The sequence below is a fragment of the Orcinus orca genome, chromosome 13 (genome assembly GCF_937001465.1).
Source record: "Orcinus orca chromosome 13, mOrcOrc1.1, whole genome shotgun sequence".
NCBI classification, from domain to species: domain Eukaryota; kingdom Metazoa; phylum Chordata; class Mammalia; order Artiodactyla; family Delphinidae; genus Orcinus; species Orcinus orca.
The window spans coordinates 1,320,052-1,392,140 of NC_064571.1; the positions used below are offsets into that span (position 1 = coordinate 1,320,052).

At 42.0% G+C, this 72,089-nt stretch overlaps 1 long non-coding RNA gene across 1 annotated transcript; it reads left to right on the forward strand.

Annotated features, from left to right (window-relative positions):
- The first annotated feature begins 2,492 nt into the window (after nt 1–2,492).
- Nucleotides 2,493–51,824, forward strand: LOC125960861 (uncharacterized). The gene is made up of 3 exons (XR_007470958.1): nt 2,493–2,633; nt 3,559–3,723; nt 51,213–51,824. It is a non-coding gene; the product is annotated as an uncharacterized LOC125960861 (long non-coding RNA).
- The last annotated feature ends 20,265 nt before the right edge of the window (nt 51,825–72,089 follow it).

Genomic DNA, 72,089 nt, shown 5'->3' on the forward strand with positions numbered 1-72,089 from the left:
AAGGAAATTGATTACATTAGCAGTAGGTTACGGTATAAGGACAAGCTACATATATATACACGCGTACATCGTCAATTTGGGAGCACTTACACTGCCACGTATGTCACGAGTTTGAGAGAAAATTCGTCACCAGATTGAGAGAAAAAGCAACATCACCAACCTGGGAGAATTTGCATCACCAGGTTGGGAAAACAAGGAACATATAAAGAGATAGCGCATACATCACCAACTTAAGAGAACTTCATCCGGATGCAAGCGATGCTGAGAAGTCCCTGGAACAGCAATCTGGAATCCCAACTGGGAAGGTCCCGGGCGGTGCGTCCACTCCACGGGTAAGACTTCAGAGTGTCGCCCCAAGGAATCCTGCTTTTTTGCCAAGCCGCAAGCTGGTAATCACCGGCTTACGTGCGAACGTGCAGCTCTGGCTATTAAGTTCAATGCTTGTATTTCTAATCATAAGTCTCAGAACGTTCGCGGATCCCTGGGAACTGGCCAGATTCCCAGGGCCCAGGAAGCTTCGCGACTAACTCCCCTTGCTGGTTCTCAAGACCTGCTGGCCTTACTCCCTTCTTTGTGAGTTGAGAAGAGCGGTCGTTTTGCAAAGGCTCTGGAGCAAGTGTTTCTCGACAGAGGCCGTAGGGTTCGGGCTGAGGAGGTTGGTTTCGCGTAGCTATTGTACTCTCCTCTCTGGCCTGTTACCTGTTCGTTCTAGCTGATGGGGAAGCATGAGGCTGCAAACTGAGAACGACTGTCAGCTTCAGTGATTTCAGAAAAGACTTCCTTCTTACTAACCAATCTGTGTTTTTAATAATAACACAAGTACATTTTATATGTGTGAGTGGCACAAAGTCTGCGGTTACTAAAAGGTGGTTTTAGCTGTACCCTATAACCACATTTGGAAAGAGGACAAAAAGCCATAATGATATCACAGCTGGGAAGCTTTCACCTTCTTATTTGAGACCTCAGTAGCAAAGCGGAGCTCGGAGAATTTATGTATGTTTCCAGGAAGAATGAAATGATGTTTAGCCTCGAAAAAATGTATCTTAGAACACCTTGAGAATTCAAGGACCCAAATAGATACTCACTAGCAGAAAGAATCTTGAGAAGCAGTTATGCTGCTTAAAAAGTAGAAAACCCTGGATTATAGTATGCAATAAGTTGGAGAGTAAGTTTAAAATTTTTAGGCTAATAAAAAGCCGATGTAGTTGCCGTTTGCACATGTCCAGGCTTTGTTTTCTGGATAGTGAGGTAATATCATCGTACCACAAAGCACAGGAAAGACCACAACAAAACTTCTGCATCAGGGGACACAAGAGATCTGGGGACCCATAACCAAAAAAGAGGGATGATTTGCAACATGAATATAAAATTTTAAAGCCCCAAACTGTGTATTGGGCAGTTAACTAAATACCCAAGGCATATATGATTATTTCTGTCAGTGTTTAATGCCAGGAAAATATTCACAGAGGTCAACAGAGAATTTTAACCATGAAAAATTAATGATACATATTTTTACATGACATAGCCTCTGAGGCTTTCGTAATATTGAGGAATTAGTAATCTGGGTAAGCAATGATATATTTCTAACCACCCTTTTTTGTTGTTGTTGTTGCGGTACGCGGGCCTCTCACTGCTGTGGCCTCTCCTGTTGCGGAGCACAGGCTCCGGACGCGCAGGCTCAGCGGCCATGGCTCACGGGCCCAGCCGCTCCGCGGCATGTGGGATCTTCCCGGACCGGGGCACGAACCCGCGTCCCCTGCATCGGCAGGCGGACTCTCAACCACTGCGCCACCAGAGAAGCTCTAAGCTGCGGTGTTTGATAGGTCAGGTGTATTAAATGCATTTCGCCTTAGGATATTTTCAACGTACAATGCGCTCATTGTGACATAAGCCTATCGGTCAAGAGAGATCCGTATTGTGGGGGTGACCTGAATGCCTGGAAGAGAAGCAGCTGCCCACCAGGGTCAGCAGCCTATGGGGGTTAGATGAGGGGAAAGTAAAATTCTATTGTATTTGAGCCATTTGCATTTTGAGTCTGTTTATTAGAACTGTCTAGCCACCATTAACTAATACAAGTGACCTGGGGACATCCAGTTTGCATCGCTGGAGGAAGGGAGAGTGCGTCATGGGGAAGAGTGATGAACATTTTAAACCCATTGAGTTGGGAACCAATTTTAAACACTGGATTTCCAGGACTTCTGATCCTGTCACACTTGAAAAAGTTTCTCTCTAGCAAAAGCTTGTGTCTGGACTTTAAAATTAAAAAAAAAAAAAGAAAAGTTGCTAACCAGTCTACTGCTCTGAGACGTAACTGTTCCCAAACTCAGGTTCAGCCTTCAATTATCCCTTCCACACAGAAGCTTCCCTTCTCTGCCTTTGCCCAAACTTGCTATCAAAGAACCCTTGCCTTACTTCAATATTTCTAATTAATCTTATCTCAGCGTTTCCCTGGGTGGTTTAATCTGTTGCTCAAATATTCTTCTTACAGAAATACAGTTAACCTGTGGCCACTCAGCAGTGTGACTGAGCAACTGTTGCCTGGCCTGACAACCTGAGGCGAGACTTGTCTGGAACGGAACTCAGACGGAAGACCGCTTGTCTGGATGGTTTGCGTAAACGCTTTGCTCCCAGAGGTGCGTGGACTGAGATTTTTCTTATACTCTTCCCTCTGCTCGTAATACAGGAATTTAATGCCTGTCCTGATGCAGGTCTGTTTACCATCTCTCATAGGTTTAGACATTTAGATCAACAAGAAAAAATGGTACAAATAGCTTACTGCTCTTTTCAAAATCGAATAAACTGAATAATATTTTTATTCAAATAGTTTAAATGTTCTAGTGCATACACAGCAGAAAATGTGGTGCTTTAACTTTTGATGGAAATGAATTCATGCCGCGCTATTAAGATGTGTTTCCAAAATAACCAATGTGCCACAGTAACTTCACGAACACACAGCTTCTAATGATCGCCTGTAGAATAAGACTATGTATTCTTTTACTACTGTGAGTTTTATTTAGGTGATGAGAGTAATTATTCTGGCTATCGTTAGATATGATCGTCCCATTTATTCTGGTATTCTTTGTTACTTTATTGAAATATCAAAAAAATTCTCCAGAAATGATCCAGAGAAGAGTAATAACATCTTTGATGTATGTCTACCCATCAGTCAACAGCTATGTACTGAGAGCTTTTTATGAGATGAACAGGAGGAGGATGTTTGAAGACCTCTGGGATGGATAATATATACCACTTAGAGGTTCAGGCAGAAGCAGATTTAATACATAAATTAGATGCTTGTAAGAGAGTTGAGATGATGAAATGATGAACGCTCCAGACTGAGCCTCCAGAATTTTACTACTAGAAAAATTCCCCAGACTGCCTTGCCAGTGGAGCCTCTGCCTCTGCCACAAGCAGGGGTCGGGGGGGCGTGGAACTGCTCCGGCAGCCTCCAGGATGATACAGCCTTACCTGAGTCCCAGGTGTGGCTCCAGGGCCAGTTGTGCACCTCATGTCCCAGCACTCACCTTCCCACTGTTCTGAATTGTGGTCCCTATGCAGGTACATCTAACTGGGGAACCTAAACGTATCCAAAACACCTGGCCACAAGGAAGTATGAGAAGTGTAGATTTTAGCTTTCAAGCCTTTGCATAACAGGAAGGCACGCTGACAAAAGCTGAAACGCGCGTGACCAGCCAAGTTACAAAGCTATTGTACGGAATAAAGGTAAGTTAACTGTCAATTGAAATAGAACATAATATAGGAAATACAGATGCTGTGAAAACACCTAAGGGCAGCATCAAAACCAGACTTGGAAGGATGGCTGGTGAAGAGTTCCTCTTAGAAGTGGTAGCTGAGCTAAGCCCTGACAAAAGAGAAAACTGAGTGTGCCCGGTGAATGGACCTTTAGCTGGTCCCATCCACTCGCCGGTTAAGGGGCTCAGGCAGGAACCTTGAAAAGAGCTCGTTGAGCAGAAGCCAGATTGCATGGGTCTTTGTAAGCCATGTTAAGGAGTTTGCTCTTTTTGCTAATAAAATGAAGCATTCAAGAATTTAAGAAAGGGAATGACATATGCAGATTTCCGTTTTAAAAAGTCCACGTTGACAGTGAAATTTTCCAAACGGATTGGAGAGAGGCAACCCCGGAGTTAGGAATACAGGTTGGTTGCAGAGGCTGGAAGTAGGTTCACAGAATTGATGATGGAAAGAGTGGACAGGTTTGAGAGCTGTTAATAACCAATGTTTGGTATTTGGTTTTAGGTTAGTTGAGAGAATAAGAGAGAGCATTTCTATCTATTTATCTATATAAAATATGTTATACTATAACTATAAAATTGTAGCACATTACACTATCATAAAATTGTGTACTGTATTATACATAAATAATACTGTAATATATAGTAACGTATATTATAATAAGTCATGCTACAGTATACTTTTTTGGCAAGACAGTGCATGCCAGTGCCATTTACTGAAAAAGGCAGCACCAGACATGACGTTTACGTGGGTACAATGACTTTATAAGGCTTATGGGGCACCCAAGCAGATATCCAAGGAGAAGTGGAATGGAAGCTCAGGAGAACGTTCTCGAGTGGCCGCAGAGATTCAGGAATTACCGTCGTATCAACGGCAGTTGTAGCAATAGGAGTGAATGGGTTGTGTAGGAAAGGCGGCAGAATAGGAAGAGAAGAGAGACTAGGATAGAACCCAGAAGAACAGAGATGGTGAAAGGACTGGAAAAAAGTAGAAATTCCTTTAACAAATGAGATGCAGGTAACCGAAAAAGGAAGAGGAAAAGGTGCAATTGTGGTAATGGACATTATGGGAAGAAAACGTTTTAATGAGAGAGAAATAATGATTCAAATCTCCCGAGAGATTAAAAAACATGGTCCTTTGAGTTATCAACAAGGCAGCTCTTGGCAAGTTTGACGGGATAATGAGAGCAGAAATGGGTGTTCAGAGGGCTGAGGTGTGAGTGAAAAGAGGTGGCAACAGGACTTTTTGCCAATTATTTCGAGAGATTTGATAGAAAAGGGGAGAAAAGAATGAAGTAATTGGGGAGGTTAGGAGATGAAGGGGTTGTGTGTCATTTTATTTTAAGTTGAAAGAGACTTGAGAACATTTAAGTTTTATTGCAAAGTCGCCAATTGAGAACAATATATTGAAATTAAAAAAAGATTTCCTGCTGCAGTTCTGACATATCGAGAGCTTAGAAGTTGTCACTCCTACCCTTACAATAAGAAAAAATGAAACGAATTAGAAAGCAACGACTTTCTTGGATCCAACAAGAATTGAGATCTCAGGGCAGTCAACCTCCGCCCCCCCGCCCGCCGCCCCAAGTCTGGAGAGATAGTTGGATCCAGAGTCCCAGTCAAGGTCTACTTACCTGGAACAGAAGCTGTTGGACCATAAACTGGCGGGAATACTTCCACGGCTGTTCTGCTGAATTGCCGGGCCTGTGTGTGGACTCGGGAAGTGAGAAGCTCACAGACCTCCATCTTGGGGGTCTCCCACACTTCTGTGGATTCTACCTCCAGGAACTTATCAGATTTTCATGGTGAAGGGCTGAGTAAGATCCCCTCCAGGCTTTGGCAGGAGGAGGAAGAGTTCTCCACAACAAGGACCTACTTTTGGGAAAAGACCTCACTGGAGCCTCACCTGCCCAGGGGATGGCATTTCTGACTCCAGACCTCTCTTCCTTCCCTTTCTCATCTCGGGTGGAGGGTGAGAGACACTTGTGAAGCCCACGGGACCAATTAAAATCTGAGATTCATTCGTAATGGAACAATTCCCCTCCCCACCCATTATCACCCCATCCACCATTCTCCAATATAAGAGTGGATTACAGCTGAAAAAGCTTCAAGATGCAGACTCAGCTAAGGAGGCCTTCTTACAGAAGCCCCCAAACGACACAGGAGATGAAAACAAGATGCTTAAGGAATTGGAAGACTCTGGCACCTACAACTAAAAATACATTAAGTACAGCCCAACTCTTATCCAGATTAACATAAAACCTCATAACAGAGGACTGTTCATCTCAGTTTCTAGCTGGCTTTTCACAACAACAGCAACAAAAGCAGAAGGCATGATAAAATGCAAGTAAAAGCAGAGACTAAAGAGACAAAACAAGCATCAGAACCGAACTCAGACATGAAACAAATTATCATGCAGGGAATTTTAGAATAACTATGATGAATATATTAAGGACTCTAATGGAAAAATTAGACAACATGTAAGACCAGATGGATAGCACTAAGCAGAGAGATAGAAGTCCTAAGACAGAATCAAAAGGAAATGCTAGAAATTAATGAGAGAAAAAAAGCTTGAAGATAGGTCAATAAGAATGTCCCCAAATGAGATGGAAAGGGGAAAAAGAATGAATAAAAATGGAACAAAGCACTCAAGAACTGTGGAGTACTTTCAAAAGGTATAACAAATATATAATTGTAATACCAGAAAGAGATGAAAGAAAGTGTGGAAGAAAAGAGACATTTGCAGTGATAATGGCCAAGAATTTTCCAAAATCAATGACAGACACCAAACCAGAGATCCAGGAATCATGAATAACACCAAGCAGGATAAATACCAAGAAGAAGGGACGGGGAGTAGATAGAATGATTTCTGGACATGGTGGTGGGTGTGAACCAGATTACAGGGGAGGTCCTAGACATGAGCGTAAGTGTCAGTTCCCATTGTATTGGGGTTGGAGGACAAGACCCACGTGGATCCAGGAGTCGTGCTTAGTGTTGAAAAGTCCAGGTGATATCAGCCTGAGGCTGGTTTCCCCCCCGCTGCTCCCCTTCCTCCTCTTCCTCCTTCTGTGGTAGCAGAAATAATTCTGACTGTGTGGTCAGGCTTAGGAGAGAGAGAGGGAGTTTTCTGGTTCAAGAATTATGGTGAAGTTTTATTGAGTATTGAGGGTCCCTTTGAAGGAGAAAACTTTATAGCCTTCATTCTGTGATCGCTATTGCTGGCTGTCCGAGGTCTGTCTACAGTTGGATGGAGACACAGGACTGCAGGATTCATCAAGGGAGTTCTCGTCGGTCAAACAGCCCAGGTAGTGGCAGAAATTCTGTGTGAAACTGTCTCTTCACTTGCCACCCCCGTCTGCCCTGACCCCAGCCTTGTCCTCCTGGGCCTTTAGCATGTGTGCTCCCTCCTTTCATCCCTCGTAGTATTTATTCATTCTTCTCACGCAACACAGTTTACAGGATCCAGTTCCTTCTCATATCCTTTATGAGAACAAAATATGGTGTAAAAATAAATGCACAAATAAATCAATAATATGCATTATTTACAATAACACTTGCCCGACTTACGTGCCTTCCCTCTCCTTCTGTACTGTACCTGTGGTGGTGCGTATAAAGTAACCGCCTGGGGACGGATGTGGAAATGTTATTTTATCTTCTGTTGTTGCCCCTCATCGTGAAGCCAGTCTTCTCACGTTTGGCAGCCAGCTGAAAAGGGACCAATGTAATAAAGATCTAAGAAAGAAGACTTGCTTTGATACTTAGCGTCTAAGTTCAAAATAGGACTTACAGTGGGTGAGAATAGACTGGAAACGCAATGCAAATGTGTAGGACAGACACCCCACAGGTCTCACACACACACACACACACAGACACACACACAGAAAAAACCAAGTCCACCACTGAATAATCCATCCAGGGGTGCAGGAGGGCATTTTGGGGGAGAAGAATGCAGTTGGAAGCAGTAGGGGTAGGTACCCTCTCCTATGCTCATATCTTGACATGAGAGAGCTGAACAGCAAAATAGAACGCTGCTCAGTGCTTCGGAGAACCTAGGAGGGCAGGGGACTTGCCATCCACTCTGCAGACCGCAGGCTCACAAATGTGACAGTCTAGCCACCAAGGCACAGAGTAGCCGTCAAAGCCCCAGAGCTTCCCTGGCTTCTTGGGAAGCCAGGGATGGAAGACAATCTGTAAACTTCCCTGGGGCCTCAGCAGAGCCCTGAGCCAACTGAGAGACAGAAATGTCTTACCAGGAGCTAAGACAAGGTCACCAGGTAGGAACATGAGAAAATGCATCCAAAAATGGGGCGCGAATGGCCTGTCAGGGACACAGGGGAAAAACTCATTGCAACTTGAAGTAAAGGCAATGCTGCCTGCCAGGGAAACAAGGCAGGGGTGGTGGGGGTCAGACAGGCTGCAGAGCCACCTGGAAGGAGCCCGCCTGCCCCTGAGCGTAGAGTTCAGACTGGCGGAGGGAGCCCCTCAGGGCACCAGGGAGGGAAGTCAGGCTCTGGTGATCTAATCATGGAAGGAATATCCCCTAAACACCGAAATGGTATATGAGTGAGAAGTCAGGCACTCAGAGGAGGGGGTTACATGGGGAAGGGCCTGCAGCAGGAGGGTTCATTGGTTCCGTCTTAGGAGCTGCAGGCCACATCCTTTCATTCTGTACTTCAGCTGGATCTAACGTGAGTTTGTAAATCACTGCATCATAAAAGAAAAGCTGATGATCTAATTAATTGTTTTTATACACTGGCGATAGCATAGCCATATGCTGTAGAAAGGCTTTCTTTTATGTAGAGACAGGTAACTGTCATCCTCGGGAATTACCAATACTGAGTGCCTTTCTTCTATCTTCCCTGCTGGCTTAGCACAGTCCTTGGAGCCGATCACGCTTCTGTCAGGATGCTTCAAGAAACAGCTAAACATGGATGGACCTAGAGATTGTCATACTGAGCGACGTAAGTCAGACAGAGCTAGACAAATACCATACGATATCACTTGTATGTGGAATCTAAAAAAGGGTACAAATGAACTTATCTATAAAACAGGAAGAGAGTCACAGATGTAGAAAACAAACTTATGGTGACCAGGGTTTAACCGGAGGGGGGGGATAAATTGGGAGATGGGCACTGACATATACACACTGCCATATAGAAAAAGATAACTAATAAGGACCTACTGTACAGTACACGGAACTCTACTCAATACTCTGTAGTGACCTGTATGGGAAAAGAATCTAGAAGAGAGTGGATATATGTATATGCATAACTGATTCACTTTGCTGTACCCCTGAAACTAACACAACATTGTAAATCAACTGTATTCCAGGAAAAATTTAAAAACCAGCGAAACGACACAGCAAAAACTTTGCTTTCCTTTTCTTTAATAGGCAGCTCCTTCTCAGGACAGCATGTCAGAATTTCATGGCTCTTAAGTTTTCCTCAGTCTTCCTTTACCTGAGCTGATTCTTCACTTCTGCCTTTATGCGGTCAGGTTCAAATCTGCCCACAGTGTGATGATTAATGGCTACATAAAAGCGCAACCCGAGTGGGAATTTGCCTGAAAGTATTGTTCTGAAGTGGTTGCGAAACAAATCAGAATTGCCTCCAGGACTCTTAGAGGGAGGATGGATCAGGCCTGAGCAATGTTACCCTCACCTACCAGGCAAAAACCCCTTTATTTCAGGAAACCTGACTCTCATGAATTCTTAATTCTCTCCTCTCTCCCTTTCTTCCATTCACTCTTGCAGCTTTCGCTCTATTGGAAACATGCTTGTCTTCATTTGCTTATATCTTCCGGTCCCAGGAGCATAGTAGGTACGTGCGTATTTGCTGTATGAATAAATGATGAATCTACCCACCCTTGATGACAGAGTCTTCTAATAATTTGTCACATCTACAAAGAAATTTGCAGCTTAGTCCAAAGGCAAACATGGCTAGTTAATAAAGATAATATCTGGCAGCACAGAAATATTATTAAATTAAAAATAAGCTTAGAATGATTTTTGTGATGAGTTACATTCTCGAAATTAGGATACGTTTTGTAACTTCTCCTTTTCAACTACGTGAGCACTTTGGCTGAGTACCTCTAGTTCTGTTGAGTTTCGTTGCTACACGTTGTTCTTTAGAGAGTTTTTAATTAGTTTTAATTTGGAAAAAGAACATTTTTGTGTTCTGTGATGAAAACTGTCAAAATAATATGAATAAAGAATATACTTCATTTGTACTCACATGGAAATTCATGATTACACTCATCTAATCTGTAAATAATTTTTCCCCTATGTCACCTTCTAATTATTTTGCACAAAGTTTTACTCATATTGGTAATGATTATGACACGTCACTTGCAAGTTTATTTGGCATCTTTACTGCATGTTTTGCAGTGGACTTTCCTTCCCATCATATTAATTTATTTGGCGTAACAAAAGCAAGTGGACGATTCCACCATCTTGTAACTTTGTGCTAGCTGGGAGATTATTATGTAATGTATATTATGAAAAATAATAACCTAATAATGTCTTAGGAGTTACTGCTGAAGGTCAGGGCACGCTTTTGACAAAAGGGAACTTGGGAGAGGAGGTGGAGCTTCTTTTCTCTTCCTGCTCTACTGACTTGCCTGCAATGCTGAAATTCATAAGGTGTCTTACAAGACTGTCCCACAAGATTAGCAATCAGTTATTCTTGGTGTCAAGCAACGATCAGCCGGTAGCGTTGCCTTATATTTGCTCTCCCTCCTTCTCTGTCTCAGTCATCTTTGCTGTCCTTCTGCTTCCCCATAATTTCATTTCACAATATATGAGTAGCATATAAGCTTTTGTGCTTATATATATATACAGAATTTTAAGAATAAATTTTCTAAATTGGTTCTGGGGTTTCTGGAATCTGATTAGATTTAAAGACACTAATGACTCTATTTCCAGTAGTAATGAGAGCACCGATAGCTCATGGCATGGTCCGGCAACAGAGATACAAAGTATCACTGTTGGAGACTCTTAGACAGCCACAGGAAATAAGAATGTCATTGAACATGTGTATGACACTTTTGAACATTTTTACCAAATTAACAAGTATAATGAGGTTGGCTAGTTACTCCTAAGGTCACTGGACAAAGTGGGGAAAGAAAGCGGTGGGGTGAGGTATTTGAATACCCAGCTCAAGTACCACAAAAATGACCTGAAAGCGTCTGTGACTACCCTGAAAGAGACCTTCATCTCCTGTAGCTGCTGGGCTGGGATTATTGAAAATCAAACTCAGAATCTCATCCTGCAAAAGGCTGAATTACAATGCTAGTTGAGAAGCCCCTGCATTCTCTCTGTAGCCTCCAGGGCAGGCACAGAATTCAGCAAACATCCCTTGAACAAAATGAAATACGTGTTCGAGGCTATTCAAGTTTCCCTGTTTTTTCCTCCAGTCCCATTTGGCTGCTTCAAGGTTTGTTTGTTTCCTTTCCCCCGACCTGGGGCTTTTCGGGACCTGCCTGATTCATACAGCTCCGGTCTACCACTGGCAAATGGCCCCGGATGGCAGGAGAGCTAGCAGCATCTCACTCACAGCTCCGCTGGGAAGGCTTCTCCTCTCTGGGATTGTATTTCATCTAGTCTTCTTCAATCCCGTCACTATCCCGAGCCTTTAAAATTAGACAATTTCTGTAAATTATCTGTTTTTTCCCTAAAGTTTGCAGAGGTGACCTTGCCTTGTGCAACCCACTCTAGGCTACCTAGAAGTGGAATCCTTCACTAATGCTTTTTTCTTAAGCTTTAACTAGATCAGGTCTCTGAATGCTGACTAGGAAAATAACTTTGGGATACTATTAGCCTAGTTCTGAAAGTTTTCCTCTAAATATAACTTTCTTTTAAGTATTAAGGGCATCTATTAATAATCTATCTCTTCATTACCAAAATTATTAATTAGTTTTAGCCTCACAGATCCTTCTTTTTTTCTTTCTTTCCTGCTTTCTGCTGCTTCCATGCCAGTTTGGGCCTTTTATCATGGAAAACATACATGAAATAACTTCCTAACAACGCTTCTAGCCGTTAACTTACATCCCTTGTCGCCATGCGTTTTCAAACCCAGCTTTATATTTAGTTCAGCTGAAGACAGAAAGATTCATTAGGACACATTGGAGAAGAGAAAGATTTTTAGCCAAAAGAAAAGATGTTTCAATGTCGTATATTTTCCAACATTTCAAGACATGTTCTTGGAAGCTGTCGTACTGCTGAGTGCAAAATTTGGGGACCAATTGAAGGTAATCATGAGAAATAAAATTTCTGGTAATAATAATAATAATAGAGCTCTTAGGAGAAAGGAAACCTCCCGAAGAAGACTTCACAAGATGCTGATTCTGCCACGAAATGAAGCTTTGCACTCCTTGTTACCAGAATTGTTCCCTGAAGGTTAAACTGTCCATGTCACGTATGTGGCTTTGACTAGAGAGTTACACCAGTTAATCCCTAGGAATTTTTCCCATCTAATATTTTATGACTTAATTCGACACAGGGTAGTGCTAAAGAAAGACAAGGGATTGGACCAGTTGGTGGTGGGAAGGAAGGGAGCAGGGAGAAACAGAAGCCTCTTCAAAAACGCAGAGGTTTGTTGAACATATAATACTTACATTTGTAAATATATATTTCATGTTTATTTAATATATACAAATATGTGTGAATGCAGGTGTAGGTATGTGTGCGTATATATGAGCATGTACATAAACACACACATATATAACTGTACATATATACATACCTTACATTTTATTTTTATATGGAAAAGAGCTCGGGGTTTATACATTATTATGTAACCTGCTTTTCCCACTCAATACATAGTGTCTCCACGTCATTACATATTTTTCCATAACCTGATTTTAGTGGCCATGAAATACTTTATTGTATTGAATTTGCCATAACTTATTAGACAAGCCTCCCTTAGTTGGACATTTGGTTTATGTCTAATTTTTACTTTTTAAGGAAAGGTAAAAATTGATGGACTTTATAGAGATCTTTATCCATCCAGAGAGTTTGCTATTATAGTACAGGGTGTCATGTGCAAACGGCATTGCCCAAGTGGATAACAATAGAGTGTTTTTCACACCTCACTAGTAATTTTTTAAACAGATTATTTGAAAAAGGAATACTTCTTTTGAATAACACGTAACTGGCAGGCGCTGTGAGATCTGGTTCCCTCGAGACACACCAGATCGTGCACACGGTTGAGTGATTAAAGCATGCCACGCGATGACGTGATAGCCTATGTGTTCCCTTCGGGAGGAAATGATACTCAGGGATGAAAAGTTTATGCTATTCTTCTACTCACTTAGCATTTACAAAAGCACTTGCTCTACGAAAAGATTTCTAAATGTAAATTATCTTACCTCATTCTCATGAAACTATATTATAACCAATGAAAACAGAGTTTCCTACAAACTTATTCCCCTGGCTTAACATGGCATGGAAGTGCTGATGAGTGAAAAGCTAAAACTGTTCCTTTTTTGAGTTGGTGCTTCCCTAGTACCTGCCTGATCTTCAGCAGTTTTGTTACTCTACAGATTCGATCACATAACCCTCCCTAAGGCTGATTAGCAGAGCTAAGATCATTCTAAAGAAATTAAGAATTGAAACATAACTACGGTGCAGAAACCCATTGTCTTACTTCCCATTTCTTACAAACAGAATCCGAGGCAGGAATTCTTGAGTAAGCAATTTTGGACAGGGGGAGTGAGAGAAGCAAGAGAGGAAGAATAAATGTTAGGAGAATATGCTGTTAGCTGGAGACAAGCCTCCCACTTAGCCTCCGAAAGGCTGTGCAGAATTGGTCCAACCTTGAGTCAAGGTCAAGCACTGGCAAGTGGCTTCTTTAGGGATGAGGGAGGGGATGGAAACGTCACCAGTGAGGTGGCTCCTAGTCAGCAGAAGAGGGCTTCCCAGAGCTATTAGCAGAAGCCAGCCCCCCAAGCTTACCTGGATGGGGTACTAAGAGCGCCTACTAAGGTCCAAAACTTGCATCACTTTGATCCACTTCCATCTGACATTGAGTTTATGTCATCCAGATCCTGCCTCTTTAGGACTCTGGTTTGTCATAACTTTTGGAAAACTTAAACGAAGAGGATTGCTGGGACAATTACTGCACTCCTGAGGCCGTAATGCATATTCTTTATCAAATTCCTCTGCCACCTGTTCTGGGTTCCCTTCTCTGGCTAGTTGATCAGCGTGTCCCGCCTTGTGGACCCAAGCTTTCACTCCTGAGACGTCTGAGTCTGGATATACTTGCCCTCAGCAGTCCTTGTTCTTGTATTTGTCCGTTTACAGTTATAACAGGATACAGAAGTAACCACGTGAGCGATTCTATCATCTCCATGTTACCAGGGAGCCCAGCTCTGTCACAGCTTCTCCTCTCATCACCGCGTCCTACGGGGAGAACTACCCTTGAGCTCACAGTGGACGGTGTGGGTGACTCACTCACCTGCACATGTCTTGTTGCTTCTGGGAACTATTTAGGAAGAAAGTCACCTGGTAGGTGTTCTGAACTTACACCATAGATCCGTTACAGCGTGCCTACTTTTTGGAGCATTTTGACTCCTTCTTCCACAGTTTTCCATGGTCTCTACGGAATATGGGCTATTGCTTCTTCCCCTACTGAGCCACCCAGGAGTGTATGAGACCCTTTTCCTGGGGAACTTGCCAGGTGTTAAGCCCTATGCCACAGTTCAGGTCTCCACAGCGACACTCTTGTCCTTACCTAGATGGGCCTCTGGAACAGCCCCTCAGATCCACACCCAGGCCTTCTCCCCTGCTTCCTTCTGGAACGTGTTTTCCAGGGATCGCAGTGCTTTTGGTGCACGATTGCTCTCCCCGTCAGCAAACAGGACAAACATTTTAAAAGATTAGTTTTACTGAGGTATAATTGACGTAAAATCGCATATTTTTAAAGAGGACAGTTGAATAAGTTTTTTAAGGTAAGAAGCAGATTTAATAATATCACCTGTAAAGAGGTTGCAGGAAAATGGGTTGCGCGAGGATGGTCACATCCCAGGTCTCGGCGATTCCCAGGTTGGGCTGCCGAGGGAGGGTCCTTGGCTGCGTGCAGGAAAGAATGAAGCCACAGTAAAATGAAAGCAGAGAAGCACATTCCATGGGCAGAATGTGGTCCATCTCAGAAGGGGAGAGCCCAGTTTAATAGGTTTTGACACATAGATAAACCTGAGAAACTATCAGCACAGTTAAGATAGTGAACATATCAACCACACTCAGAGGTATCCTCTCTCCTGACTGTGACCCCTGCCCCACATACTCCTGGGCTCCCAGGTCACCACTGTCTGCTTTCTCTGACTGTAGTTTGTATGTTCTACAGTTTTACATAAACAGAACCATGTAACCTGTACTTCTTTTTGTCCGGCTTCTCTCACTCAGCGTAATTAGTTTAAGAATCATCTGTGTTGCCACGTTTATCAGAAGTTCATGCTTTTTTATTGTTGACTATTTAAGTTTTCTATTCAATGTGTAACCGCTGTTTACACACACGGAGTTGGTTCTATTTGTCCCCAAACTACCTTGTGCCTGTAATACAGTTACCATTTGCATGTATCAATAATCTCATTAGATATTACACAAACAGATGAAATTTAACAAACAGAAGAATTTTTTTCTCTGAAAACAAATTATAACACCTTGGAAAGAATAGATGAAAGAAAGTTGCCTTAAAATATTGCTTCTAAATTAGGAACGGGCAGAGGAACATAGCACGCAGGGAACAAAGTGTAGGTTTTAGGGTCTCCTCTGCACAGTCTCCTGTCAAGTCCAGGGGAGGCCCAACCAATGTGTTTTTGTAAAATTTGTGAAAGTAAAATATTTCAATTTCAATTGATGAAGGCCTGTGTGTTCCTCTCCACTTCACCTTCAGTGATGCCTCACCTGTAACTGCGGGGTGTTGGGATGGGCAGATACCAAGTTGCAGCTAAGGGGTTGTTGAGTGAGTTGGGGGTGCATTCACTTGGGTTTCACGGAGTATATTTGTGTGGCTTGAAGTCAGATTTCTTTTGTTATTGCGAAGTATCCTGCTGTAAGAGTGGCTTCCCAGAAGAGCAATACAGTCGTTGTATGGACTCACCAGCCAGGAGCTGGTCTGTAGAAAGTCTTCCAAATCCTTGGACCTGACAAAACCCCACAATAACAAGAGCATACCAAAAACCTGGTTAATGTGTGCTGTCAATTCAGAGAATCTTAAGATGAATCACTATTCCAGAAAACTCAAACGATCCGTCTGAATTTGATAGCAAACCTAAAATGTTTATGTCATTACCAGTAATGAACTGTAAAGCTAAAAGCTCAATAATAAAAACAAAGTTTCCATCAGTAATTCTAGAGGAAAGATAAAGTGATCTTTCTGTTCTCTTTGTAATCAGTGACATTACAATAGTTTTGTCATAAAGAAAAGCAATCAAAATTAGGCAGCCTAAAAGGGAACCAAGAATAGAATTATGTCAAACAGTTGATTATTAAAAAATTATATTTGGACAATTTTGTGATTTTGCGGTAGTTATTAGTTCTTTGAAAAATTTCATTTTGTTGTGATTACTTTTCTCCTTCTAAATAAATATTCACTTTCTTACCTAACTTTTTTTTCACAAATTTGTATTATTTTTCATAAATAGATCACACAATTATATCATTTTCAGAACCCCCAAACTTACATTCACTCTGTGAACATGACAGCAGTAAATGTTTGGAGAGAAAAATTATAACATTTTGAAGCCACCTTTATTTAGTGAACAGGTCTTTAAAATTCTCATTCCACTTTAGGTTTATACCATTTTGATCAGCAGTGACACAAAGAATAAGTCTTGACACCACAACATAAGATTGGAAATGAAGGTAAAGTAGTATCTTGTCATAAAACAAAATGTCTGAAGTTGTGAGTGTATCATATTTAAAGATTCCCTGCTTTAACTAACATTAATTTATTGCTTCAACTGACGATCAATATCATCTTAGATAAGAGCACATCTACCACAATACAATCGTGGAGTATTTACCATGTGATCCTTCCCGGCCATTTGACATTCCCCTCTCCCCCAATCTCCATCCATCTCAACAAACTCCTAAATAATCTAGGTAACTGTAATCTAAACACACACACACACAGACACACACAGACACAGAGTTCACATCAAGTGTGGAGCTTCTGCTATATAGAAATTTGGAAACCTCCATGGATTTCATTCCATTCCATTTTTATACAACTTACCCAAACTCAGGGTAGGTGGAAGACAGATGAGCTGGAATTCAATTCCAGGGCTGTCTGACCCAAACCCCATTCTACTCCTGCAGGTCTCCAGCCTTCTCCGAGTAACGTCCATCAGTCACTCACCTTTCAGCATCCTTCTAACCTGTTCACCATGACTAGGTTTCATTCTTAAACATGCGATGAGTTTGGTGGTTCTAGATAAGCTGTGTCTTAGTCAGCTGGGGCTCCCATAACAAAGCACCATAGACTCAGTGGCTTGCCAACAACAGACATTCATTTCTCACAGTTCTGGAGGCTGGAAGTCTGACGTCAGCGTACCAGCATGGTTGGGCTCGGATGGGGACCCTTTTCTGGGTTTACACTGCTGACGTCTTGTACCCTCACAGGCAGAGAGCAGAGAGAGGGGTCCCAAGTCTCCTTTTTTTATAAAGGTACTAATCCCATTCATAAGGGCTCCATCCTCATGACCTAATTACCTCCCAAAGACCTCACCTCCAAATATCACAATGAGGATTAGGCTCCAAAATACTAATTTTTAGGGACAAAAATTTCCGTCCATATCAAGCCTTAACACCAAAATCGATAATGTAGTTGATAGCCTACCGATGACCACCCTCTGCTATAGGTAAATGAGCTGCTGAGTTTTAGGGACGAACTTGTGTTTCAATGGAAAACTATGCAGGTTATCTTGATTCTAGCCTTTTATTGCCTTTGAACTATTTTACAACTCTGTAAGTTGTAGGTGACTGATAGCAATGCAACCTCTTGTCCATAAACATACAGATTCATTCTTCTTCCTTCCCCATCATGAAAAGGCCCCTTTTGTATCTACCAAGTTTATTGCAACATCCCTTTACTCCATTTTCTCTTATTCTTTATGATCCTTTGAACTGGATGCAACATTTTATCAATCCCTTCATTATTGAATTAAATAAAACATGTGATATGGGTTCATTTTATATGAATCATGACTTCGCTTCTTTTTGAAAATCATCCTTTAACAAAATATAATCTAACCTGTGTGTTTTAAAAAGAAATTTTATAAAACCTTCTTTCTGGCCTCTGAGTTCTCTCACACCCTTCCACCAGTCTGTATAATTTCTGTGCCTAAATGCAGGCCTTATTTTGCTCCCAGTTCTAACTCTTGGCTTGCACTGTCTCTCCTTTTTGTCAAAGTCCATGACTTTGTGACGGTTCTCTTTCTTGTTTGGAGAGGAGAACTTTTCAAATTTACTTTGCGGTAAACAGCTGGACTGTGTTATGCGCTATTTAGTTGTATGTAAATATATTTGATTACTCACATCTTGCATATTTTAAATTTCGTATTGTTCTTTGACATAAGAGCCACATAGAATATTTAAAAACCTTGGGGAATTCTGTTAGATCCAGGAATATGCTGTGGGGTGTGAGTGACATCTTGCTGCCTAACAATGGGAACAGTAAGATAGGTGTCAGACAGGAAGCAGTGAGAACAGTGGCAAAATTTAAGTTTGATTTAAGGAAATATAATGTGTCTTTGTTAACAGACTGGTAGTTATTTAAACCGATTTCCTTCAAAGGCTGACTAACCAACTGAAACAGAGAATGAAAACTGCACAAAGTGTCCTTTCTATAGAAGGGCTAAAGGTAGCTGAGAATGAAAGGAATTCCAGTTCCCCCATATACACACTTATTTTTGTTAATTGCCAGGGAAGAGCCTCTAAATGTATTATATTAGCAAGAACGACAGGGTTTTTTTCCCCTGGCCAATTCCTGCTGCTTTTAAGGGGGTGTCAGTGTTCCCCCTTTTGCTCCTTCTCTGTTGTGCAGGCTGTCCCCACCTTGTCCACACCCTATCACTACTTCAACGAAAAAGGTTACCCAGCGTTTTTTTAAAAAATGATGTTGTAGAAAAGTTTCTTAATGAAGTAACTTTCTAACAGAAATAGACTTTAATACCTTGAGGCTTCGAGCCAAGAAGAAATGGTGAGATGTGTTTTCACGGCTGGTTGGTTTCTTTTTCTTCTTTTTTTTAGTCAGATGTGCCAGTAGGAAATTTAAAGTGTTCCTCTTGATGTAAAAGCCTATAGCATAAGAAGCTATCTTACCTTGTGTGCAAGCCATTTCTTTTTCTGAGAAGTCCATAAAATCAGGCTGATAGCTCACTAAGTGCTCTGTTTAAACTGGAGTCTTCTGCTTTAAAGAACATCTTGTCCCAGAGACTAGTCTTACATTCTTTGAGTTCAGTGACAACCCCTCTTTTATCTCTGGTGTTTGTTAACTAACAAAAATTCAACCGAGTAAATTTTTAAGATCTAATTGGCTTTTGGGAACAATTCACGACTCGGGCATCATCCCATGTAGCAAGTAGAGAGGAGCTCACAGAGCTGTAGCTTGTGTAGGCAGGAGGGGAGGGAAAAAGAGCGAGGGTTTACCTCCATGGCTCTGGGGGAAGGGAGGGGCCACATGGCCTATCACCTCACTGGTGCTGACCAGAAACTTCCAGACTGATGGTTAAGACTGCATTCCTGGGGGAGGTTTAAACTGCAATTAGCTTAGGTATTGAGTTTCAGTTGTGATGTGGGCTTAGCACAAGTGACTCCATTTTGGACCCATTGTCTCTTTTTTAACCTGTATTTGTAAAGAACTCTGAGGTTGGTGTCCAAAATGTCCAACCAGATATCTGAGAATTTGACTTTTCCCCTATGGAGGTGAGAAATGGCTCATTGATTGGGTGCAGGTGAGAAAATAGCTGTTGAAAGAGAAGAAGGGAAGCTGCAGGTGGAGGGAGAGATGGGTCTGGTTCCGTGAGAGGAAGGATGCTCAAAGGAAACAGGCACACCTGTACGTTACATCACCAGTGTAAACAGTCAGGAATCAACCTCCGTTTTCCCTTACCGAAAGCACTGAAAGGTGACTTTTCTCCATTTCTGTGTCATCAAAAGCATCAAGACATTTTATTTTTCAAAGGAAGCTAAAACAAGACGCTAAAGTCTATGACCATATTTCATACGTATAATTTGATTTGTTCTATTTTTAAAATAACTTGTAATACACAAACCAGTTTTTGAAAAATGAAAAAAAACTCAACTCTTTGTTGTGAACAGGCTGTTTAACAGGGTAAATCCATTAAGATACCTCACTATAGACCACTGTTCCCCTGGAAAAGTTAAGTGATACCAATACGAAGAAGTTCTCCATTAGAAAATGACATGTTACATAGATATGGATAAAATTATGGATAAAAAAAATTCTGGAGAAAATTCCAGAAGCAAAGGACAATATAGCAATTTAGGAAAGGTTGCTTATAACGCCCTGCAGGAAATGTTAACTGCCTCAGTATTGGACTTTAGTCTTAGCTTATCAGATTCACTCTTCCTGGACTTCCCTGGTGGCGCAGTGGTTGAGATTCCGCTTGCCCATGCAGGGGACATGGGTTCAAGCCCTGGTCCAGAAAGATCCCACATGCTGTGGAACAACTAAGCCCGTGAGCCACAACTATTGAGCCTGTGCTCTAGAGCCCGTGAGCCACAACTACTGAAGCCCGCGCACCTAGAGCCCGTGCTTTGCAACAAGAGAAGCCACCACAATGAGAAGCCCACGCACCGCAACGAAGAGTGGCCCCCGCTCGCCGCAGCTAGGGAAAGCCTGCGCGCAGCAACGAAGACCCAATGCAGCCAAAAGAAAAAACAGATTTACTCTTCGTTGCTTTTTCATTTTGCATCTGAACAGAACTTCAAGGGAAGTTAAAAAGCAGACACTTCCCACTGCATGTGGTTTGCTGTCCTCTGTATACAACAGTAGAGCTAAGACCTTTGCCTCCATTTTTTTCCCAAAGAAGTGAGTATTTTTTGCTTTATCACTGGAGCTCGTGAACTGAGTCAGCCATCTGCTTTAGAGAGTGGGAAATAAGACAGTGTTACAGTTGAGCATCTTCTCCTATTTTCTGCTCAGCCACGTGGCGTTAGCTGGGAAATAGGGCTGCACCCAGAGGGGCCTCTGAGACCGTCTCCTAAACGTAATTGCTTGTGGATGTTGACTGTGTGCGTCACTAACCAACCCTGTGTTTAGAAACTGGAGTCTGCACCTTGAAATTGGCCGCGGTGAAAGTATTTATGCCATAGACATTGACAAATGCTGCAAGTCAGAGATTACCCTCCCTGCAGTGGTTTCCCAACATACTACAGGCAGCAATCAGCTCTCTCTTTTAACTCAAGACGTATCTCAGGTGGAAATAGTCTATTCTATGCAAATAGGTTTCTATAAATCATAATAATTCTTTTTATAAAATTCTCTCTTCCCCTTTATTCAGAGGCATTACTTCTCGATTTCTTTTTGGCCCTTCCCACTTTTAGTCAGTTGGCCGTCTTTTCTTTTTGTTTACTTTAATCTCCAATAATCTTGCCTATTCAGACTTTAGCCATGTGTTCCCATTTCAAAGGAAGTTAAAAACAAGGGTTCACACAAGTGGGAAACCGAGCTGTCCTTCTCAGAAGCTGGGAATTTTTTTCTTTGGCATATGAAAATTGATCACTGTCATGCTTTCAACATCAAAAGCTTATGACATTGGTCTTTCCTCTTGCCTTTGGATAAGGCCAAAAGAGAGACACTGGCTACTTTGACAGCCTTAAAGCAGACGCCAGGAATGTCACCAACAGCATGGCCTCTGTGACCAAATCCAACAACAAGACTGGAACAATTTGAAACAATGCTCTATCGTTCTTAGTTACTTCTGCCCCAGTTGTGCAGAGAGAGAGAGACGTTAAGAACCGAGTTATGCAATTGTGAGGGCTAACAAATACAAAATCTAAAAAAGACCTTCCCAGGAACTTCTAGACTGGTATTTGACAACATATCTGGGTGCCGTGGCCAAGCTGACACTCGTAATTAACCATCACAGTAGCTACTGTTAGACTTTAAAGAAATACGTGTTGTATTTTAAATTTTCATTCCTCTCTCAGATACATGGACGACAGTCTTACTGCTGTGGGAAAGGAATGGTAAGCTGTTTGTCCTCTATAGAAGGTGCTCTGGGACCCAGAGCCGTCCAGTTCAGGGCTTTCCTGACTTATGTGGACTTTGCAGGGGTCACTTAACTTTCCTGTGCCCGAGCTTGCTGGCCACCCAAGTGGACCTCGCTGAATGTGGTCTGGGGAAAAGAGAAAAACTGCTACTCGGGGGTTAACGGAGTCCATGATGTCTCTTCACACTCCTTTGAAGAAAGGGGCTATGAGAACACAAATGTGATTATTATGAGAGACTTAAGACTTCCATTTAGATAGAAACAGATATTTATGAATTTCTTCTGAGGGCATTCAAATTAAAAGCATCTCTGAGCTACTTGAAGTGCTGTGTTGGGAATAATTACTGAAGTTTTTCTTTAGCCAGCCACTTATACACTCTCATAATTACTATCACTTTTCTGGCAAAAATTCACAATCCGATACTGAAAAAAAATACAGGACAAGATTTTTGATTAAGAAATAATAAGCTTGACAAATGTTACAACTAAATGTCTCCTTTCGTTTCTGATCCAATTTTTTTTTTAATGTGCTTTTTTTTTCAGACATGGAAGAATGATTAGGGGAAAAACGTTGAATCTTAAAATTTTATATGTTTGTGTCACTGACCATAGAAAATATAGTATTTAAGGCTTATTGTCATGGTTAACCTATCTAGTGACATTATTCATTTTATTATATACAGAATCCTATGTTGCTTTGTACCAGGAAAAGTGGCTAAAATAATTGTCTGAATAATTCTATAAAAACAGATACCTATATTTTTTTCAAATTTCCCCAAGTATCTAGGGAGGTGGGGGAACTTGAGTTTAGAACCCACATTTTCAATGTGATTAATTATTCATGTAGACATAACTTAGTTTCTTCTTATGGCTAACAAATGTAGATATAGGCTTTTATTTCCCTGTGGTGAGAGATTTTAAATCTCATTCTTAAACAAGCTCTCATAAGAGCTTGTATTTATCTGACAGCCACTTCTGTTTCGTTTTATGGAGGAGACCGTGGAAAGTTAATTTCTCACTGCCATTAAGTACCAACATTAATCTGGTCTTAATTATACCTAATTTTGTATAGACGTTGAGAGATTTGATCATCAGTTTATACAATGAGCCTTCTTATATTTGATGCGTCCCTGAGATTTAGAAAAATGTCCTTCCATTCTTACAAATACAAAGAAATGTGTAAAGTCTCCTCACTAATAAAAGTCGAAGCACCTTTGATGGTTTTGTTTACTCCACGCTCACGTAAATGCTGACAAGATGATTGCTTTCAGTCTTGTCAAACGAATTCTCCTTACGGACTGTGAAGTATATTCCAGACTGTGAGCCAGTACATCTTGCTCCGCGGGGCTTCTTACCGCTTCTCCTCCTACACTTATTCTCGTCATTTCCTAACTTCTCATGCTAACATCCTGTGTTACTCCACTCTACCGATTCTCACAACGGCTGACCTAAGACCTTTAACGTTCTTTTTCAGGATTTAGAAATAATTTTTAATGGAAATAAAAATTACCATAAAATCCACTCAGAATATGGAAATTAAAGCTATGGAAAGAATGTTATAGATATTTAACTCCATTATTTTAGAGTTAAAGGAACTGAGATCAGGAAATTTGTTAAAGATTTCTCCAAGGACAGATATTTAATGTCTCATTTATTTGGCCATGTTCCAGTGCACCTGCTGCTATCCCACCAGGACGATAAGTAGATAGCTATTTATCAGTTACGAATCAATAATAGCTTACCACATTATAATCTATTCTGTTCAACAATTTATTCTTAAATTCAGTTGGAAAGTGAGTGTTTAAGGGAAAATGTTAGGGAGTGTTTTGGGGGAAAATATTAGAAGAATGAGACATTTAGTGTAGAAATTTGATTCTTGTGATTGAATAAATATATTTTATAAATAAATCAGACCAGGGATCAGATTCCAGCCTGACAGTGTGATGTGCTTTGCTGACTAACTCTCCAGTAAAACTGGTGAAAATTAGTTATTAGAAAGTCAGACTCTGGGACTGGTTCTAAATGCAAACAGAAAGCGAAGCAAAATTTATTCAAATATATCTATGAAAATTTGTTAAGAAAGGCAAGAGTCTGCGGTGTCTGACCCGAGATCGCTCCCTCCCTGTCGTCTCTCCTCACCTCCGTGAAACAGAGACTCCATTCCAGACTGCTGTAGTCAGGAACCCAGGCTTCTCTCTCCTCCCAGATCCAGCTTGGAGGGCTTTCTTCCCAGAAGGAGTAGAACTTTAACTCTTCTCATCCTGTCCCCAGCCACCTGTTGCCGAATCTCAGTGCAGGGAAAGTGCAGTTGAGGGATAAGGGCATCCTTCCTCTGCCCTGCCCCACTCATTGGACAGAGGCTCTACCTTGAGTGCATCTGGGATCCTGGGGCCAAGCTGCACTTCCCCTGGCTTATGTGGTGGTGTTCCAGGAGACAAGATGAGAGGATCTCCAGCCGTTGCTCGCTCGCACTCTCGGCCACTGAACCACAGCTCCTACCACAGGGGCGTCACTCAGAGAGAAGTCTGCCATTGTCCTCGCACCAGCTCCAGACTCTTGGTTCAGACTTTGCCTTAAGGGCACCAGGGAGAATCAGCCCAGAAAACAAATAGAATCTTTTCCCATCAGAACTGATCTCATTTACAACAGAGTGTGGAGAAGTTAGAACCTAAAGCACTGTCAAGAACGCTGGAGGCTGTGGTGAAAGACACATGAGGGGTTGTTGGTAGACTGAAGACGGTACAACCTAGACTGTGCACTGGCTACTTCTGAGGATAGAACTAGGGAATGAAGAGCCCTCCTAGAGTCAGAACAAATATAGAAAATGGACCTGAGACGTTAATCCCTTAAAGGTGCTGCAATCTGACTAGATTAGCTGGTAGAGCAGTTTAGGTCTCAGAGAATTTCTGGAAACACTAAAACAATCAGCAACAACTAGTGGAGTTCAGAAGACCTCATGCTATACTTAGAACTTCCACCTTGTCCTGGTCTGTTGGGTGACCACTAATTGAAAAACAAAACTGATCTTAATCAGCCTTCCCTCCCTCTACATGACTCTCTCCAGAGGGCTTCCAGCACTGATACCAGTAGACCCCAGTGATGAAAACACAGAGGCGCTTCAGGGGAGTAAGAGAGCTCTCACAGTCACTTTTTACAGATGAAGGGTCAAGGGCTTCCTGTAAGTCACTCTGTTCTGACAATAAGTGGAGTACCCTGTGTCATGAATGAATTTTTGAGATAAAAGTAATGGGTCACTGCTTTATAAATGAAAACCAAAAATGTATTTCCAATGTCAGCTATCTTCTCCTTAGCAGGGCATTTTTTTCCTTCAAAAAAATTTCAGTTTTACTTGAGTATTTAGGGCAACTGCAGGTGGGTCTTTTGCTAGTGTTGTTTATTGGTGAACATCGGTGAAAAGGAGCATAAAATAACAGAACACTGAAATGCAGCAACATGAGTGGCAGGCGCTGAGCAATCCTTGTGCAACATAGGAATAGTTTTTGCTGCTGATTTTATTTTATTTTTTTAATTTTTCTTTTTTTAACATCTTTATTGGAGTATAATTGCTTTACAGTGGTGTGTTAGTTTCTGCTGTATAACAAAGTGAATCAGCTATACATATACATATATCCCCATATCCCCTCCCTCTTGCATCTCCCTCCCACCCTCCCTATCCCACTGCTCTAGGTGGTCACAAAGCACCGAGCTGATCTCCCTGTGCTATGCGGCTGCTTCCCACTAGCTATCTATTTTACATTTGGTAGTGTATATATGTCCATGCCACTCTCTCATTTTGTCCCAGCTTACCCTTCCCCCTCCCCATGTCCTCAAGTCCATTCTCTACATCTGCATCTTTATTCCTGTCCTGCCCCTAGGTTCTTCAGAACCTTTTTTTTTTTTTTTAAGATTCCATATATATGTGTTAGCATACAGTATTTGTTTTTCTCTTTCTGACTTACTTCACTCTGTATGACAGACTCTAGGTCTATCCTTCTCACTGCAAATAACTCAATTTCATTTCTTTTTATGGCTGAGTAATATTCCATTGTATGTATGTGCCACATCTTCTCTATCCATTCATCCGATGATGGACACTTAGGTTGTTTCCATCTCCGGGCTATCGTAAATAGAGCTGCAATGAACATTTTGGTACATGATTCTTTTTGATTTATGGTTTCCTCAGGGTATATTCTCAGTAGTGGGATTGCTGGGTCATATGGTAGTTCTACTTTTAGTTTTTTAAGGAACCTCCATACTGTTCTGCACAGTGGCTGTATCAATTTACATTCCCACCAACAGTGCGAGAGGGTTCCCTTTGCCCCACACGCGCTCCAGCATTTATTGTTTGTAGATTTTTTGATGATGGCCATTCTGACTGGTGTGAGGTGATATCACATTTTTTTTTTTGCGGTACGCGGGCGTCTCACTGTTGTGGCCTCTCCCGTTGTGGAGCACAGGCTCCGGACGCACAGGCTCAGTGGCCATGGCTCACGGGCCCAGCCGCTCCGCAGCATGTGGGATCTTCCCGGACCAGGGCACGAACCTGCGTCTCCTGCATCGGCAGGTGGACTCTCAACCACTGCGCCACCAGGGAAGCCCCTCATTGTAGTTCTGATTTGCATTTCTCTAATGATTAATGATGTTGAGCATTCTTTCATGTGTTTGTTGGCAATCTGTATATCTTCTTTGGAGAAATGTCTATTTAGGTCTTCTGCCCATTTTTGGATTGGGTTGTTTGTTTTTCTATTATTGAGCTGCATGAGCTGCTTGTATATTTTGGAGATTAATCCTTTGTCAGTTGCTTTGTTTGCAAATACTTTCTCCCATTCTGAGGGCTGTCTTTCATCTTGTTTATGGTTTCCTTTGCTGTGAAAAATCTTTTAGGTTTCATTAGGTCCCATTTGTTTATTGTTGTCTTTATTTCCATTTCTCTAGGAGGTGGGTCAAAATGGACCTTGCTGTGATTTATGTCATAGAGTGTTCTGCCTATGTTTTCCTCTAAGAGTTTTATAGTGTCTGGCCTTACATTTAGGTCTTTAATCCATTTGGAGTTTATTTTTGTGTATGGTGTTAGGGAGTGTTCTAATTTCATTCTTTTACATGTAGCTGTCCAGTTTTCCCAGCACCACTTATTGAAGAGGCTGTCTTTTCTCCATTGTATATTCTTGCCTCCTTTATCAAAGATAAGGTGACCATATGTGCGTGGGTTTATCTCTGGGCTTTCTATCCTGTTCCATTGATCTGTATCTCTGTTTTTGTGCCAGTACCATACTGTCTTGATTACTGTTTTGCTGCTGATTTTAAAAACAAAACTTTCCTCCGGGTAAAATGAAGGGCATTCTCCCAAGTTGCTGCAAACACTTCGGAAAAGAACCGAAGGAAAGGAAGCAAATGCGATGACTTTGCTTTAAACCCAGTGGCCTGAACGTCTCAGCCACGCGTCGTCCCCGCAACATGGGTGTTTTCATATTCAGAGACGCAGGCTCAGTGCCAGATCACAAGTAAAGAGCCCGAGTCTCTTTGGCGCCCACTGTGTGCCAGGCGGGGTCCTAGGTGCCTGGTGTGCCCACCTGGACCCTCCATCACGGCAGGTGCACAAAGGTGCCCCCTCTTCAGGTGAAGGGAGGAGCTTGAGGGTGGGTACCCGATGTTCTCAAGCGCACACAGCCAGGGAGCGTCGTGTTACTTCGTTTGAATCCCAGTGAAAGCACTTCATGTAGTTGTTTCCGTGTCATTTTATAGCTGAGGAGTCGTGTCAGGGAATTCAAGTGGCTCATCCACGGACAGGTTTCCAGCAAGCGAACTGCTGCGCAGCGTCTGCGCGGTGACAGGTGCTCCGTGATGCTCTGCTCCTCAAGGGGTGTCCAGATGGGCAGCGAGGTCGCACCTGGGAGCATGTTAGGAATACAGAGTCCTGGGCCCTCCCCAGACCTGCTGCGTCCGGTCCTCATTTTAACAGCGCCCTCTCCACCCACCCCCGACCCCCAGGGATTCTGCAGCACATGAACTTTTGAGAAGCAGCCCCCTCACCCTCTGCTCCCCTCAGATACACAGCCTGGAAGCACGTCGACTATTTCAGGGTTTCACCTGCTCTTTCCAGAAGCCCCCTGAGATTGATAGACACTCCTTCCCTGTCCCCAGCCACAGCCCTGCCGGCCCCGCCCCCAGCCCCCACCCAGACAGCACCCCCCCACTTCCCGTGTATAGAATCCCCGGCTCCAGGGAGAGATGAATTAAGTTGAAAGTTCTCTTTTCAACTTAACCGCGAGAAGCAGCATCGCCTGGTAAAAGCTACCGCTGGTTCCGCTGTGAGAGGCGATCACCCACTTCCTCCCGGAGATGCCCCCAAAGAGCTCTTCAGTTCCAGACGGCGTCGGCAGGGTGTATGTCTGGCCTGTTCCATTGATCTATATTTCTGCTTTTGAGCGTGTAGTCTGGTCCTCTGCGCTGTGCGCCGGGAGGTTTGCTGGACAGAGTTTTTAGTGGAGGTCGCCCTTCTCTCAACCTCATTGTCTCGAAATGTGCTTGTTCTCATCTGGATGAGAACTGATTGCAAGGCTGCCTTCCGTTTCCTGTCGTTTTCTGTAATGTATATGATATACGTGTGAATATGATTGGGCGTGCCCTATCCCCCCGCCCCATGTCTGATCAAACTGTGGAGAAACACGCGTGCTGCTGATGGGACGCGGGAAGCGCATCTCACAGGGGGCCCTGCGATGGCAGGGAGCACGTACACAGTGCAGTACACAGGTTATAACACTTTAAGGCCCCGCAGGATTTTTTTTTTTAGATATAAAGTAGTAAATTCTCCTTTAGCCCTTTGTACGGTGCAAAGAACTTTCTCATCGTCAGTTACAGCGTTCTTGCGATCTGTCTATCTTCATTATTCTAGGGGCAGCAAATGTCAAGCTGCCCTAAATACTCAGAGGTGAGCAACAGGAACTGGCTGTAGGTAGCGTGTGTTTGAAGCCATCTGTGTGTATGGAATAAAAGATAACTCTTGAGGTGTCACTTTCATCACTGTTGACGGGCAGGGTAGAATTTGTTCTTCCCGGGCATCTCCTCGCCTTGCATTTTCCATCAGTTCCCCCCATTCAGAGGATGATCCAATTCACGTCAGGGGTGGAGGGTTTGACAGCTTGCCGACACAGGTGTGCTGCAACCACTCTTCTTTCCTTTTTATTTTTCCTTCTATCTAAGGAAAGAGGAAGAGTGCATTTTCAATCATAGAGAAAAGAATCTGCCAGAATATTCTGATGTCTCTTTGGAAAAATAAAGCTTGGGGACACATAATTTTTAGCAGTACTTTAATTTTTAAGGCAAGTATTTATTTACAGATTCATTATCATTTCTACAATTATCATTATTGGCTAATCGGTTGAATGATACACGTGTCCTAGATACACATTATTTTTCTGCAAATATATGTTGTACCAAGGATCAAAGATGAGTAAGACCTGTCTTTGACACCAAAGAGCTCACTGACCAGTGATGAAGACAGAACTCCATAAACAGCACATAACAAACATGTTTGGAAACGTAACAAACATCATAACATACGTACTATAGAAAACTGTGTAGGATGTGCTAAGGAGGTAAGATGGGAGAAGCCGTGTGCTCTATCAAGGGTGCAGAAGAGGTGGTGCTTGGTGGAGATGCCATTTAGCTTGGCTGTGGTGCAGGTTCAGGTAGAGGAGGCTGGCACTGAAGATATTAAAAAACAGCTTGGGCAACACTGAGAGACATAGAAGGGCGTAACAGACTTAGGGCAGAGATTACTTTATTGAATCTAGGGCTGGGAAGGGGTGAGAGGTAGGACTGCGGAGTAGCATGAGCTGGTGGAGACAATTCTGTAACACGCTAAGCAATTCACATTTTCTATTGAAGGTAATGGAGAACCACCCAAGGTTTCTGAAATGCTATCTGAAAAGTTCTAGTTTAATAGAAAAGTGAATGCAAGTCAAGTGAGTTGTGGTAGTAGAGATTTGGGAACTTGGAGCTGGATAATGAGATACATCAATAAGAGGACCATAGGTTTACTCTACAAAATACTTATTGAGCACCTCCTATGTGACAAATGCTGGGGATGACAAATGAATTTAACAAGGTTACCTCCCTTGAGGAAATCACAGCCCAGTGGAGAAGCTAGACTTTTAAATATGAATATAACAATACAACTTGGCAATTCCTTGTTGGGTTTTTTTTAAAATGCCGAATAGAGAGCCACTGATCGCTATGAAGTGTCTGGGAAATGTAGCACAGGGGATAATATTTAAATGCTGCAGGTCAAATAGAAGTTTCCAAGTGTAAAAGCCCTGGGGTGGGGGAAGTAGAGTGGGAGGTTGCAGTTCAGCCAGAGTGGACAACATGACAAATAAAACCAGAGATTCTGCCTTGAGAAATATGGCAGTAAATTTATGCTAGTTAAAAAGAATAAGAAAATGATAAGACTTAACCGCAGCAGGAAATATTAGTGTTATATATGTAAGAAAGAGCTTCCTGGGAGTAAAAAGATATCCCACAAAGCTTACAAAATAGATAGTAGTAAATGGGAACTGAGTTGTAGCAAAAGGGCAAATGGACCACGATTTTTACCTGTGCCCTTGAAGAGTTAACTGAATCACAAAGACAGAAAGAGAAGGAAGAGGTTGAGAAAGAAGAATGACTCACTGAAGAGGAATCCTTGGGTTCTGATCGTCTTTTCTGGGTCTTGATATAAACTTTGACGATATAGATTTGTAATTCCTTCAATACGCAAAAGTTGTCAGTACGCCTCATAATACATCCTTTGCATCACCTACTGAGATGCCACTGTACTAAAAGATTGTGATTGTTTATATGCCAGTCTCCCGGCTAGACTGTAAATTCTTGAAGACAAGAAACACCTTCCTCACTCACATCTGCCATTGTAAATAGCTGCTCAAAATAAGCTATCGGTAAATATTTGTTGGATGCAGGGAGGTGTTAATGAGTTAACTAATTAATTAAGCACTAAAACTATTATTCAGCTGGGTGATTTTGTGCGTACTCTCCACGATGTGTGTGTAAATGCACAGTGTGAATTCAGGATTTCAATAAATGTAAGTTTTATCAGGTGATGATTCATTAGAAGTCTTTTCCACTGTCATCCATCTCAGGGAGTAAAAAACCAAAGTCCTTTTGTTGTTCTCAAGAGTAGTTTTGGGAGGGGAGCTGTTCAAGGTCTCACTGTGCAAGAAAACAAAGTTATTAATTTTCTCCACATACCCCTGCAATGATGTCGTTACTAAGGCTACGAAAAAAAAGTAATCACCCACCAGACATATCTTGCACTTGTCTCCTTTGATTCTTTCCTGCCAAGTGTTTGATGTGAGAGTTCCATTTTGCCAATAAATGGTACCTATTACCCTGAGACGGAGTTAATGATATACTAGCCAGTTTAAAGCAAACTTCTCAGAGAAGGATGGAAATTGTATTGGAAGAATCTGTACCTAGAAAATTGAAAACTGAGAAACACATTGTCAGATTGAAGTTGGAACTTGCCTATGGTAATTCCTGTTGGGGGAGGGTCGATAAGGCTGCTCTGCGTGTACAAAGTCACAGTGAAAAAACAGCCACAGAAAATCACTTCAAAATTCCCATAATATCCCTCCTTAATGACTGGATTCTGCCATTAACGGTTCTCAGCACATGGAGAAGTAAACACAGTAACTGCATCTCACATGAATAGCCAACCAGCATCGGAACGGGAGAGTCATTATCTAAATGTATTTTGCATCGGCTGGCAGAAGACCCTCAGTGACTCCAAGGGTCATGAATTCTAACTTGGTTAAAATCCAAGGCAACAGAGGCTCTGAAGGTGGTCCTCAAAGACTCCTGTAGGGTGTAATCATGTCTTGAGAAGCAGAATTAGAGATTTTTGAGGTATAGATGAAGAAGAAACCCCGAAGTGAAGGTATTAAAATCCTTGCACCTTGGTGAAATCTTAGTTTCAATCCAGTAGTGTTCTCACGGTTTGGTAGTTGTTAGATCGGAGAAAATTGAATAAAATTCTTTTGCCTTCAGCATTACTGAATATATACTGTTAGTCTCTCCAGGATGAGAGACATTTCCTGCATGAAAAAACGTATTCATTTTCAAAATGAACTGGTCATGTGGAGGACACTGAAAACTGTGCTCTTCCCCCCAAAACTGTCAGTATGGTGACATGCTTCCTGGTGTTGATGTCATTTAGTTCAGACAAGTTTCTTGTTATAATTAGTAACACCGTACGTTTTCTGAAGAATTCACCTTACAAAACATTATCCCATGCATTGTTATGCTGAAACATAACCACAGTCCCAGCTGTTTTATACTCCATTTAGCACGTGAGGAGGAAAGGGGTTAAGACTGACCTACACCGTGTAGGATAGGAGAACTCTAAGTGTGAGATCAGAGCCTCATCAGAAACATGCAGGGGCCCCCAGAGTCTATAGGACTTTTTCCTTCCTTGGTGTAATTTACCTGTTATATGTGTGTGGCTTGAAGGCCAAGCAGAACAGGGAGAGGCTGGGCTTGCCTTTCAAACCTTCCTCCTGGTCCCTCTGTTACTGAAAGTGGGGTCCGGCCGCTCGCCGCTCAAAAGCCAATACTCAAGAGGCAAGGTTGGTGGAAAGGAGAATTTGCTTTATTTGCAAGGCCAGCAACCTGGGGAGAAGGCAGACTCATGTCCAAAGGCCGACTCCCCCCTTGACAATCAGTGGGTAAGGGCTTTTAAAGAGGAGTTTCAGGGGTGTATAGACAGAGGGAGGGGGCTCCATGCAGAAACAGCACAGGCGGCTCTGACAGGCATCCTGAACTTGGTCCTCGGTGGTCTGACCTGCATCCTCTTGATCGTTTCAGGTTCCGTTCGTCTTCAGTTGTGGGGTCGGTTTGTTCCCATTTCTTTGGGGCCAGTTTTCAGAATTGTGGCAGCTTATGTCACGGCTACAGTCTGGTCATCATGTAGTTCACTTCTTCCACCGGGTGGAGGTTTCAGTATCTACAAGACAGCTGACAGGACATGGCTCAGAATATTATCTAGAGCCCTGGATTTTGCTTAATGACTACACTGTTATTGTTTTGTCCTGTTTGACGGTTTCCTTTTGCTTCTGCGTTTTCTCACTTCTCTGATTAAACTTACTCTTTGGCTAAAGTTTCTCTACAGCAAAAGACAGGCAGAGGACATGGGGTGGGGGAAGGACCATAGCGTGCTGCTCCATTTCACCTCTGCTTTGACAGGCCATGAATTCATCCACAACATGGGTGTTGAGAGCCCACCGGTGCACCCGACCCTGAGTTAGACCACCTGCCCTTCTCTCCTGGACCATTCTCACCAACAGCTCCCAACAGCAGCAGCCAGGATGATCAAACCCCAGACGCCCCTTGGTCAGCCGCGTGCTGGACCACATGCCTGAGGAGGGTACAGAGAGCTACCAGAACAGACCCTGATCACCTCTTGTACTGGTCGCTTGTTAGCTCTGTGGTCAAGGGCACTTACTTCACACCTCTGAGCTGTGGATTCCTGATTTGCAAAACAGAGATTAAAATGCTATGATGCAAGGTTTTTGTGTAGGTAAGAGAATAATAAAGCAAATCACCTGTGAGGTAGAAGACACGTATTGGTCTCTGCCCCCGTTCCTGGCACGGGAGCTCCTGAGCCCTCATAATTGCCTAAGCGATAAAATCACTGCGAGCATCTTTTGTTTTACTATTTGGTCTTTGACCCCAGTTCCTGCCACAGGGCGCCTGAAACCCTTGGAATTTCCTGGGAGATAGAGTGTCTTTTGTCCTAATGAGGAGACTCTGGGTGGGCTTCTGGGGGGCTGATCACTGGAAAGACCAAGACATAATTAGAAGCTTGCAATTTTCAGCCCCACCCATTCTCTTGAGCAGAGAGAAAGGCTGAAAGTGGAGCAGTGACTGACCATGCCTACGTGATAAAGCCTTCTTAAAACTCCCAGAAGTATGCGGTTCAGGTTGGCAAACACTCCCATGTACTAGGAGGGCGATGCAGCCCAGCCTCACGGGGACAGAAGCTCCAGGGCCCGGGACCCTCCCAAACCTCACCCTACGTATCTCTTCATCTGGCTGTTTATCTGTGTCCTTTCTCATATCCTTTAATAAACTGGTAAACCTAAGTGTTTCCCTGAGTTCTGTGAGCCACGGCTTGCGAACTAATCAAACCCCAAGTGGGGGTCATGGGAGCCTCTGATTTGTAGCCCATTGTCAGACTCTCAGATGGTAACCCAGACTCGCAGTTGACATCTGAAGTGGGTGCGAGCGGTTTTGAGGGACTGAGCCTTAACCTGTGGGTGTGACGCTGTCTCCAGGTAGTGTCTGAATTGAATTAAATTGAGTTAAACTGTAGGACCTCCAGCTTATGTCACAGAATTGGTTGGTGTGGGAAAAATCTCACACGTTTGGTGACCAGGGTGTCAGAAGTGAAGTGTTTTGTGTGAAAGTAGAGGACACACAGGAGGAAGATTGCCTGGTTTTTCAACACATTGCCAAACCACCGCCCTTGCTCTGCCATCGTGAGATGCAGGCCGATTAATCTCTAACTAAAGACGCATAGCTGATAAGGATCAAAAGGACGGCCTTCCTTCACTTGAGAAAGGACTCTTGAAGTCTTCAAAGAAATTTCAGGATAATTTCACTCTCCGTGGTAGGACTGGGCACTCTGATTACGACTTCATTCCCCTTAAAAAAAACATTGGGCACCTACCGCCTGTGAGGTTTTGGGCTAAAGAATAAGATATGGAGGCTGATTTTGAAGAGTTCATTGCAGCAATTTTTCACCCATCGGCCGAGGAGCGTGGAGAGCAGCTGTCCTCCAGCCTCAGCACCTGGTCCCTCCTCCTAGAACTCCGCCTCCTGCATTCTCATATGAGAGAGGTCGTCCTTTAAAGATCACCTGAGAACTCACCCTCTCCAAAAATATTCCATAACAGAAGCTTATGGGACGTAACCCCATCCCTACACCTCCTGCCCCAGAGCACACTGTGATTTAATTATACGCACTCACGTTACCTTTGTGCATCTGCTTACGCGTTTGTGCCAGCCCTACTATGAGCTCACTGCTTCCTCACGTCACCCGGCATCGTGCTGTGCCCTCCCCGGTAGGAAGCACGCAATTTTCGTATTGAATTAAATTGAATTGGGCTACATGAAGATGTGCGATATTTAACTAAGGTTTGAGACATTTCTAGTAGGAAAAACTGTTGAGACTGACATTCAAATCAGGTCACATAATCTGGTCCCCTTGAGAAGAATCCACCTTGAGATGCTTTAGGCATGAAATGACACAGTGACATGGGATAAAGGTAGACAAGCTCGTGGTACACTTTTTATCTGTCCACCAGCCCCTGTTTGTTATTGCCTTAACAGCAGGAAAACAACTACAGATTTTGTCAGAGGCTGGAATCCTCAGACCTTAGTAATAGAGTCGGGTTTTTAAAGTATAGTTTTTGAAGTAGAGTTCATTTACAATGTTGTGTTAGTTTCAGGTATACAACGAAGTGATTCCGTTATATATATACGTACACTTTCCAGATTCTTTTCCCACATAGGTTATTACAAGATATTGAGTAGAGTTCCTTGTGCTCTCCAGCAGGACCCTGCTGTCTGCCTATTTTACATGTAGTAGCATATATATGTTAATCCCAAACTCCTAATTTATCTTCCCTTCCCCCACTATCCCATTTGGTAACCATAAGTTTGTTTTCTACCTGTGTGAGTCTATTTCTGTTTTGTAAATGAGTTTATCATTTTTTTAGATTCCATGTGTAAGTGATATCATATGATATTTGTCTTTCTCTGACTTACTTTATTTAGTATGATAATCTCTAGGTCCATCCATGCTGCAAATGGCATTATTTCATTCTTTTTATGCTGAGTAATATTCCATTCTATCTATCTATCTATCTCACATCTTCTTTATCCATCCATTTTTTAAAGAAAAATTTTCCACTAAGTTATGAATATATTAGATAAAGCTACTGTTTTAGTAATATACTCAATAAGATAATTGCTTATCTGTGACTGTGAAAGGAGCAATTTTTCTAGCAACTTCTTCCTGACTCACCCTTCAAAAGATATGAGGTGCAAAGTTCAGGACCATCTTGCCCATTTCAGGTACTCGTTCACACCAGCCTTCTGAGTGCTACTAGGCTGTGAACAGATTTTGAAGAGAACCTTTAGGCATGTCTCTCATACCTAGTACATCTCTCTGCTTAATTAAGAGATCAAAATAAGAACGAGAAGATAATGAACTATTTTTTTTTAATTTTTCAGGAAAAAAATACAATAATGAGGTCTTGCCGAAGCGTGTCGTTGACAGCCTGGGTGCCTCACTGATAAAGTTATTTTCTTGTCTTTTCACAGCCTCTCGCTGATGAGGGTGTGTCTTGACCATTACAAACATGTTCTAGGCCATGCTGTTCATTTTGTATAATATTCTGAAAGATCAGAGAGAAGGTCTGCCTTCAATGAGGTCATGAAACATCGAGAGGAGACTCGGGAATGAGAACCCAGGGCATGGTGATGGTCGCTGGGCAGAGAGAAGATCTGCCTTAAATGAGGTCATGAAACATCGAGAGGAGACTCGGGAATGAGCACCCAGGGCGTGGTGATGGTCGCTGGGCAAGTGTAGCAAGCTCTGCACACCCACCGCTCTGTGACATCCGAACCTTTACAACTGCTTATGGACGTGCGTCTAAACAGAGTGGGTGTCTCAGAGGCTACCCTTGAGTGTTCGAAAGAGGATACTCTCTTCCACTAAAATAAAACTAAATCAGTGGAAGCAATTTTTATTTCATCATTCCCAGGTGTTCCAAGTGTTTTTGAAGATGATGCCCTTGACAATGAGGCTCCTTTTGGTTAAATACAAGCTACGTTTATCACACACTATAGGAAGATATTGCAGCAAATGACTCTGAGTGCCACTGAACGAGAAGTGAGTTCCATACCTCCACTCCTAAGCTTTATAAACCAAAGAGGAAAAACTTACCACAGCTTTCTTGCAGTTTATTGCACTAGCTAATTTCATGTTCCTGAAATGCTTAAATCAGCTTGTCTGCTCTAATTTGCCTTTTTCCCCTGATGCTCGTAACTCACCTTGTACCTGGGTTCACTGTAATCAGACCATCAGCAAGTCTCACAGAACGTTAGTGATGGATGGATGAAAGTACCATACAAATCTGTCTCACTTCCAACTTCACCCTTTTCTCTTTCCATTTTTCACTCTGGTGTGCTTTGGCTCTTACCACACACAACTAGAGAAAGGTCAAATTAGAAACAAACAGGTCTTGAAGGAAGGTACTCAGAAACCGAACATATTTTAAATGAACAGGTTGAATTCGTTTTTTTCTATGGTGACTCACATTCTTAGGACAATGTGTATGAAAATGTATCTGTTACATTTGAATTTCAGATGAGAGATAAGTACAGGACCAGAAAGGAGACGATTTTAAATCTAGGTTAGTGGGAAGGTGAAGGGGGTTCAAATGAAAATTATTTTCGGATTGAAAATTAGATTAAGATTTAGTCTAGAAAAACATTAGCACTTAGCTTTGGGTATTCAGCTGATCAGATAGAACATAGGTTGTCTGATAAAATACAGAATGCCCAGTTAAATTTGAATTTTAGATAACTGTTTAGTATCCATCTGTCACAAATATTGCATGGGACTCACGTATAATTAACTTTTATTTGTTACTTATTTGAAAACCAAATTTATCTGGACTCCTCGTATTTCATTTGCTAAATCTGACAGCCCTAATTAACATACTGAGATTTAGGCAGCAAAAGGAAACAGGCTGAAAATGAATTCAAGGACTTAAATTTTTTTGTGGTTACTCAGTAAATATTTGGTGAATAAATTAACATATTTAAAATGTGCAGGAGACACCCTGAATTTCAGAGGAAAGATCAATAGCATTTAAAGTTCTTTCCTTACAGGAAAGGTTACTCTTGAAAGGTTACTCAAATAGGCTTTACTTCAGGGATTTCTAAAATTGGGACCATGCTCCCCTCCATGGGGGAGGGGTGAAGAGTCACCTTGGCAAAAAGCAATGGATGAGAAGCATTATAATAGAAACGACACGACCGAAATAAGCCTGAAGGATGTGAGGGGTGAGATTCAAATGCCTCATGCTGAGTGGAGAAAACAGAGGGGATTCTGCTAAATAATTCAAGCCCAGGAGACTCCACTGACTATCCCTTACCAAAAGCCACTGACGTTTTAGACACATTTAGCCTCCACCTTCTTACTGAGACTTACGGGGCTGAGCTGGCCAAACAGACCCAGAGGTGACCAGAGACGCGGGGGGTCAGGGCACAGGGTCTCAGGCTGCAAAAGTCAATGCACGTTCCTAGCTCATCGAGGCCGGATGACGTGGGAAAAACAGCTAGGCAAGGAGTAGGACGTACCAGTCAACAAACAAACAAAACAAACCAAAGTGCAGAATTGAAGAGCCCACATTATTCTGTTTTAGAGTTTAAGGGCTGCAGTCCGGGTGTCCTAAACGCTGGTGGAGGTTGTGGGCCCCACCCTCAGGGTCTGTGGCCCAGTCATCGTAGTCCACCTGTGACTCCAGGGAGTGTTCAGATACTGAAGCTTGTTTTCGTCTGTCCTGCCCTCGCTAGACCCTAAGGGGCATTACTGGCTTTTCCCAAAGTGACTGGTGTCTTTGCCACCCACGTAGAGAGCCGACCAAGGAAAATCATTTTGCTGTTTCCATTTCAACTCTTAACATTAGACGGTTTTGTCCTTATGAGTTCCAGCAAGACGACTACTGAACAAAATGCCAAAAGATAATGAATTCACAGTCTTAGCAGAATCCTTTATCATTAAAAATTTAAAGTATCAGGGACCAAAACCAACCCTTAGGTACTGCTTTCTGGAGAGATGGGTAGTACTGAATATTCCATAGTTTTAAAGTGTTCGTTTGAAAGGCGTGGAGAAAGTGAGATATTTCATTGCCCTCTGTGCTTTGTTGCAACCCCACTTAACAAACCCTAGTGTCAGTAAATCACAGAAAATCTCTAGTCCTCTACCTCTGAACGGTATTGTACTGAGAGCAGAAATCCACAGAACAGTAATTATAGAGCAGTAGATGAAGTGGACTTTACGGGGGACTCTTTGGGTATCAGGATTAATAAGAAGAATAATGATAATGACAGCTAGCATTTATTGAGTGATGTTTATTGCAATCTATCAATGAGTACTTCCAACTATTCCTTAATGAAGTTACCTATTATCATTCCCATTTACCTAAGAGAAAACAGGCTTACAGGGAGGAAATGCTTCACCCTTTTGCAGCTAGCCGAGACTCCAGACTGCGTGGTGGCCACCGTTCCCGCTAGGTCCCAAAGATGAAAGAAATGCCACAGGAACATGCCAAAATGTTTATTGTTTGGTCTACCCTGATGCTTACTTAGGAAATATTTTCCAAGATGGTTAAAGTCAATAACCAGTTCATGGAAAAAACAAAGGGAAAAGAAACCTTATTTTGACTTAAGTCCATTATATATGCAAGGATAGACAGGAATAAAAGCTAACTTTGTGGATATCGAGGCTGCTTTCGGCTTAAACACAAAACAAGGCAACGCAAAACAAAAGCTGTCAGAGCCAGCAGTGAGTTGTGGGTAAGCTGCAGGGGATGGGACACAGAGGGAAGGCAGAGGTTAAAAGGCTCTGACAGGCGGAAAGCTGGCGTCAGCGCGAAGGTAGAGGGGCTGTGAATCGATACTGAGTGAGAGGTTCCCACTGTGCAGCCCATGTCAGGGTCCTCTCGGCCCACTCGGTGCCGTGTACCTTTGCCAAGCTCACCTGCTCACCCTCTCATTTGCCCTGGGCTCTGCCAGCAAAGCAGGGCCCCTTAGACGTGGGGATGCTGATGAGAGAGCGGAGCAGAGACGCCACCCTCAGCAACACGAGGTCCTCGATGATCAGATGCTTCTGCGTGAACCTCTGTACTCCCCAAATTGGCGTGAATTCCAATGCAAAACCCTCTTGTTTACTAAAGATTGAAGGCAAATTCCTAGTCTCCTAAGAAGCTATAATTCTAATGACTTCACACCACTTTTACAAAGAGAATTCCCTGACAACCATACCTCGAGGGTTTCCTTGAGTTTTCTCTTTTCTGCCACCATTGCCAAAGCAAGAGCTGTTTTGAACTAGCTGGGGGCTCTTTTTTCCTTTTTTTCATCGCTTCTCACCATTTCACATCCCTGGGCTTAACGGAGACTTCCTTAAATTTAGATCTAACCTAGATCACTAGGTGTCTATAACCTATATAACTCTTACACTGAGTTGAGCCATATGAAATTGACAATATTTGACTGTTTTTCACCACAGAAATGGTAATAAGATTTAAGATTCAGGTTTCCCCTTTCTTTCACTTGCTAATTTCGACACCGCCAGGCTGCAGTTACATAAGTCAATGAGAAAGTCTCTGTCACCTTCCAAATCAATCCCTAAAATTCCCTAACATCCTCCCACAAAATCTTCAAGGACAAACTGCCCACCCACACTCCCTCTGTTCACATTTTAGGGAATTTATTTATTTTCAGTCATTCGAGGCAACTTTAACATTTGAGGCCACTGTGCCTGCAAGCAGGAACCTGTACACCATGCGTGGGCACGAAGGTCAAGGTGAGTCGTGAGCTCCTCAGGGATGCCATTTCAATCTAAAGTAGAGACACAAGCTTTCTCCGTGAAGCCAGATGTTGCATCCCAGCTCAGCATCTGCTAAGGAAGGAAGAGCTCCAATGGGTCCTGTTCTCGGAGAGTGTGCTGGGGAGCCTGTGCTGCTTTTCCTCTCAGCAACGTAGGCGGCAGTAGGATTTAAATGCAGGGCTGTGGCCGGGAGTCAGCAGCGCAGGACCTCGTGGGGGGACAGCCGGAGAGCCTGTCCCAGAAAGCTGCACTTCATCCACGGTTCCGTTCATTTGCATCATCCTCTGGCGCTGCCAGGGACATCCCACCCCAGCTTTCTCTTTACCCACTCGCCTCTTCCCAGCCAGAGTTTTGCTGCAGTAGCTTTTGGAGAGAAGCCAGTCTACGCTTCCGTAGGACTAGACAAAGCAGCCCGAGTTAGCAGCACCAATGGGACCGTCTCGGGCCTGTGTTCAGAGATAAGAGGAACACAGCTAGACAGGGAGAACCCACATAAATATCCTAAAAGACCGTGGTTATTCGGATGAACATTTTAGGGGTATATGAACAGAAGAGATCTTAAAACATTAATAAGAGCTGGACCTTGAATATGCTCCGCAATGGAAAACACAGGTTTGACTTTGATCCAGTTCAGACCCAATACCATAAGAACGTCACTGACCTCTCCTAGGTGGACTCTGTAATTTATTGACAAGGACAGAAAACTTCTAGATATGAAACAGCCTTAATGTAGGACTAGAAATATTCCAAACTGGATTTTTAAAAATAGGTATTTTAGGACACATTTGTCTGAGAAACGAGTCTTAAAATCTTAGAAGATACGGTACCCTTGGAATAAGTTGTGCCAATGACTTAAAAGCTTAGGCTTTCTATTTCTTTTTGAGTCAATCTTGATAGGTTGTATATTTCTAGGACTTCATCCATTTTTTCTAGGTTGTCCAATTTGTCATTGTACAATAGTAGTTCATAATAGTCCTTTATGAGCTGTTTTAAATTTCTGTGGCATCAGTTCCAAGGTGTCCTCTTTCATTTCTGATTATATTTATTTGAGTCTTCTCTCTTTCTTCAGTAATCTAGCTAAAGGTTTGACGATTTTATTGATTTTTTGGTGAAAAGTCAACTCAATATTGTCAATTTTCTATTTTATAGGTATTTTACTTCCTATCTAATTTTTATAATTTGCTTTCTTCTACTAACTTTGGGCTTAGTTGGTTCCTTTTCTAGTCTCTTGAGGTGTAAATTTAGATTGTTTATTTGAGATCTTTCTTCTTCTTAAATTTAGACATTTATCACCATAGACTTCCCCCTTAGTACTGTTTTTACTGCATCACGTAAGTTTGGTACATTGTGTTTCATCTTTATTTGTCTCAAGATATTTTCTCATTTCCCTTTAGACTTCCTCTTTGCAGCGGTTGTTGAAGAGTGCCTTGCTTGATTTCCATATATTTGCGAGTTTTCTCATTTTCCTTTTATTACTGATTTCTAGTTTGATTCCATTGTTGTTGAAAAAGATACTTGAAATGATTTCAATCTTAAATTTGATAAGCCTTGTTTTGTGACCTAGCATATAATCCAACCTGGAGAATGTTCTGTGTGCATCTGAGAAGAATGTGTATCGTGCTGCTGTTGGGTGGAATATCCTGTGTATGTCTTGTTGGTCCATTGGTCTAAAGTATTGTTCAAGCCTGTTGTTTCCTTATTGATTTTATGTCTGGAGGATCTATCCAATATTTAAAGTAGTGTATTGAAGTCTCTTAATATTACTGTATTGCTGTCTATTTCTCCTTTCAGATCTGTCAAGGTTTGGTTTATATATTTAGACAGTCTGATGTTGGGTGTAGATATAATCGTTATGTTTTCCTTTTAAGTTGATTGTTTTATCATTATTTGTCTCTTGTGACAGTTTTTGATCCCGTGATCTTCCTGGAACGTAATTCTTATCTCCAGGATTCCATCACCAGTCTTTTTCTCCAATTCCCCAGTTATCTCACCTGCTTCATGACTTCAAATGCCATCTACATACCAGTGACTCCTGAAGCTGAGTCTCTAGCTCTAATAACTTGTATCAAATGTATTGTTCTACCACATTTTGGCATAAAATTTAACCCATTATATTTCACCACTTCTATCACCAGGAACAAAAGTATTTTGCTTCCTATCTTGATTAATGATACTACCATCTACCCAGTTCTTCTCTTTATATGACTCTTGATATGCACGGAGTCAGCCATCAGCCCTGTCCATTCAACATCCGAAACTTCTTCACTCTCATTTGTGCTGCCTGGTCGATTCCCCATCTACCCTTGCCTAGACTGTAACAAGCCAGCCTCCTGAGCGACCTCCTGCCGTTAGTGCCCTGCACCACCCTTTGACACACTACCGCCAGAGGTTCTGTCCACAACACCTGTCTGCTCATGCCATCTCTTCACCTAGGTGGCTCTGGAGAAGGTGAGAGGCCAAGGTGGTATCTGTATGGGCTGCTTTGATGTCTCCTTCCCCCACGCCAGGTCAAGAAACGTGTTTGAAGACATTATTTTGAGTAGGGAAAAAAAATCCCTTTTTTTCCTTTATGAGCCTTTAAAACACATAGAGCCTCTTTAGTAGAAGATTTGGTTTCAGCCACTGACGTTGGAATCCTCTCTCCCCAGGTCCTACTCTCAGGGTCCTTTTTCACCCAGCCCTCCCCCTGTTAGGGACACTCCATCAGCCCCTCGTGATACTGGCGCCCAGACTGTAGTCTAAACCTACTACCCAAACTAGCAGGTACCAATACATGCTAGAGGAAAGAATATAATTGCTAAAAATTGTCACTAACATTGGAAATCACTATAGAGTCACGAATATTGCAAATATTTTCTACTACTCTGGGATAAATTGAGTACTTTTATGAAAGTAATAAAAAATAAAGCCAATTAAAGTCTTGGATACATGCAAACTTTCTAAAGAAGACTAAACCATCTAATACTTTGATAAGTAAAAAGAAGCTAATTACAAAAAGTAGAAAATATAATTCTAATTTTGTAAAACGAAAGAACATAGAGGGTGTATTTATGAGTCATTGACTAAAACAATAGAAACAAAATCTTGAGAATAATTATCTCTGTGCGATAGGGTTATTATGGCGACTTTATTTTCTCTTTATTGTTTTGCTGATTTCTCTAAATGTTCTACAAAACTGTGGTAATTGCATAATCTGTAAAAAAAAACCCACAATTAATGTAAAAGAATAATACATTATCCTGTGTTACTGACACAGTGGTGATTTATGAGTAGTGGGGTTGTGGATGATTTAGACTTTCATTTTTATAATTTTGGTAGTGGTCTAATTTTAATTGTTTATGAAATAAGCTATTTATAATTCATGGAACAGATTTCACAATATGATTTAAATTTAAAAACATTAAATATTATTTTTATACAGAATGTGAGAAGTGTGTCATTCAGGGTTTCACTGAAAGTTAATTTCTGGGCCAATGGGACTACCTAACTTGCTAGCCACCTCTTCTATTCCCTCAGAATTTTCCCTCCGGATCAATCCCTGGGAAAAAGCCGAGGAATGATGAACAGGAAGCAGAAAGGTGAATGCGGGGCTGGCTGGGGAACACTGAGACCCCAGGGGGTGTCTAATATTTACCTTTTCTCATGCACCGTGCTCTTGCTGTGCTCCAATGCCTGAGGGCTCGCTTCTGGAAACCGGAAAGTGCGCAGCTGGCCATTCTACGACTGCTATTCCATTCACCTGCCCAGGGCTCCTCTCTCTACCCTGCAGGATGAAGCAGCCTCTGGATGTTCCCTAGGCTCGGATTCCTCCCTTATGCAGCACTGCCAGGTCGCAGGTGGGAGATGAGGCAGTATCCCAGTGCCATTCCTCATGGGAAGGACAGGCAGTGCTTTCTGCCTTGTGACCAGTGACCCAAGACACAAGTCTCATCCTTCGGCCATGGCGCCCTTTTCTCCTAATTGCTTTCAGGCTTGGCAGGGCATGTTCAGATCTTACACATAAATCTTTTCTTGGTCCACAACACAGGGAAAGTGCTTCCCTTTGGTGCCTTATCCGGGCACATGGTCATCCTAGCCTAGCTTCCCCATATCACTAAGCACGTTTGTCAACTATCTGCCCCAAATCTGAATTGTTGAGTGATCAAGGAATGCAAATCAGTCTTGCTGTCCCGTCTTAAAACGTAACTAGAAAGGGGAGTTGGAAAGTGCATCAATATATGTAGACAACATATATTCAAGGAATAACACGTCTTACGCAACATCATCAGAAAATTCACCCATTCTCATAGATTAATTTTCCTATACCTGAAGATAAAGACATTATGAGCGTGGAAACTTTCATCTTCAGCATTTTTGTTGACCAAAACACATTACCCTGTACCACAGAGCACAGAGAGGAAGTTAACCTTTTAATGGACATAAAAGCATCATGATGAACATCAATTCCTGGACTAAGCTGGGGTGCAATGTGCCTCCTTCATGGACTGTTGAAGAGGAAAGACTTTCACTTACCACCACCACAGGTTCTGGGGTTTCTCAGTCGCGTGTGTGGTTAGGGTGCAGCAGTGATGGCCATAAGCCCTGCTATGGGGATGCTTTACCGACTGGCCCTGATTGCACTGTGCTTTTGAGTCAGTGCTGACTAGGGTGTCCAGCCGTCCTGATTGGACTTCTCCTGCATTGTTTCCGTGGATACAGGACTTTCAGCGCTGAGACTGGGACATCCCAGGGGAAGGGGGAGCTTCGTCACCCAGTGCAGCCCAGTGATGCGGTGGGGGGATGGGGGGATGGCAAGTATCAGTGCTACTTGGTCCCATCACATAGGCTGTGGTAGTAGGTGACTGTAGTTAGTTAGTTGGTCAATTTCAGTGCTTTTCCTCCACTGCTCTCTTCCTCCACTGCCATGTCTTGCCATTGCTCTTCCCAACAGCTTAACCTACTATCTCCTCTCCTACTCGCTTTCCCTTCTGCCCTCCATCACCTCTGCTCTGTCTCGCTTTTCCTTCTTCTCTTCCTGCCGCTTGTCCACACCCTCCTTCCTGGTCTTTCCTCACGATGGTCATTTTGTGTGTGTGTTTGTGATTTTGTGTCTTATTCCCTTAGTTCTTTTTTTAAAAATTTATTTATTTATTTTTGGCTGCGTTGGTTCTTTGTTGCTGCACGCGGGCTTTCTCTAGTTGTGGCGAGCGGAGGCTACTCTTCGTTGCGGTGCGCGGGCTTCCCATTGCAGTGGCTTCTCTTGTTGTGGAGCACGGGCTCTAGGCGCACGGGCTTCAGTAGTTGTGGCACGTGGGCTCTAGAGCGCAGGATCAGTAGTTGTGGTGCACGGGCTTAGTTGCTCCGCGACATGTGGGATCTTCTGGGACCAGGGCTCAAACCCATGTCCCCTGCATTGGCAGGCGGGTTCTTAGCCACTGCGCCACCAGGGAAGCCCATGATGCTCATTTTTATCCGTGGGACTTCTGCTGTCTCAGCCTTCCCCGAAGTGAATCAATTTTATATTCCTTTCCTGCCAGAGAGATTCCTTTTTTCTTAACTTAGTGAAACTAACTCTGATGTCACATCATGTGTTCTTTCCCTTGCTGCTGTTTTTAACCTTAGTCACCACTTGAAGGCTCTCAGTTATGCTTCCAAGGGTGTTGCTGTTCCAGTGGTTGAGATTCTCAGGTCTGACCCCCAACGAGGGTGTTCTCCAACGTGCGGCCAATGACGCAACATTAATGTTTCATGAGTCCTTGTGGGTGTTACGGAGAAAAGTGCATACATCATTGAGTAGGTTTGGGAAGCATGAGATTAAGGGCATGGAAATGGGTGTGTTATGGGAAGTTTCTCGCCCCCGGGGTGTCCACTGTGGATCTCCAACCCGCATCGTGGCTCTTCCTGACGAGCAGCGGTGAAGGGCAGCATTGGACATCTCCAGGGCACGCTCACCTTGCAGTCACTGAACACAAAGGGTATTATGGAACTTTTCCTGGCAGAAGGCAATACAGGGCCCTGAGGAAGCAGCACCTTGTGCTAAATTGTGGAAAGTCTTTGAATCAGGTAGAGGTGGAACTAAAGCAGCATTTCCAAACTTCCTTTATTCAAGGAACATCTTACGCAGAGGTGTTAAACAGGCAATATGGGCAGACCATGTGACATACACTCCCCACTCTCAGAGGGTCACAACGCACACAGTCTGTGTCACAGGTTCTGGGTGTTCTGCAAAGCCTCCCATTTCACTGGAGCTGACCCTGTGCTTCCCAAGCCTGTTTTACTATGAAATACTGCTCTGTTTACTGTCTAATACTTCATTGCAATCTGTGGCATTAATGTCATTTGGGAAGCATTGGTTTAATATATTTTGCCATCCTTCAAAGTTACTTCCTCTAAGCCCGTTGTCTGCAAAATACCACCCTTTCTACTGCCTGGCAGCACTTCAGGACGCTTTGTTTTTGTACATAAGAAGACACATTTGCTCCTCACTGGAACAAAAAAATACTTTAAAAATTGATTAATTAATCTCTTTCCAGAATGATGTGAGAATAGTTCTGCCTGGTGTAGAGTTGTATTCGTTTTTATATCCAGATCTTTCCAAGTCCTTCTGTTTTATGATGAGCTGCTTGGGAAACACTGGAGCCAATTGCTGAACAGAGTTTGTTTATGAATGTGATAGGCATTTATAATTATTGCAAGGAAAAACATGTCTCTTCAGAAATAATACTGTCTGAGAACACACAGGTGGAAAAGGTCTTGACTACACCGTGCAGCAGACGGGTCATCAATATTTCATAAAGTACTTTTCATATTTGAGACTTCAAATGCTTTGTAAGTATCAGTACTGTCTTCACAGCACCTCTCGTAGATAAAGCAAGTACGACTTAATAAGCCATTTCACAATTCGGAAAACTGAGCCACCGAAAAGCGTATTCTTTGACTCTTATTTGTTGAGAAAAATTAGTTGCAGAGATGAGCTCTGAACAGAAAGTGAGGTGCGGTCCATAAGGGAGAGGTGAAGAAGGTTCCAAAGATGGAGAACGCACACGCTCGGGAGAGAGTGAGGGCCCTCAAGGAGGCCTCAGGTCCCAGTCACCTGGGAGCTTGTGGAGATGAGGCACCTTTGATCGAACCACCAAGGACTGACTCACAGGTCTGGGCATCACCTAACAATCTGCTGATGAAACAAGCTATTCGTGTGACTCCCCAGCCTTCTGAAGTCTGAACACCCTGCAAGGGAGAAAGGGGTCGATGATCCTGGTGCTTCTGTTAAGTGTTGAACTGGGAGGATGACATGACGTGGCGTCACAACAGAAGAGCAGCAGAGGGACTTACCTGCGTTACCTGAGGTGAAGACAGGCTAGGTTTTGGTGGGACCATTTCTTTCCTTCCACTTATAGAGCAGGAGGGGTAAGAACTAAGGACAGAGACACTCCTGGAGATGATCAAAATGGCTTTAATGTACATGTTGACATAAGGGCAAGACCATGAGCAGAAAGGAAAGGAGTCAATCTGTTGGATTTGGAGTCTGTAGAAAGGTCGGCATCAGGGACATCTTCCAGTGAGGCCCGGTGAGGAATGTGGGCCCTTCAACCCCAGATGTGTTCCCCACTAGCTTAGCTTTTCCCAGTGTAAATAGTCATCCACGTGTTGCCTGGATGAACAACGTGTTAAAAATGAGAGCCTTGGGCTTCCCTGGTGGCGCAGTGGTTGAGAGTCCGCCTGCCGATGCAGGGGACGCGGGTTCGTGCCCCGGTCTGGGAAGATCCCACATGCCGCGGAGCGGCTGGGCCCGTGAGCCATGGCCGCTGAGCCTGCGCGTCCGGAGCCTGTGCTCCGCAGCGGGAGAGGCCACAGCAGTGAGAGGCCCGCGTACCACACACACACAAAAATAATGAGAGTCTTTCTGAAGCAGCCAAGGTCCAAGTACACAACAGATGTGCTGCCTGGTACTCCATCATCTAAGGTGAAGTGTCAGGTCTTGTGAAAGAGATCAGGCCTTGTGAAAAAGATGGGTCTGTGACCTTCGACCCAACACGTATTTCAAAGTATAAACTCAAGGACTGTTTTTTAGTTCTTAGAGCACCCTGCCTCAGATAAAGGAGAAGGGTTTCGCTCTGAGACCTGGACGCAGATTTCTTGAAGCCTTTGCTGGGGCAGAATCCTCAGCAGGGAAGAGTCTGGGGGGCGTGCTATGCTGTGAGAACTGTTCTAAGGAAGCTGCGTGGACGGGGCAGCTGCCTTGGAAATGGGGTCTGCATTTTGCACAGATGGGTCAGTTCTTCCAGCCTCCGGGCTTTCTGCAAGATTCTCTCTTCTTGCTACATGCTGTACAGACAAAGCCACACGGCCTCCCCTGTGGGCCCTGAGTCAGGCCCGTGGGCTCCTGTGAGGTCAGTTCCCACCTAGATTCTTGATTGACTCCTTTCCTTCTTGTTTCTGGCACCTAAAAATATCTTTTTTCTTTTTTAACATTGGTATATATAAAAATACTATACACAGTTGTCGCTGAAGTTCAGACTCTGACTCTTATCATTCCTCTGCTGGATTCTTGTTGCTGACATTCACATGTAATATTTTGGACAACATAAAAATATCTCTGCGCTTAAGTATTTTCATTGTGGGGTTGCAATGACAGATCATTGCAAAGACAGTACAGAGAGTTCCCTGACACCTCACATCCATTTTCCTTAAGTGTTAACACCTTACGTTAGGATGGTACATTTGCCACCACTGATGAACCAGTATAGATGCATTGTTATTAAGCAAAGACCATATTTTATCCAGATTTCCTTAGTTTTAACCTAATATCCTTTCTCGGTCTCAGGATCCCACCCAGAGGACTGTGTAATGTTTAGTTTTATGTCTCCTGAAGCTCCGCTGGGCTGTGACAGTTTCTGAGATGTTCCTTGTGTTTGATGACCTTGACAGTTTTGAGGAGTATGGGCCCAGTATTCTGTAGACTGTCCCTCAGTTTGGGTTTTGTTGGATGTCTTTCTCATCATTAGATTGGGGTTTGGGGAAGGAAGACCACAGGGGTAAAGAGCAGTTCATCACATCATATCAAGAGTACACGCTATCAGCATGACGTCACTGTTGACGTTGACCTTGATCCCCTGACTGAGGTCGTGTGTAATGTAATGTGGTGGCCTAGATGGGATTCCTGGACAGAAGAAGAACATTAGGTAAACATAAGGTAATCTGAATAGCGTATGGGCTTTAATTAATAATAGTGTATCAACATTGGTTCATTAGTTGTGATAAATATACCATACATAAGTAAGATGTCAGTAATAGGGTGTGGGTATATTAGGTCTCTTCTGTATTATATTTGCCATTTTTCCTGTAACCCAAAACTATTTTAATTAAAATAAACATTATTTATTTATTTACATAGTTAAGTAAGATCACGAAGGAAAAGGAAATCCCCTGAGCTTCATGTATTCAACACTTTGCCTTGACAAGCGCTGATCTGTTTTCAACCTCCATGGTTTTGGTTTTATGAAATTTCACGTAGTTGGAAACACACAGTATGTCTCCTCCTCAGACTTGTTTGTTTCTTTCACTTAGAATGATGTGAATTTAAGATTCCTCCACTTTGTGGCATGGGTTGACAGTGTATCCTTTTTTTTTTTTTTTTGCGGTACACGGGCCTGTCACTGTTGCGGCCTCTCCCGTTGTGGAGCACAGGCTCCGGACGCGCAGGCTCAGCGGCCATGGCTCACGGGCCCAGCCGCTCCGCGGCATGTGGGATCTTCCCGGACTGGGGCACGAACCCGCGTCCCCTGCATCGGCAGGCGGACTCTCAACCACTGCGCCACCAGGGAAGCCCGACAGTGTGTCCCTTTTAAAGCTAAATGATGTTCCATTGTACAGATTCTGCTTGTTCAGTTACTGAAGGGCATTTTGTCTGCTTCGAATTTTTGATGATTGTGATTATGGCTGCTATAAGTATTTGCATGGAGATTTTTGTGTGGACATACGTTCACAGTTGGATAATCAGTTGGATAAATACCTAGGAGCATAATTGTTGGATTGTATGATTATACAATGTTTACCTTTGTAAGAAACTGCCTTCTGAAGTGACTGTACCCTACTGCATTCCTACCATCAAGGAATGTAAGTTCCTGTTGTTCCCCGTCCTCTCTAGAAATAGGTTTTTTGGGGGGATTTTAGCTCTTCTAGTAGGAGTGTAGTGTATTTCACTGTTATTTTCATCATAGACTTTTTGTGAGAATTAAATGAACGGTTGACATATAGTTTTGTATTGTTATTGTATTTTATCCACGATTTCGATGTGTTTTAGTGGACTGAGGCTTGTCCACCATGTACATGTTTCCTTCATGTAATTTTGTTTTTGCCATTTAGCACGAACTCAGGCAAGGCCATCTGTCACATCTCTCTACAAGTTATTGTTTCACTGACAGACATCCCCCAAATTAAACCTTGGGGATATTTTCTACTCACACGGTACCCAGTTCTCCAGAAGCTCATCAGTAAATGTTTGCTGAGCGATCCGGTTGGTGATCCGTTGTTTTCGTTCTTTAATTTACCCCGTCTTCTCTCCTCAGCTCTCTGTTTTACACTAATTCGAAGGATTTAGGGTTCTGAAGATTATTCAGGTGAATTACACACACGCAGATGAAGATTGCCGACGCCATCGATCTGCCTGCAGGCGTGCTGGTGCCGTGAATGTCGCCCTTGTCTTTTGCTGGTTTGTGGTGAGTCATCACCTGCCTCATCACTACAGAATGACGAGTTTGTTAAATATGCCATCTCGTCTCTGAAGTTTGGATTTATTGTAGCTAGTGCAATACATCACAATGCCTGCTCATCCCTTATCGAAACTGACATCAACACACTATCATATTCTTTTCTGTTTTTATTTAAAAATGCAACAATTATTAAAAAATGCTTTCTGTCAAGCAACGTTTCAATTAACCACTCCAGAGCTCTGCTGAGAGTGGTAGAATTAAGATTTTTATCTACCTACATTAAAGAAATGGGAACAGGGCTTCCCTGGAGGCGCAGTGGTTGAGAGTCCGCCTGCCGATGCAGGGGACGCAGGTTCGTGCCCCGGTTTGGGAAGATCCCACATGCCGCGGAGCGGCTGGGCCCGTGAGCCATGGCCGCTGAGCCTGCGCGTCCGGAGCCTGTGCTCCGCAACGGCAGAGGCCACAACGGTGAGAGGCCCGCGTACCGCAAAAAAAAAAAAAAAAAGAAAAAAAAAGAAATGGGAACATTGTGACAATGTGAAGTCTTCAAGGTAAAACAGCACAGTGTCCAAATTTATTCAGCAAACAAGTATGAACATTCCTTATCCAAAATACGAGATGTCGAAGCAATAGCTAGATAACATTAGCGGCTGCTGTTAGCCCTGGCAAAGCAGTGGTGTGGGAAATTCTTGTTGACTTCTCACGGGGGAAAATCAGATGAAAGCAATGCTCTGATTCACTGTAGACAAATAAACTTGGAACATTTCGTGCACTCCTATAGTTAATGAGAAAGCTAGCGTTTCCTGCTATGTCAAGACAGACCTACAACAGGGAGTGAAGGCTAAATCTAGAGTCTGCCGGGACTTTGTATCTGCAGGAATTCAAACCTTCTCTTCATTAAAGTCATAGAGATATGAGTTCTCAATGTTCCAAAGAACTTATAGAAAAGAGCAATAGAAAAACAGGATGATTGAACTCTGGCCGTTACATCATGGGTGTTGGTAAAGCATTCCATCCCAGGTAAGGAGATGAGCTCCATTCTACTAGAAGACTGAAGCCGAGAGATAATCTAGTCAGAAATAGTGTATAAAGGAATTATCAGAAAACAAAAGACAAGCAACAAAACATCGATAGGACTACATCATCTGTTATCCACCTGAAACAGCACCAACTCACAGAAACTTTTTAAAAGTGACTAGATCAAAAGCTGAAAATACAGAGAAAGTTTGTATTCCAAAGAATGGTGTAAGCTGGGATGGAAGAGATTAATCTATTATGTCTGAAGTAAGATCAAAAATAATTTTTTATACATGCACTTTCTGAATTAACTCTGATACTGCTGAGATATTAAAGAAATCTTTGAAGAAAGCAATCAACATTTCTGTGTTTAGTTCAGGTGACCTACTTTGGACCCAAGTACGTGTGTAACAAATGAAAAAGACAATACATGAAGGCAGCAATACAGTTGAGATTTTGTACACACAAAACCCCAGAAAATCAAATTTAAGGTTCCCATGGCAACTGTAACTCTGCCACACTGCACGTTATAGTAATCACTGCAGTGAGCTCTATAGTTATAGTCGCAAGGTATTTGGGGCTGTAACTCTTTATTTTCCAATGCTTGCAATAATTTTTAGAAAAAATTCTCTTTAAGGGCTCTAACTTTTAAAGTTTGTCTCTACTGAACGGTGAATAATATTGGAAAGTTGTTGAAAGACTCCTGTGGAAGAGAAGCCTGGAAGTTTTCTTTTTCAAATGTGTATATATTATATACATATTAGTTTATATATATACTATATATATATTCGTATATCTATATTTGTGTATATATACATGTATATATAGTGTTTGTGCCTTTTCCTTGCAAGGCACTGTGTGAGCACAAATTAGGAGTATAAACAGTGTTGTCCCCCAGTAACACAGAGTTTATATATGTGCTCATACAAGAAATACACAGAGGCATGAGCCTACACCTAGAACGTGAAATATAGTAGGCAACTCCGTATAATTTTGCTGGAATAATAAACAAAGATAATTGCATACAAAAATGTCAGAGGAGCACAAAGAAAGATGGTTTTTATCTACATCTTTATAAAGAAACTGGATGTCATGTTTGGGAAGGGGGTGCTTGATTATGACGGTAGATTGCAGGCTTTACCACCAACTAGACTGCGAACTTGGCAACGCTATGGACACTGCCAGTTGCTTATCCATTGCCCGTCGTTTCCTCCCTAACAGGCACCAAATGTGTTTGGATCTCTGGCTTTCTCCAACGGATCCCAGAGGACAATTACTCACTCCCAGCACTAGGGGCGTATCCGTTTATCTGAGTCAGCCAAGCTATCCCATTCTCTTGCCCTCAAGTGTGCTGGCCTTGGACACATGACCCAGTTGTGGTCAGTGAGAAATGAGGTCAATCTCAGGGGGAGTTTCTGGGAAAGGTTTCTTGACCCTAAGTCATGGCCCAGGAGGAGATGTCTTCGCCCTTACACTGGCCATTGTCAAGTCCAGCTGGACTGACTGAACCAGCCTGAACATCAAGGCAGAGGGTCCAGCCAACACCAAGAACGTCAGAGGAGAGAGGGAACGAGGAAGGGTGTTTAAACTCATCATGAGGGACACACACAGTTCTGAAACCTGATTTTCCCTTTGGTGTCCCCTTTACAAAAGATATTAAACTCCTTATTTTTAAGTCAACTGAAGTAAGGGGTTTCTATTATTGGCTGCCAAAATCATCCTTCTTGATACCATAAGTCATTAAATTCTCTGAGTTTTAATTTCCTCATTTATTAAACATCAAGAATAATATTTCCGTGTCTTCCAGGAAATCTGTACAAAATACTATGAATTGAAAGGCTTTCTACACCTAGGAGGCCAATACCTTGGTACATACGTTATTTATATCCAGTGGCGTGCTAAAGGCAGCTGTACCAGCTCACGCAAGCCAATTTTCAAATTTTTAGGAATTTTGAAAGCTAGTTGACATCACAATGTTTAAATTCAGCTATGATGGGCTATTTCTACTACAGGCAAATGCTACATATTAAGGCTCTTCTTTGTTTTATTTTTCTTTACTGCGGAGAGCCAGTTGTTAAAAATGTACCAATATGCCATTATTTATTTCTGTCTTGGAAACTAAAGGGCGACAACCTGGGATGTCTTGAGTATCCCAAAGAGAATGAGAACTTCTAGTTTTAAACCATGCTTAGTTAAAGGGTAGTCAATTTCCTTTAGCATCTGTCCTCTGTTCAGAAGTCCCCTTTCTTTCTATTTTTCCCAGACCCTGTCTCCTAGATATCATGCCAGCCATTCATGCCTTAGCCCAAAAGGAAATAAAGGGGAATATTAACAATAATGACTATAGATAGTTCCCATCTTCATCTTCATTCATCCACCAAATATACACTGAGGTCCTCCTACAGAGGGCCCTGTAACAATGGGCTGAACATCCGGTATAAGATAGAAAGTGTATGACACCTGTCCTCAAGGAACTCGCATTCCTACAGCAGATGGTATAAGATAGAAAGTGTATGACACCTGTCCTCAAGGAACTCGCATTCCTACAGCAGATGGTATAAGATAGAAAGTGTATGACACCTGTCCTCAAGGAACTCGCATTCCTACAGCAGATGGTATAAGATAGAAAGTGTATGACACCTGTCCTCAAGGAACTCGCATTCCTACAGCAGATGGTATAAGATAGACAGTGTATGACACCTGTCCTCAAGGAACTCGCATTCCTACAGCAGAAGACACGCAATGCAGAAGTTTGCTTTAGGAACACAGATATTTCAGAAACCCAGCCAGAAATGGTCTGGAAGGCTTCCTGGAGGAAGAAGGGTTTAGTAGGTTAAGAATAAAGGAAAAGGGGAGAGAAAGCAAGCCATCTTCCATTCAAGAAATTCTAATTTATCAGCTGTCTAGTGACCTGGACACATATAACAGATGGTTGAGATAAGAGAAAACCAACAACAGGACAGGAGTGGCAAATAGAACCAAATTTCTCATACAGTATAATAAGCAGTGAAAATTATCTATGGGATTTATTACCTAGGGTGTCACCATTGATCTCAGAGCAGTTTGAGGGAAATCATGGGCATGAGAGTCTCATAGTCATGATGGATGGTCATGAATTAGACAGGGAGCTGCAGTCTGTGCATATCTATATATATATATACATATATACATGTGTGTATATATATATATATATATATATATATATATATAAAATCACAAACCGTACATATGTGTATGTGTATGTGAAAGAGAGAGACAGAGAGAGAGAGAGATGGACCCAGGAGATAAAGTGATGGAAGTAAGAGAAAATACTTCATAGGATAAGAAAAGGAAGTTTGAGCAGGCAGCAGGGATGTGAAAGGCTCAATCTTAAACAGAGAGAAGGATATCTTTTTCTCCAGGATGCAAAAGGAAATGGTAAATGTTTGCGTTGACATGGATATATTTGTGAATTAGGTGGGTGAGGTGTTGGGGAAACCAGAGATAAAATCACCTAGGAAAACATGTAAATCCTAGAGAACTAACATAAAACTGAATCAAATGCATAAAATGCGTCATTCACCTCACAGGCAAGGGGGCAAGCCTCTTTTTCTTCTTCTTTCCCTGTTTTATAGGATTGATTTTGTGTTTTGTTTTTATTTCATCCCTATCCCCTGACACACACATCCATTCACCCATATTCACTCTTTTGAAAACATACACTATTTCTATCCTAGTGATTATCATGAAAATTTTTATCATCAAAATCTCATAGTTATTTCAAGTCTAAGCAGTATCTCCAACCTGCTCTAGAACAGTTAGATGTATTTTAGGACGTTTTAACTTTGGTCAAACCCTTTTCCCCTTACATTTATTGTTGACCAGTATTTTAGTTCTCTCTTGTTTATTTTTATTTTTTTAATTAATTTTTATTGGAGTACAGTTGCTTTACAATGTTGTGTTAGTTTCTGCTGTACAGCAAAGTGAATCAGCTCTATGTATACATATATCCCCTCTCTTTTGGATTTCCTTCCCATTTAGGTCACCATAGAGGACATGTTTATTTTTTAAAATAAATTTCACTGAGGTATAATTTACATACAGTTTAAGTGCACAGTTTGAGTCTTGACAATTATGCACAGCCATGTAACCACCAGCCCATCAAGATACAGAGAATCCCCATAAGCCTCTACCTTTGAGCCCCTCCCCAGGCAAACTCCACCCCATCCTTGGCCCCAGGTGACCACCGATCTGCTTTTTCTGAAACTTCACGTTAGATTTCCTTCTTAGACTTTATATAAATGGAACTCATTCTTCATACAGTACATACGCATTTTTGTTTGACTTCTTTTATACACCATAATCACTGTAATGTTTTTGAGGGTGATCCACGTTTCTGCTTATAGCAATAGCTTTTCCTTTTCGTTGCTAAGCAGAATTCAGTAGTATGGACGCACAGTAATTCGCTCATCCAGGCACCTGTTGATGGATATTGGATATTGGATATTGTTTCTAGTTTGGGGCTATTATGAATCAAGCTGCTATGAACTTTCATGTAAAAGTCTCTGCATGGACACATGTTCTCATTTCTTTTCAGTAAAAACTCATAACCTGCTGGGTCATATTGCCAGTCTATGGTTAACTTAAAAGCGATTGCCAAACTGATTGCAAGATGATTGTACCTTTCATGCCCCCCCACCAACACGATGATTGTACCTTTCATGCTCCCCCCACCAACACGATGATTGTACCTTTCATGCTCCCCCCACCAACACGATTGTACCCTTTCATGCTCCCCCCACCAACACGATGATTGTACGTTTCATGCTCCCCCCACCAACACGTGAGCGCTCCCGTTTCTCTGTATCTATGCTCAAACTTGGAATTTTAATTTTAGCCATTCTACTGAATTAGAGTGGTATCACATTTGGGTTTCTATCTGTGTTTTCCTAATGCTACTGAGCATATATTAACGAGTCCATTTGCCATTCAAATATCTTTGAATGTTCAAATCTTTTGCCTATTTTTTTGTGGAGTTGCTTGTCTTCTTATTATCGAGTTGTGAGAGCTCTTTATGTACCCCTGATACAAGTCCTTCCTGAGATGATATATATTGCAAATATTTTCTCTCAGTTTCTGGCTTGCCTTTCATTTTTTAAAATATAGTGTCTTTCAAAGAATAAATGTTTTAATTTTGATAAGGTTTATTTTATTGTTTTTCTTTTATCATTCATGACTTTTAAGTGTTGTCTATGAAATTTTTACATACCACAAAGTTACAAAGATTTGTTGTATTATTTCCACTATTGCAGTTTAACTTTTATGTGTAGGCGTATGATCCTTTTTAGTTAATTTTGGCATATGGCATGAGGTAAGGGTCAAGGCATACTTATTTATTGTCCGTACAGATGTCCAGCTGTTCCAGGACCACCTGTTGAACAGATGACCTTTCTCCACTGACTCATAGCATATAGCGAGGATCAAATGAGCTAACACATGTGAAGTGCTTAGACAAATTGCCTGGTACATAGTAATTGCACAATAAGCATTTACTACGGTCTTTGGTGTCTACATTCCGTCTTGTAAATTCGACCTTTTGTTTGTCCAGCTTTGCAGTCTTCTCCTGAAATACTTTCTTTACAAAGTCCTTTAGAGAAAGTCTTTTGATGATCTGTTTTCATTAGTCTAAAAATGTCTGTATTTCACCATTCTTGCAAGACTTACTGTGAATAGAATTTGAGGTTGACGGCTGCTTTCTCTCAGCACAATTGAAGATACCATCTCTCCATCATCTCAAGCATCTTCCAATATCTGACGAGAAGAGCAGCAAAGCCTTTCCTTTGTGGTGATCTGTCTTCTCTCCCTTGTTCTTTTATTCTCTCTCTGTTTTCCTTGTGTGGATTTATTTTTATCTGGAGTGATTAGACTTTCTGGGTCTGAAGATTAGGGGTTTTTTTTCCTGCTTTTATCTTTTAAGTGCTTCCTCTCCGTTATTCTTTCCATTTTCTTTATCTAGAATTCCATTTAGACGTATATCAAACCTACGCATTTTATTTTCCATTTCTCTCTCATATTTTCTCTCTCTGTCTCTCTAACCTGCTTTATGGGGAAGTGCTTCACATCTAACTTTCAGTTTGCTACTTCTTTTATCATCTATGTCTGATTTTAGGTGCACTCATCCATTGGGGATTTTATTCCGATGGAAATGTTCTGTTTCCAGAAGTTGTATTTGAATCTTTACCAAGTTGGCTTGGTTATTTGGGAGAATAAATTGTGCCTTTCTTATATATACTATTTTCTCTTTTATAGCTTCAAACATTTAATCCTACTTCTTTTATTTAGTATCACAGAGTTCCGAAGGCTGAATCTCTTAGCTAGTGAAGATCTGACTCCACGACTGTTTATTTCTTTTCTCACTCATGGTGGTTTGTTTCCTTGTGTGTGCACAAGTGTGTGTGTGTGTGAGAGAGAGAGAGAGAGAGAGAGAGAGATTTGATTAAGAGTTCATCATATTCTGCCCACTATCTGTGAAGTGTCCTCTTGAGTTGGGCATGCAAATCTACTGAGGTTTTGCACCCTTCCAACCCAGGAACATGCTGTGATTAGAAGGCACGTCAGCTCAAAATTTAAAACCACATAAAGTAGTTGTGGTTATAAATGGATTCTCAGGTAGATTTTTCTCGCCAGAGCCAACCCAGATGGATTAATGCCATTTGAATCTCCCCACATTGGCAAGAAGATTTCTTTCTCGTCTATTTTTTCACAGAAGGTGTAGCTTATCAAAGTTCCTGGCTCTTTGGGTGAAGTTTCCTTTCTAAACCCCCATTTTTCTGTGTGTCAAATTCCTGTCTCCTCTGACGTACGTGGACCTTAAAGCCCAGTCCCTTGGAACACAGAGATCCTCACACATTTGAGGGTAGCAGAAGCTTCAGTGTCATTTTGTGGCTTTTTTGTAGCAAAACAAATGTTCTCAATTTCCAAACTTGCTCTGCCCTTATTGCTCCAATCCAGTAAGTTGAGTAAAGCCTCCAGCGTACTGAGCCCAAGTACTAAAAATTATAACTGACTCACATCTAAGTGATAACAGCTAGTAGCTAGCCAAACTTTCCGGAAGCATTTGAATCGTAGACTAATAGTGTCTTAGCTTGAACCAAAAAAAAAGGTCTCTAATGAAGACTTTTCTATAGATACATTTGAGGGGAAGGAGATTTCTGGAACCCACACATTTTACCAGCTAATCCTTGTTGTGCAAGGCATGTTCCACTGGAGCCGTCACGTTTCTTTTTCACACGTGCTGTGGTGGAGATCATGGCGCCTCTCCTTCAAATGTTAGTTTCTTCACTAATCTGTTCAATCAGTAAATATTTATCAGTGCCAGCTCTGGGCCAGGCACTGAGCTGGAATAATGATGAGAAAAGTAGTGCTTGGTCCTTGAAGACTGTGGCCTCGTCAAGAAACAAAGAACCTGATAATCACATAGATATGAAAAAATGTCAAAGGACCCCTGAGAGATGCTTTGAAGTAGACGAACCTGTGCTAGGAGAGCCGTGATGACAGATCCCAGGGTCAAAACCAGCTCCTTGGGAAGTGATGCCAGTGGCAACATGGAAAGAGTGAGGTAGTCTGGTGAGCGCGTAAAGAGGTGAGGGTGGCTGATGTGAAGGGAAAAGAAAGAGTGATGGAAACGACGCAGCCAAGGCAGCTGGGTCACGAGGGGAAGACGTTCCTCTATTTTCAGTCTCTTAATCAGGAGACAAGCATCGGGCTCTACACTAGAGGAAAGGGCGAAGGGAAAAAAACGTCATGGTTAATGTCACCAGGACTTTCTTGCCCGTGAAAATAATTTAGTTGCCTTAGTCATGTCTTAGCCATGGCTGTACCATGACACCCCGTCTTCCTCTCTTTTAAAATATTTAAAGAGGGGTTTCCCTGGTGGCGCAGTGGTTGGGAGTCCGTCTGCCGATGCAGGGGACGCGGGTTTGTGCCCCGGTCCGGGAAGATCCCACATGCCGCGGAGCGGCTGGGCCCGTGAGCCATGGCCGCTGAGCCTGCGCGTCCGGAGCCTGTGCTCCGCAATGGGAGAGGCCACAACAGTGAGAGGCCGCGTACTGCAAAAAAAAAAAAAAAATTAAAAGATATTGTGAACCTAAAATTAAAGGAATCTGATCAGTCAGTCAAAATCCTTTCATATTTTCTCACATGCAAATTTTGCAAAAGCAGCCATCTGAGACTTTGCAGAGAAAAGCTACTTGGATCCATTTCATTCCTCAATGTGCAGTCAAAGGGTCTGTCTCTCATTCAGCATCAGTCCTGGGCTAAACGGCTGACGAAACAGTTAATCAACTAGTCTACTGGAAAGAAAGTAACATTTAAGGATAAAGGAGCACCGATTCTACAATAATTGTGCATTTATCCATTCATTTAGTTAGTGAAACTTGTTCAGCAACTACTATGTGTCGGGCTCTATTCTCTATTCTAAAAAGGGAAGTTAAATAACTTCCAATAGTTTTATTTTTATTAGCAAATTTGTCAAGGTCTGCCAGAGCTGTCATCCCTCCAATAACAGCTTGTACCAAATTCCTTTCACCCCCGTTTAGTGAAACAGCAAACTAATGGACACCAAGAATACAGAAGCCAAAGCAGAGATGACTGCTCACGTCAAATTGCGTTATTCCGAGACAGAGCAGGGACATTTCAGGCCAGCACAGAGGTAATTAGTGGCTGGTCATGGACACCCGAGTATTGTATCAATCTGAGTTCTGTGCTTGTCTCACTTTTGGAAATGGCTCAGAAACAACCTGCATGCCTGTCAATGCTCTGTGAGCAGAATTTTGTACAGGGGAAGGGGAGAGAGTAAACGTCACAAAAGTGGTCACTTCCTGGTCCACAAATTTCAATAAGTTTCCTCCAGATGGACTCCAGCCTCACCTTATTTCTGTACAAGAAATTAGCTGAAATTAATATATGGGCTGACAGTTCAGCTTAAAGTCAAAAGGAAGAGATCCCAGGAACAAACACTGGCTTAAAAAACAGAAAGAAACGGTTATGTCTCTACATGCCTGCTGCATTTTTCTATTTTCTGTACCCAACCAAGACAAAGAAAGCGTGTGCATTACAGCATATTTGGATTTACCCACTTATTTTTCAGCTGTAAGTTGCCTAAATTCCAACATCTTCAATCCTGGCTAATTGATTGGGGCTGAATGGGCTTAGCTTTTATAAGGAGAAGTCATTTCTGTCCATGACAATCTTATGTTATCTTACAGTTAAATCTATCTACTATTTTTTTCCCCTTGGCAATAAAGGGAAATCATGAACGCATCATTTCTTTTTTTTTTTTTTTTGTGGTACGCGGGCCTCTCACTGTTGTGGCCTCTCCCGTTGCGGAGCACAGGCTCCAGACGCGCAGGCTCAGCGGCCATGGCTCACGGGCCCAGCCACTCCGCGGCATGTGGGGTCTTCCCGGACCGGGGCTCGAACCCGCGTCCCCTGCATCGGCAGGTGGATTCTCAACCACTGCGCCACCAGGGAAGCCCAAACGCATCGTTTCTAATTGTCCTCAGGAAACGTGCATCTGGCTGTTCCCTGGAAACATTTAAACAGAGAATGTTCTCATCTGCAGTGAATCGTTTCTGTGGAGTCATCCGTGGATGCAGGGGAAGGGCTTGGATGACCCCTTAAATCCCATCCAGCAGCAACCTTCCTGGTAAGTCTAATGGAAGCATCTTTCCTCTAAGCTGCTTTGTGAGAAAAGCAATAAGCCATGACTCCTATGGTGATTCCAGAAGTGGAGCTGCTGCCCGCAGAGCACTGTTTCCTGTCTCTCTAGGGGTGTAGCCTCTCGCCTTTGCAGGAATTTGCAGTAATGCAGATAACTGCAAAGAGGCAAATGCTTACCAGGATTTTCCCTGCCACAAATCCCTGGACCTTGGCAAGATTATTTTCCTCCCACAGTGGTGAAATAGAGTATTAAAGGCATATCTCAAAATGAAAAATGCGATAACAGTCCCTTCTTAGCCGGCTGTCTAGAGAAACTTTTCATTCTGGGTTCATTACTGAGCTTTTCTTTTTCTTTTAATTGAAGGCAGATAAAATTAGAGATGCATGAACCCATGGCAGAGAATGTCTCTTTCTGTGAAAAATGGGAGATCTAAAACTAATATCACACAGAAAGCACTTTCAGATCACAGATAACATCTCTTACCAATTTGTATCTCCGTAAGCTAAAAGAATGGCAGATATAATCACTTATAAATGATATTAACCAGTGGACAGAAATGTTATTAAAGAAAGACAAAGAAAAGAGGTTGGGAGAGATGGAGACACTTTTCGCTCTGTAGTTCGTATCTGACAAGAGTCTCTAATATAACGCTTGTGGGAGCAGAAAAGCAGAGCTGTTCAAGTGCCCTCCCCAGGGCAGGGCCCTGCTGAAGTTGCCTGCAGGGTGGCTCTCCCCATGGGCTAAGCAGCTGGTGTGAGTGGGTGCATGTGTGGATGAGAGAGTTGAGGCAAGTCACTTAGGATTCGTTTTAGGACTTTCAAAATATGGACCAGGCTTTGGGTTGTGTGTGTTTTGTTGGGTTTTTTTATTTTTTAAAGCCTTTAAAAGCCCAACAGAAGGTATTGCCAAGGGCCCTCTGCTCTTAACGCCGGATAGGAGCAAGTTTACAAAGTAGCAAAAAGCCAGAGCTGTGCTGGAGGTGACGGGGCTGGACCACCTCCCAAGGTGGCGACATGTCGACGTAGTCATTTGAAGTGTCCAGTCCTTGAGACGTGTAAACTCGCAGAGAAGCAGATTTTGGTAGGAGTTGTGGAGGAGTTAAAAAGCCAAAAGCTCAGTTTGGGGAGTTAATTTAGAGATGTCTATTAGCTACACAAGTGGAGTGGGCGTGGCTGGAAACAGGAGCTCTGGGGAGAGGGCGAGGCTGGGGATACAAATCTAGGAGTTGCTGGTGTGTAAAACGCACGTAAAGGTGTGACCCTGAATGAAATCGTCTTAGGAAGGAGAGAGACTACTTAAGGGAGACGGGAGGTGGGGACATTTATCTCTGACATGAGGAGGAACTGGGGAAGGAGACCAAGAAGAGGCGTCAGCCTAGGGAGGGAAAGAACTAGGAGAGATCGGAGTCAAGACAAAAGGGTCTCAAGAAGCAAAGAGCGATCAGCTGTGCCATGTGCCGCTGAAGATGAGTGAAGGCGACCCTTGGCTTGGGAAAGGTAGGGCTGGCTAGTGGTCTTGCTGAGAAGTGTGTTTTCACTGGCACGCTGGGGACAATGCCTGAAAGAATTGGAAGCGGAAGACAATAAAAGAAGAAAGATGGAGACGGTCGAGTACACATGAACGTTTCAAGGGGGGACCCAAGCAGGCAACCAGATGGACACACTGAGTTGGCTACAGATGAACTATTCTTGTAGAAAATTGGCCCATTGGTGATTCGGGAGGTCCGTTTGATTTGAAGACGCAAATACTGTCCAAGAAGAAACGGGTGGAGAAGTTCTCAAAAGAATTATTCAGTATTATTGCATCTGAAACACAGCCATGGTGAAACCAACCACAGACAATAGGGTCGAGTAGAGGGACTCAGACACCAGGATGTAATATTCAGATGCAGATAGACACTCAGCTGAAATGATACTAAAAATGAGTGAAAGCAGAGAAGTTAAGCAAGATGGCCAGGGGCAAAGTGAACTTGTCCTGAAAGAAATTGCAGTGGGGCTGAGTTCTAAAAATCAGGGCCAGATTTGTACTTCCAGTTCAGTCAGTGTTAAGGAAACATGAATCAAAAAGTTAAAATTTGGTGTGATACTCCCTCTAAAAGGATAAGGCTGTGTGGGGCTACAGAAAGCAGATGGCTATCCGATGAGGTTGAAGGTCGTAGGGCAAGATCCTGCCAACAAGATTTCCAGGGTACAGATCATAAATGTGAGCTTCGACTCGTTTATTTTTCTGGACCTTGAAGCACTTGCTGGAAGGGTTAATACCTTAACCTCTTACCAGGTAAAATCTGAGTGAGGGTTGGTCTTACTCTGGTGGGAACTTTTTGTAGCTGATACTAATTCCCTGGGAAGAGGTTAATCTGGAAGGAAAGAGAACAGAACCGGAGTCAGCCAGGTCTCAGCGTTGCTGAAGGCGGGTCCGTCCTCCAGCGGCTGCCCCCTCCTCCAGCGGCTGCCCCCTCCTCCAGTGGCTGCCCCCTCCTCAAGGTTTGGATGTTTGGATGTAACGGGAAAGCAATGAAGCAGGTAGTCACCAGGGAAGCGGAGTCAGAGCACAACAAAGTCGCCAGGGATTTCAGTGAAAAAGTACAGGAGAAGGAAATGTTGTTTGTTGTGTTGTGAGACTCACAGCCTTGCGTCTGGATATTCCCATGCTTTGAAACGAAGCTGGCAGGAAATAGTTAACCTTGCCTATCACTGAATTAGATGACTAGGGAATCTTCACAAAGAAGAAATAGAAGAATAATGTTGTTCATCCTTTTTTGTTTGTTTTGCTTTTTAAATTGTGATGGAATTTTATTTGAGGCTTAGGAAGAAACCTTGAACCAGAAAGAGCTAGCATGCAGCAGGTATAACGCCTTTCAGAGAAAATCTAATATCCCATACCTCATAATAAACAAATACATCTTGCTTCTAAAGGGAAAAAAAACCCCTGAATTGTTTATTTTGTCTATGGGGATGTTCTATCCATAGGCCCTTCTTTCTTTGAGCATCTGTGTTTTCCATCACCTTCAACACCCACCTTGAGTTTTCTTTTTGGCTTCAATGATTCTTCCTGGCTTTCCATTACTATATCCAACTTTCACTTACTTTTCTGCATCCTGGTTTCACCCTAAACCTCTGATGCTACAACACCTCGTTACACTAACTGTAAGTTATGCTCCCTGCTCACAGCAGGAGCTGCAAATAACACTTCTATCTGGTTTATACTTATTTTGATCTATGAGGCAGGCAGTTTCATTACTTTTGATTGTATAGAGTGTCTATTAAATGCCTACAGTACTTAGATTCCTCTACTCTACCTTGATGAAAGCGCACTTCGGGGGTAATTCCTATCCATATGTTTCTTTCATTTTATGGGACTCTTTCTTCATATAGGAAAGATTAAATTTACATCAAAATGTGGGAGAAGCAAATCCTTTAAGAACAGCAAAAAACAAAGGCAAGACAGTATGTCTGGATCTTAGAAGAGTCAACTATTCCTATATTTTAATTTCACGTTTTGTTTTTTACCTAATATTTTGAAGGTAAAATGTACCCTCTAGCTTGGCACTCTAGTTTCCTTTACATTTTATGGTAATTTCTTCTGCTTCCACATTGCTTTCCACATTTTTCCTGATTTCTTCGTCTTCGAAAAGGATGCATTTTACAGTTTTGTTATTTTAAAGGTTTCTTTGTGTTTGATAAGTTTTCTTTCAAGATTATCATCTGTCTCTTCCATCTCGCTGGTTTCCTGTCCCTCTCTCAACACACATATTCCTGTAGGAGCTTTAGAGCCATAGTTGTACATTCTGTCTGGGCTTATTACTTGGACACCCAACAGGCTCGACGTAGCACGTCCGAATAATATCATCGTTTGACTCCCAATCTAGTCACTCACACTGATTTCCTTATATCTGTCAGTGGCCACACAGGGAGTATAGCTGGGCCAGTGCCGCCATAACAACCACCAATGAGATACACACACTAAAAGCAGTGTTTGCCTCTGGGGCAACGCAGGCTTCAGAAGTAGGAGCTCTTGGTCTGGGGGACGGTCTTAGGTAACGTAATGCCATGGGAGGTATGGGGAGACTCGAACCTAGAAAATAAACTCTAGGTGAATTCCAACTTAATTCCCATCCTACTGGTCTCCTGAAATCACCAAATGTGACATTCTTCATGTGAATCTTCATTTCTTTCCAGGAATCCTTGCTGTAAATGAGAAAACAGATGACACCTAGGAACTTATCCACCTTAGACTGTTATCTACAGACATTTACACACAGGGATCAAAGCCTGAGAGAAAGACGTCAAAGAGAAAAAAACCTACAAAAACAAAATTAATAGAGTGGAAAAGAAAAACCTTGAAATAAGTAGTCCTCGTCAAAAAGTGAGATACAATCCATTAAAAAAGAATCTAAGGAGGGGGAAGAGCGGGGGTAAGGGAAGAAGAGAAGGAAAAGAAGAAATCGACGGAACAGAAGTAGTGAATAGGGAGGAAAGAAATCTCTCAAGGGTTTTTGGAGCTCTAAAATATTGCTGTGGAAACAAAAGACTAAAGATTTAGCGAGTGGATTATAAAGGGTCTTGGTGAGAAAATAATTTGTAAGGAGGAAACGTGTGTGAAGGAAATAAAAGGTGGGTATTGAAAAAAACATTGAAATACGGACGATAAATTTATAAGTTCTAAATCCACCTCTAGGAGTTCTAAAAGCCAGGTAGAAAGGTATCTAAATGATGAAAGCGTCACAGAAACTTATAGAAACGAAATGAAACTTAAAAGTGCAGAGGAACGAAAGGGCCCACAGGGTGCAGAGCAGACTAACTCAATTCGCATCCTTTGTAGAGTCGAACTCTATGGCAGGTAGTAGGATTATAAAACGTAAAACAGTTGCTAAGAAATTATTGCTGAGTACTTAGAGGCCTAATGTAAAAATAATTGTCATCTGGAACTAAAATTCCACTGGATTTTAAGAAAACACAGGAGGTGGCTAAGTTGGAAGGAAAAATAAAAGCATGTCAAAAATGAGTCTTTCAGTGTGAGTGTGGAGAGACACAAAGGAATACGTAACCAAAACATATTTTGTACAAAGCTTCTGAAAATAATGAACAAAAGAAAGACAACTCAGTAGAAAACAACCAGGCAAATGGTATAAAATCACAATTCACAAAAGTCCAAGGGCAACAAACAAGTGATAAAAGAAACAAAAATCATACGAAAAGTGACGAAATAGTACTTTTTGTTCTCCAGATTTCAAAGCTTACAAATTATACTGCTTAACGTGTACTAAGTGCTTACTGCGTACATGGTCCTGGAGAGAATGCTCCAAAGACAAGACCTCACGCAGTGCCCATGCTAAGCCTGTGTTATTTATATTAACATCCCATCTGTGTGGATAGGAACATTGCAACTGAGATTGTGGAGACTTTCCACTCCTCCAGAAATCCTGTCACGTCATCGGCACAGCTGAAACTCTTGGAAAACAACTCAGAACGTGTTACAGCCACTTCCTCACCTCCTTTTTCTTTACTCATCAATTTACAGCAGTCTTTTCTCTACCTCCAGTGAAATTTTTATTTCCAAGCAAACCACTATTTTATTGTTCTGATTCCTACGTTTCAGTCTCATCTTTATTGGCATCTCCAGATGTTTGACATTGTGTTTTTCTTGAAGGACCTTCCTCCCCGACTCTGTCCCAATGTTTGCACGTTTCTCTTGACCCTCTCTGCTCAACCCCTCATCCCCACTTTCTCTCTTTGCCTTGTCCCCTACCTCCCAAGCTCCATGGTGCTCTCCAAGTATTAGTTTTAAACAACTTTCCTTAAAATATACAGACTCTTTCAGACAAACATATTATTACATCTAGATATAAAATGAATATGCACAGAAAACAATTACATTTCTTAAGATAAAAAACTAAGTATGGCAGCTATGACCTTAGCCCACAAAATCAGACTGTTTCGTATTACACTTGTTCATGTTCAAAAATTATACTCTTAACTATGATGGTTGTTTTGGTATAAATGGGGCTAGAAAAAGAATACAGCACAGTAACTTCCTGACTTGCACCAGATAATAATCTAGTAAATACTCCAAGAGAAAGAAACTAAAAACCAGAAACAAGATTTTATCATTAAAATCATGAAACACTCAGTTTATCTCCATTTTTTTCAAAACTGGTCATGGAATTGAATCACAGTCTTTTTAAAGGAACGCCTCACTGGACCATCTACTACTATATAGTGCATCAAAAGTTCAGGAATAACGGAAGTAAAAACAATAAATCACCAAATAATAGTTAATAAAAGTTTACTGTGCACACACCAAAGAGACGGTGTGCATCCTGGGAGCATGCCAACCAAAACAAGGAAAGAAGCTCTGGGGTATATTGTTATAAAGCAGCTCATATAGTGAAAAGCAGTGACTGCTTATTCCTCACAGTGATTGATTATAATATTAGAATTTTCTTAAATGATAGGAAGTCAGTGTTATCTCACATCAACCTTGGGGAACACAAGTTTTCCTCATGATTTACAGAGGCATAAACAAGAAATGACCCAGGTCAAGGTAGTCTTGCAAAGTAAGCTAAATGAAGCTTTGTTGGTATGACTAAAATGGTACTGTACGCTCAGGGAATTTTCAAGGCTGGTCGTCATTTGTTTTTTATTTTAACACCTGCAGTCAAGCATCCCTGAATGCTCTCTGTACAGGTAGCAAGCTTCAGAGCCTTTAGAATCTTGTCATAAATTGTTGACTTGCTTAGATCCATATAATTGAGATAAATAATATCTCAAAACAAACACAGCAAAGGGCAATCATTGTTTCTGTCATTGATTGAACCCCAGGTTAACGGTTGAAAAAAGTTCCGGAGGTGCCTACAATAAATAATTTTTTACCGTCAAACTGCAGATTCTATAACTCTATGTAGTGTTTTTAAATCCCCAGTATTAAGTATGAGGAGTCAAGAAAGAGAAATTAAAATTCCCAGAAATTCTTAATATTAAAAGTTACTCTTCATTTTTTGTAACTCTTTATTTTTGTATTTTAACATAACAAGTGACCGTGATGCTAAGCAGGACATCGTATTTCTGTGGCAGAATTTCACTAAACCTTTTAGAGGTTTTCTTTAAAAAAATTATAACTATATATAATATAATAAAAGCATGGCTTATTAACCAATATATTTTGATGTATTTAAAAGTAATAAAAACAGACATATTCAAAATATTCAAATAGTAAAAATATTTGGAAATATAGAAATGATCTCTAATTGATAGAGACATTGTTTGGCAATAAAAGCAGTAATAGCAGGGAATATTGATACTAAAGGCAATTTTGTAAAAATTGAAAGATAATACTACAAATATTTAATATTAGAAGATTTCATTACCTTAAGTACAAAGGATTAATTGCCCTATCCTATAATGTTGATCTTTGTTTCATGACAAATATCCCAGATATAGAAAATGTCCCACTTTGTGTTGAAGTTGGTCTCATTGTTAAATGCGTCCCAGAGCATCTTCACATTGACTTTTGCTGTCTTGCTCTAATACTGGGTTTTTGGTTGACATCACTATCGCTTTTTAATTCAGATTTCAGATCAGTTTCTAACTCCATGTCACAATATTTCATAACATTATTATTTTTTTAAAATCTCTTCTGTTCAGTTATTTACAGAGAACTGTAGCCTATAGCTAGCAAGGTTAATAGCACTCCACGGAATCTCCTAATGAAGTCGCCAAATTAAGGACTCTTTTTCTTGCTTCCAAAGCTTGCTCTTCGTTGGAACACTGCTCACAGGAGTCATACAAAATATACTGTGCATATAAATGCATTAATATCTTTTATTTGCAAGAATGCTTCACCATTAGCGTCACACAGAGCCAGAAAACACATAATATGGTGAAAACTACAAGAGAGACGAATTAGAGCAGGATGTCTTCTCTCTCCTGTTCCTGTTCTGGTCCACGGAAATGTTGACCTTCACCTTCAACTGAGTATCAGCTCTTGCTTTTGACTTGTTGTCAATAGATCCCCCTGAACAGGTAAAGTCTCTATGTCGCTTGTTAAGTTTTATTTCTTATATGAAAATCATACTGCATTTCCTGTTTTCCTGATTTATTGAAAGATTTCTCACAGGATTTCGGATTTGATAAAGCAAAATTCCGGGAAGGAATTTGGACACAGAAGCATTTAACTATGTTTACTCATATGAGGACCATCTGTTTTATAACATAATATTTAACTTGAAAATGTTTATTGTAAAAGCCAGTAGTCGGGCTTCCCTGGTGGCGCAGTGGTTGAGAGTCCGCCTGCTGATGCAGGGGACACGGGTTCGTGCCCCAGTCCTGGAAGATCTCACATGCCGCGGAGCGGCTGGGCCCGTGAGCCATGGCCGCTGAGCCTGCGCGTCCGGAGCCTGTGCTCCGCAACGGGAGAGGCCACGACAGTGAGAAGCCAGCGTTCCGCAAAAAAAAAAAAAAAAGAAAAGAAAAAAGAAAAAAAAAGCCAATAGTCCTTTCTTCTTCTTTCTCGACAGGTATTTATCAAGTGCTTATATGTAGGAGACATTATCCTAAGTACTTAGATGAAGGAAGACGATAGAGTCGTATGGAGCTTTGAACTCTGGTGGCTCCAAAGAGGCAAGGTGACTTAGTAGTACATAAATTAGAACATAAATTAATATAAGAGCCTTAGCAAAGAAAGAAGTAGAGATAAAACATAATAGGATATCCGTGCAAGGTGAGTTACCACAGCTCTATCTATTCCATGTAGATCCAGTTATCTATTCCAAACGGCACCTTCAGATAAGTGATAAAATGGTTTAGAACGAGTTCTTAGCTCTCTCTGTCTCTCTTTCTCTTTCCATTTCTAATCCATTTAATATTAACTCTTAAATGTCAGCCCTGGGTCTGCGTTTGTGTCTGCTCTAGTAGCTTTTAGCAGACTAAACCTCCCAATAAAAACAATTAGAAAGCTCATAAAATCTCACTGAATCTCTGTCTATAATATTTTGTATAAATGTATAAATATAGTATCATGTATTATATGTACTACTATATAACATACAATACTGTTTACAATATTGTATGTTATTACATAAATAATACAGTATATCATATATTATGTATTATTATATAATATCATTAACTATGTATCTCCAGACTAGGTAGAGAAAGATTGCTAAGAGACAAGCTCACAGTTCATGGTTAATTTTCTGTGGGGACCTTTCCTGATTGTGAGGCTGGACCAAGCTTTGCCCAGGTAAAGGGTCACTACTTGGTAGTGGAAGAGCTAGGTAAATAGGCAGAGTTTGGGCAGTCATGAAACTGAAAAGGAATAAAAAGTGGAGAACTGTCTGGCTAAGATCCTGTTGACCAGAGAAGGGTGGAGAGCTAAGCTTGACAAGAGACAAAAACAATTTTTCTATATAGTGTCAGCAGCCAGTTGGAAATGCCAAGCTTTAAATACCATTTTTAATAGTGTAAAAATCATAAACTACTTAGGAACACATTTTGCAAAAGATATATAAGAACTCTACACTGAAAAAAGTTTAAAAGAAACATTGGTGAAAGAAATTAAAGAAGATCCCAATAAAAGAGTAGCTATATACTATCTGACTTCAAGACAATATAAAGCTGTAGTAATCAAGACAATGGGACTTTTCAGGCATGAAGAACAGATAAATTAATAGAACAGCTTAAACAGGACATAAAGCCCAGAAATAGAAACAAACTTAGTCATTTGCTTTTCAACCAAGGTGCCAGAGAAATCCAAAGGAAACCGAAAGTCTGTTTAAAGATGGTGATGGTAAATCTGCAAGTCCACAGGAAATAAAAAACCCAACACACTTTGATCCATGCTCCACCATGTACACAAGATTATTGTGAGCTTGATTATACAACCTAAATATAAAAGCTGAAGTTATGAAGACTTTAGAAGCAAACATAGGAGAACTTCTTCATGCCGTGGAGGAGGAACAGTCTCTTGGCCAGGATACAGAAAGCCATAAACATTATGGGAAAACTGTGCTAAATTAT